General features: G+C 43.0%; 5 protein-coding genes and 1 pseudogene across 6 annotated transcripts in view; 2 read left to right on the top strand and 4 right to left on the bottom strand.

The window, feature by feature from the left end:
* The window catches only part of LOC310787750 (uncharacterized protein), a 6,340-nt gene extending 1,648 nt beyond the window's left edge, over positions 1-4,692 (top strand). The window contains exon 4 of the mRNA XM_083649237.1: positions 3,161-4,692. Coding sequence (XP_083505363.1) covers positions 3,161-4,111 — 951 coding nt within the window. The 3' untranslated portion in view covers positions 4,112-4,692. The remainder of the gene's footprint in view (positions 1-3,160) is intronic.
* A 2,923-nt stretch (positions 4,693-7,615) lies between these two features.
* Positions 7,616-25,090, bottom strand: LOC310788370 (uncharacterized protein; the record flags this gene model as incomplete). The annotated part of the gene is made up of 18 exons (XM_083649936.1): positions 7,616-7,803; positions 7,925-8,066; positions 8,890-9,074; positions 9,505-9,646; positions 9,925-10,104; positions 10,266-10,426; positions 10,514-10,663; positions 13,066-13,228; positions 13,477-13,685; positions 17,598-17,774; positions 17,909-18,050; positions 18,888-19,072; positions 19,244-19,385; positions 20,971-21,162; positions 21,306-21,466; positions 21,736-21,885; positions 24,533-24,695; positions 24,887-25,090. 18 exons carry the CDS (start codon positions 25,088-25,090, stop codon positions 7,616-7,618), a joined length of 3,036 nt encoding a protein of 1,011 aa, XP_083506062.1.
* A 4,725-nt stretch (positions 25,091-29,815) lies between these two features.
* On the bottom strand, positions 29,816-33,775 carry LOC310788369 (cytochrome P450 2K1-like; the record flags this gene model as incomplete). Its single annotated transcript, XM_083649935.1, has 9 exons — positions 29,816-30,003; positions 30,145-30,286; positions 30,533-30,717; positions 30,908-31,049; positions 31,892-32,083; positions 32,232-32,392; positions 32,644-32,793; positions 33,093-33,252; positions 33,566-33,775. The coding sequence occupies 9 exons, from the start codon at positions 33,773-33,775 to the stop codon at positions 29,816-29,818; spliced, it is 1,530 nt and encodes a 509-aa protein (XP_083506061.1).
* A 4,948-nt stretch (positions 33,776-38,723) lies between these two features.
* LOC310787757 (cytochrome P450 2K1-like) lies at positions 38,724-51,229 on the bottom strand (the record flags this gene model as incomplete). The annotated part of the gene is made up of 9 exons (XM_083649243.1): positions 38,724-38,911; positions 39,059-39,200; positions 39,339-39,523; positions 43,369-43,510; positions 43,631-43,810; positions 44,115-44,275; positions 44,375-44,524; positions 44,786-44,948; positions 51,020-51,229. The coding sequence occupies 9 exons, from the start codon at positions 51,227-51,229 to the stop codon at positions 38,724-38,726; spliced, it is 1,521 nt and encodes a 506-aa protein (XP_083505369.1).
* A 2,641-nt stretch (positions 51,230-53,870) lies between these two features.
* Positions 53,871-58,846, bottom strand: LOC310787756 (cytochrome P450 2K1-like; the record flags this gene model as incomplete). The annotated part of the gene is made up of 9 exons (XM_083649242.1): positions 53,871-54,058; positions 54,206-54,347; positions 54,491-54,675; positions 55,088-55,229; positions 55,351-55,530; positions 55,863-56,023; positions 56,123-56,272; positions 56,527-56,689; positions 58,637-58,846. The coding sequence occupies 9 exons, from the start codon at positions 58,844-58,846 to the stop codon at positions 53,871-53,873; spliced, it is 1,521 nt and encodes a 506-aa protein (XP_083505368.1).
* A 4,192-nt stretch (positions 58,847-63,038) lies between these two features.
* LOC310787755 (cytochrome P450 2K1-like) lies at positions 63,039-70,843 on the top strand (annotated as a pseudogene). Its single transcript has 9 exons — positions 63,039-63,240; positions 63,476-63,635; positions 68,457-68,606; positions 68,706-68,866; positions 69,187-69,366; positions 69,490-69,631; positions 70,039-70,223; positions 70,372-70,513; positions 70,656-70,843. The product of its transcript is annotated as a cytochrome P450 2K1-like (transcript).
* The last annotated feature ends 1,246 nt before the right edge of the window (positions 70,844-72,089 follow it).

Genomic DNA, 72,089 nt, shown 5'->3' with positions numbered 1-72,089 from the left:
AAATGCAATACAAATAAAAGATACAAAGTACTGGAAAGTGTCCGTGCAGGTACAGTACAATGCCAAAACCAGGACTCTGTCAGTCGCAGCAGCAATGAAAACAATATAACAAGACAGATAAAAAGTACTAGAAGTGCAAAGTAGAAAGTGACTCGCTAGCTCCTCCCCTGGCCGGAGTTCAGAATAGAAATGGCAGTGGGGATGAAGGAGTGCTGATATCTGTTGCTCTTAATACGGGGCAATCTGTACCTAGAGCCAGAAGGCAAAAGCTGAAACTCAAGGAATAGGGGATGTGAGCTGTCTGATACAACGGCTCTGGCTTTTCTGCCTACCTGTCTATTGAACAGCTCCGACAACAACATGCTCTGCTGGACACCTATGATCTTGGAAAGTGAGTTCCTGGCCTTGACGCTCAGTTGACCATACCAGCAAGTTAAAGAAAACATAACAACAGACTCAATCAAGGTTCAAGGTTCAAGGATATTTATTGTCATTCCAAAACATGAAACATGGGAGGGAACGAAATATGAACTCAAGGTCCTGGTGGATAGATCAACTAGATTAACTAGGATATCATAAATCATAAAATGTCATAAAAACAACTGAGTACTAAGAAAGGAGAACAATATAAAAACATAAATTAGAGACATCATAAAAACAACATAATACCTGGTGTAGGAGCAAGGAAAACAGTTTAAGGTGCATGTGTTCGCTCAACAAGGAGCCACTTAAAGTTCATTTTGTTTCGCTCACAGCTGGCGGCATTAAAGTGCGAGGAGTGTGGCAGCATTCATTTCAGGAGCAGCAGATTTTAAATATATACATATATAGATATAATACATACTATGTACTATATATAAAAAATAATATATACGGTATGTAAGATCTATAGAATAAGATCATGAGGGGTTTGTCAATCTGGAACTGTGCCAATTTTTGGAGGCAGAACAGACGTCGTTGACCCCTCTTAAGCTGTGTTCACACCGAGATATTTATTTTTCCCTCTGTCGCTCGATGGAATCGCTCTGTCGCTCTGTTTAAATCGCTCATCAACAGGCACAATAATTGACGGACATCTGGGGGCTATAACGTTACGCAATGTCATGATATTTGTCCACTACGAGCCACCGTAGTTGTTTAGAAGCTAAGCCTATCAGCGTGCTCCTAATGCGAGATCTATACCGGTAGTACAGACTTCACTTCATGTCAGCTGTCAGGCTGTCAATGAGCTGTCAATGCGGTTTGTTGCCACACAATAAACCAGCGGTTTGTCCAAGCCAGTGTGATCCTTGACTCACTCTCACACGGCAGCCAATCAGCGTTGAACAGCGAGCGACTGATGCCAGCGTAATTTCGCCCGAGTTGGGTTATTTCATCTCGGGCGACGAGCGAATTTTCTCCCTATCGCTCTGTCTCTGTCTCTGTCATGGTCTCTCTGTCTCCCGGGCGAATATACGCTCAGTCGCTCGTTTGCATTGACTTTGTATGTAAACTCGATGCCAGCGAAAAACTTTAATAGGTCGGTGTGAACGCAGCTTTACACAGCACTTCAGTGTTGGAATTAAAATTCAACTTGTTGTCGACTAATTAGTGACAAGCAATGATTACTTCGGGTAGACGTTACAGGGACAGCAGATGCGAAAATAACCGATACACGGTCTCCTTCCTCCCAACTTCTATTGCAAACAACCCTCTACCTCACAGTTGTAGGAGGTACATTGTGTAAGGAGGCACTGCTACTTCAATTCAATTCAACTTTTATTAAGACCCATTTCAGACCCATAGGTCCATATAGTAAAAAGACAGAATACAAAACAAGGACAAAGACAGCAGCTATACATACAAGAGCATGGCAGTTTGTGAGCCCACATCATTGAAACGACATACAGACATTTGTTCCAGTGTTTCCAAAAACAAGATGAGTTAGTCATCTTGTCACTTTGTGTAGTCACAGTTAAAAGCCATTATCATTTCTTTTCAGCTGTGTCTAGCACTGTTTGCCCAAGACAAATTTCCCCTCGGGGACAATGAAGTTGATCTTACCTTATCTTATTTTCCACGGTATTCAGAACATACTAGTCGTCATCATACGCTCTTTGCAAACAAAGCATTAAGATATAAGATAGCACTGTTGATCCCCTTGGGGAAATTCAGGTGCCACAGCAGCAATTGATGGACAAACTACCAAAAATGGATTTCAAGTTAGATTAGATTAGATTAGCCTTTATTGTCTCCCTTAGGAGAACTGTGTCTTGGGCATTCGAGACAACATAGAGTGCCATGTACAATCAAACTACAATTGACATTCAATACCGATATCCCTATACATCAAAAACATACACACCAAGAAGATGATCTAATATTGCACAATGCTCTGTACAAATGAAATGTTACGCCTCCCCCCAAGAAATAGGTTTGATGGTGAAATGAAAAGTTAAATATTGTACCGCTGCCCTAGGTAATAGAGAAATAAAAGAAATAGCTACTAACATAGAATAAAGGTGGTGAACATAATATTCAACTATAGAGACTGTACAAATAATGCTAATAAATGCAATTCAGATCTAAACATAATAAAAACTAGCAAAGCTACACAAATAAATGAAAGAATACTCTGTCATGTATTGACCAACAAACTGAAGTACTGCTTTATAGCGACCCAAGCACTAGGGTTATGTTCACACAATTGATTTCTCATAGGAAAAAAACTCTCCAGCTATAGTGTTAATAATCCAGAAACTAATTTATTTGAGACCCAGTTTTGATTCATAGTTTTATGTTAAAACAAACCTTTATTGACAGACACTTGGTCCATAGATGTCACATACAAAACTACAAAAAGCACGTAAGAGCACAATAAAAGAACAAAAAAAACATAAAAGAGAATCATACCAGAGTTTCCACATATGTGACTGGTATCTCACAGTGCTTAGCCCAGGATCAGCGAGCAACTTAATAATGACACTCTGAGACACGTTCAATCTACAGATGAACCTGTACCTCAGATTTCTCAGGAGCGCCTGGAAAGTGGCCACCCCCGCCTTACAGAACAGGTCACTAGCACTGCTCCACCTGGGCTTTTTCAGCAAGATGCGCATGCAGTATAAAGTTGCTAGTTATGCTTTTCCACCAATCTCTTCTTAATTCCTATGCTGTGCAGACAATTTTGGAGGGCCAGCCAGGAGGAGTTGGTGCCCCCAGACGTTTTCTCACTCAGAGACCAGGTCTGTCAATCCGCTCCCCTCATCCCCCTCCCCGGGTTGGCATTCATCTCCCTAACCGGCCGCCAGCACCTCCAACATCCTCCGCTCCCGGGGGTGCCGTCATCCGCCTCCAGAGCCCTGGGGTCCAGGGCTCTACTCGGAGAGAGGGGAACCCCAGCCCGCAGCAGGCGGTCCAGGACGCAGGAGGGAGAGGTGGGCTCCAGGATCAGATTCAGACCCTGGGCTCGGAGGTGCGCAGCCTGGGCCTGGCAGTGAAGATGATGGTGGAGCAGCAGTGCCGTCTGGGGAGAGAGCAGGCGCAGCAGACACACGTTCAGAGGCAGATCCTCAGTACTCTGCAGAGCCTGGCCTCCAGACCCAGCCCTTGTAGCGGTCTTCAACAGCAGCACAACAAGAACCCCTCTCCTTCGTCTTTGCCGACTGCCTCTGCATCTACCACCTTCAGCCAAGACGCCTTCAACTACAGTCAAGGCACGTACACCCAGTGCGGCCAAAGCCAGCCCAGCTACAACGCTATAGAGGGTCTGGAGCCCGTAGAGGCCTTCAAACTGCCAGGACTAAGCCCCACAGGCATGAATGGGTTCCCACCATGTAGCAACGCTGAGAGCCTCCCCCTTACTCACACTCCAGCTCAAACACAGCCTTATGCAGCAGCATACACGCACCAACACAGTCAAACACTCATGCCATCCTACACACAGTCCTATGTGCCGCCATACACCCAGTCACACTCTCAGCCGTTCAGAGGGTCAGAGAGTAAAGCTCCCGATTTCTCTAGCAGCTGTTCAGCAGGGACTCTCCAGGACTGCAGTGTCGCCACCCAGCCAGTGATGAACTCTTCTCCACAGGATCATCAGGTCAATATTGTCAAAGTAGAAGGACCTTAGGGTGCGTCAAAGTCCACACACACATGCCTTGGTGTGTCTAAGCCGTCTTGGGACCGAAAGTGCTTTGATGTGCTTTTGTTAATGACTCACATTGGTGTAGTTGTTGTTTCAGACATGCTTTCTTTTTACAATTAACATATACTGTGGCTTTTTCTTTTTAATTAATTTATTTACAAAATTAATGTTTTACTGAACACAAACAGCAATAGATTAAAATTCATAAAAAATGCTATAGGAAGTTCGGAACAATGTTTAATTGTGATGTATCCTGATCATAGTTAGTGATGCAAGTTTCCTCAAATAGAGAAAATGGTAAATGGATACTGTGTAGAACACACTCTTGTTTTGTATTTATTTTGTATCCCTTTACAACAGGCGTCACAACCTGCTAGCTTTCTTACCTCTATATCTAACTGAATCCACTTGAATAAACTAACATTTATTATCCAAAGCAATCTCCTACAGTATCTTTAATATGAAGATTCAATTTTGATAAGGATTTGAGTTTGACGAAGTTAGCTACACACACAGACAAAATGCTTTTTGTGTATGTGCAACAACATTATTGAGCAAAACTGTCAGTATTAGTGGTATAAAGTTGCCTACACCGCTATAAGCAGAATATCAATTTAGTGTAGATACTTGAGGGTGGATAATGGGGTGAAGGGTTGAGGCTCGGTTGAGGTAGAATTCCTCCTGTTGGCCCAGTTGGAGGAGCGGCAGGAGGGATCAGAGGAAGAGCAGAGCTTCATCCTGACACATCCTGTGACCTGTGAGAAGAAAGCAATAGCATGAGTCTGCTCAGTGTGGTAATATGCTGCTCACACAGAGTACGTGAGTACATGCACCTTGAAATGATTCATAAGCGACCTTTGACCCCCCCCCCCCTTTAAGAATTAAAATAGCATCATTGGAGCACTCATGGATCACGGAGGTGAGATGGAAATCCAAAAAGAGGCAACCCCATACGACTAAAAATACCCAGAGCAAAGGCTTGTAAGTTCCCTGATGGGTAACGACATGTCAATCCTTTGTATGCCTCTAAAGTCTTATCATAGGACCTCTATCTCCGAGCATCGGGTAGGCAGACTGATGTCCTGATGGCCATTTTTCCCTCCACGGTGAAATAATTCACTAACCTATATGAGCCAGTATTTTGTGAACGAGCTGATGACGGGATTATTGAGGAGGCTATCGGACAACCCAAAAGAAAATACCTCTTGTAGGATTATGGACCCTTCTCAAAAAATGTTTGAAGAGGAAAATAAACTCCCGGAGAGTTTTGATGAGTTTCAAAATAGCACAACAGTGCATTTATGTATAAATCATTTATTATACATTTCCTATATAAGCATCATAGAAATCGTTGTCTATTATACGTTCCCTATATAAGCATCATAGGCATAGAAATAATGTTCAATCCCCTATAGAGACATAAAGGGTTTTATCTCCTTTAGTAAAATAAAGTTATAAAATAAAGGTTTAATTCCCTATGGAGTAAATTAAGGTTTCATTCCATATGTTTAAAATAAAGGTTTTATTCCCTAAAGGTTTTATTCCCTGTGTTTCAAATAAAGATTTTATTCCCTGTGTTTCAAATAAAGTTTTTATTCCCTATGTTTCAAATAAAGGTGTTATTCCCTATGTTTCAAATAAAGGTTTTATTCCATGTTTAAAATAAAGGTTTTATTCCCAATGTTTAAAATAAAAGTTTAATTCCCAATGTTTAAAATAAAGGCTTTATCCCCTATGGAGTAAGTAAAGTGCATTCCCTACAACTCACTTCCTGCTGGAGGTGGGAGACGATCCCCTTTCAAGTCCGGCATTTTTTTTTTTTTTAGGGAGGCCGTGTTCATGTTTCACTGGGTCACGGTGACCTAACCTCTAACTGGATGCTGCACTGTCCATCTGATCTGCATGTGTTATCAGCACTGCTCATCTGTATGTGTTATCAGCACTGTCCCTCTGCATGTGTTATCAGCACTGTCCATCTGCAGATGAATCAGCTGTTGTGTGTACAGTATGTCTGCAGTCCACCACTAATTAGCCCAAAACGTCACACTCCTTCCCACACTATCCCATCTTTAAACAGTTTACATTGATCAATTATCACACCTTCACATTCACCTTGTGAATTTTATCTTGCTGAACACAAACATTGCTGTTTCATAAATTATTATTTCATGCATTTAACCAAAATTCCCATACAAAAATCCCAGCGACTTTTACACGTAAGAGTAAAGTGCTAACGTCAGGTCTTGACTCATTCCTGTATTCAAGGTCAAGGTCAAAGGTTATTTTATTTGTACCCGTAGGCAGGGCCGGTTCCAGAACAAGATGACTAGGGATGCATCCTAGATAGGAAGGGGTGCAGATGCCCGGCCAAAGGCCGGGCTGACTCGGGCGGCCGGCCTAATTTGACATGTTATTTTACTAAAAATAATGCATTTTACCATCATTTCAAGTAGAATGTTACCACCCAAGCAAGAATATTTCAAGTGTTTCAAGTGATTTACTGAAATATTTGGACCATATAATGATAATACAATTATCTCAACCTTAAAAGGTTACATGTAGGTGCCAAAAAGCCATAAATTCACATCAAAGAACAAAGAAAAACAACAATTATAATTCAGTTTAAACAGTAAGTGTGCAGCTGCCGCATTTATTATTATTATTATTATTATTTATTTATTTTTACCACTCTTTTCAACTGAGCATGCAGACAATTAAAATAAGGGTGCAATGCGTGCTTTTGCACCCCCGTAGAACCGGGCCTGTAGGTTTGGCTGTAGATAGTCACACATTTTAAAAAGCATAGACATTAGGCACACATAAAAGTGCAGAAAGTAAACGAGCGATTCAACAAAAATCGTGTTAGTTTTTGCATAATAAAATTGTTGCAAAAAGGTAAACTGTTCAGCAGGGTTGAGTATTACTGTAGTAGAATAAAGTAAGAGTTCTTGAGTCAGAGATTCGGATTATTTGAATATATTTAATATGATTTAAGGTCTCATGAGAGGAAGAGATGCAACTAATACAGGGATACATTTCTTCAAAGAGATGGTTACAGTGTTCTATAAGATACAATGACACACATGCACGGAGAGCTGACATAATAGATAAGCACAGTACACTACAGCAAATTGTGGTGCAGAGAGATTACATCACATGGGATGAAAACATCATCAGAGATAGTGTGGACGGAGAGAGTGGTATTGCTGATGAGGACAGGACATGATGATTAGGATTTCTCTGAGAAATGTGTGGAAAATACATATTGTATGTATTTAAATGAATAACTGAAAGCGTAGGGGGAAAATACTGAACTATAGCGTGTGAGTCTGATTGAGATGCCTAGTTGACTGTATTCTATTAGATCCTAATGGACGCATGTAATAGGAAAATCTTCTCTAACAATTACACTGCGCAAACTAGAACCAACTCTGTTAAGTTGCATGAAAAAGTTGCATGGCCAAAAGTTGCATTTTAAAGCCCTTCTCCTCATATGCGAGAGACAGCACACAGTTTATGGGCTGATGGGGGGAGTATGAAGCCAACAGCTGGTGTTAGATCCAGGTCATCTTCTGTAACTCCAGGTGGAGGAGTGAAACAAAAGCGCTGGAGGAGAGAGGTGAAGAAGAGGAAGAGCTCCATCCTGGCCAGACCCTCTCCAAGACAAGCCCTGCGACCTGTGAGAGAACAAGGTATAACTTCAGGTCATCTGCAAGTACGATATAGATATCGATGAGAAATGATACCTGAGCTATAGCTAACCTGCTAACCTGCTATAGCTAACCTGCTATATCTAACCTGCAGAAAAAGGCATGAAGGCGTCTCTCTTGACAAACTTCCCATCCTTGTCCAGGAAATGGGTGGGATTTAAGGTGTGTGGGCTCTCCCATTCAGTCTCATCATACAGGACAGATGTCAAGAGAGGATACACTGTGGTTCCCTGTAGACAATGAAGAATTTAACAAATATTAATAATAATAACAACAACAACTATAATAATAGTAATATAATAATAATAATAATAAACAGTCTTCTACTTGGTGGGCAGGCAGAAGTACTCTGCAATATCAGTTCAAATTATATTTGAATTTAATTCAATGTATTCTGCATAAATAATGCATTCTTGTTATAGAGAGCCAAAGTCACGTCCCTCCCGGGATGGCCCTATACGATCCAGCGTCTTAAAAAAATCGTCTGTGGTGGTGAACGGCGAGCGACAATACATTTTTCATCCCGTTTTAATTGCGCCATGAAGTACACATAGAGGTTTGTCACGGCCGTACACATGATATGATCTTTGTCCATTTAAAAGATAACTTTGCAAGTCAAGAAAGTCACAGTTTGTTGTAAAACTGTTGCACTAGAAGTTATAAATGAGAAAGACTACATACAACCAGTCGTGTAAGTGACATCATAACATTCTCTCCCGCCAGGCCAGGCCATGTTGGTGTTGGTGACGTACATTGTGCAAACGAGAGACGTAGTTGATTAAGCGGTTTCATACCAAACTAAACATTGCGTTTCAGTTTGACGACAAACTGTGACTTTCCTGACTTGCAAAGTTTTTTAAATTAACAAACATCACGTGTGTATTTCATGGCACAATTCAAATGGGATCAAAAAAGGGATTGTCTTTTGTCGTTCACCACCACTCATATTTGTTCAGACGCTGATTCGTATGCTGAAGCAAGAAGTGGGCATGACTTTGGCTCTCTGTGTAATTTTTTCTTGAACATGAAGATGGGTGTTTTATTCAGTCTGACCTTCTTAATGAAGTAACCCTGGAAGGTGACATCTTTGCTGGTTTGGTGAGGAAGGGACATGGGTACGATGTTGGCCAGTCTCTGAATCTCATGGATGACAGCATCAGTGTAGGGCAGGTTCTTCCTGTCCTCCACCCGGACCTGACGACTTCCTATCACCCTGCTCAGCTCCTCCAGGACCTGGTCTGGGAGATGAAAGGTGAGAAATTGACAAAGATGTGAAAACCTGAGGTAAAACAGGTATTGTGATTATCTTTGCCCCCTATTGACTAAATTGGTCCATGTGTTCAGATGGCATTTATTTAGTTGTTTCAAGTGATGTAGACTAAGTGTATATTTTTTTACCCAGTGTGATGGAGAAAATTTACATCACATTAGCCTTTATTTGGACAATCACTAGTTATTAATATATTCATATACATTTCCATTTTAGTTACATATAGTTATGACACAGACATATTTCATAGTTAGATGACCTGTGTACATACACATGGCGCATGTGATGTAAATTTTCTCCATCACAGTGTGTCTGTTCTGTCTCGAGGTAAAAGATACGTTGAGATGATGTGTTCATATACATAAGCTGTGTACTACTGTATGTCTGCAGCTGTTTACCCTGAATCTTTGGATACTTGGCCATAAGCAGAAGTCCCCATCTCAGTGTCGTTCCAGTTGTCTCAGTACCAGCAATGAACAGATTCATAGTTGTCACCAAAAGGTTTTCTTTGTGGTAGTGAGAGTTCATATTCCCAGATTCCTGCAGATAACAATGTATCAGTAGCTATTACATTTAAAATACAAGCCCAAACTAAGCGTAGCTGGTACCAAAATGATGAATGAATAGGAAGGCTAAGTTATCATGCATAATATCACTGTGCCCTGATTGATAGGCAATTAATGCTGCCTTATTCGATAAGCAAAACTACATTTATTTGACAAAATAATCACAATATTTACACACGGGCGAAAACATAACCTCCTACTCTGGTCTGGCGGAGGGAACAACATTGATTCTGATAGGTGATATGTTCATACCTCCAGACTCTGCTTGTGGACCAGAAAAGAGTCCACAAAGCCTCTGCACATCTGTGGATTAAGAGTCTCTTGTAAACCTCCAATCAACTCTGTCCTCTGGTTCCTGTTGGCAAACACAGTATGCTGGATTCGCTTCCTGTTATTAAACCAGTTGCCCAGCCATGGGAAAATGTTATACACCTGTTCACCAAGAAACAAATACAGTTTACATGGAAATGTGACCAGTGAGAAAATGAAACAATGAAGTTTGAAGTTTTCTGCTATATCATTTCTACTGTTTATGTCATAAATGTATAAATTGGATTGTTCAGTATAAGCTTCAGAAAAATATGAAGGGGTACCTGTATTGAGGGGGAGCCGAAAAGTTGAATGTACTCATTAGCTCGATCCACCATAGTTGTGAACTCTGGGTTATCATATTCAAATCTGCTGCCATAGACAATGGAGCAGATAATATTGGAGACTGCATAGGACACTGATTGGGTCGTATCAAAAGCTTTACCTGCAAAGGCAAGAAGATACGGGTTTTTTTTCTGTCTTTAAATGGATGACTGTGCAATTATAAATGTGGTTAAAATAAGAGGGTTACCTTTGTATTTCTCAAACACTTCAATGAGGTTGTGAGTTTCTTCAATGATTTTCTCCTCACTTGCCTTCTTGCCCATGCCAAAGTCTCTCAGGTTAGTCAAGGCAAACCGCCTCATCTCTTTCCACGAATCCCCATTGGCAAATAAAATGCCTAAATAAAAGCATTTCAACAAAATAGGTTTTTCAACTGAGAAACAAACTGTATGTAATAATAACATTTAGATTGAGAAAATCAACTGACAGAAAGTGAAAGGTGTCTTTTTCTTTCCTTACCATGTCTAAAAGCGAGAATAAGCCAGCACACTAAATGTCCTTTCACAGATGTCATCAGTCATCTGCGCTGTAGCAACAACGAAACATTTCAGCTAACACAGGGGTGTCCAAACTTTTTTGAATGGAGGCCAGATTAGATCATGTGAAAATGCCAGGGGGGGCAGGTGCTTCTCGCATCATATGGTTTATAAAAAAATTAAAAATAAAAAAATAAATCACATACTCTAAAGTATTTTGTTTACCATCTGAAAACATTAGTTCTCCATGTCCTATTCCTACTTGGGGCTTGTATGATAGTGTTGTCAGTAGCTGTGTTTCCATTACAGTTTTTCGCTAAATAATTGCGATATTTCTACAACTTCGACAATGTACAATTGCGACTTGTAGCCGTTTCCATTGAAGTTGAGTTTGGTCTGACGGCGCGCACACCTGAACGCAATTCCCGTTATACCAGCAGCTGCCACAGTGATTACGCACGGGGATCTGCTCCATATCCCATCCCCTGCATGCTCAAATCAACCCATGGTCAATGCAAATCACAACATGAATTTACAACGCATATAAACATCCTGATTATCAATTCAAAAGAAAAGGAGTGGCAACATTTGCTGGCTGCGGTGAATGCAGTGAGCGCGACAGGCAGAGGAAAAAAGGTAGCCTAATAGCCTACAACTGGTCCGATTTAGAGATGGAGGGGAAAAGGCTGATTTGGTGCAATAATCGGAATGTCGTGTATTATAATTATAACATTGCACCTGAAACATGTGTAATGTATTACTCAGTCTATTCACTTCAGTCAGCAGCACGTACCGCACCGGTGTGTGCTTTTCATCCCCTCATCTCGCCGCTGTGCTTAATGCGCGCACACAGGCAGCCTGTCACCGTCACACGTCTTTCTGGTAGGTAGCGTTGCTTCAAAGTTTTCCACTTGCTGCGGAGGTTTTGCCACGGCTTATAGAAACCCTTTCTCCCTTATTTTCCAAAGGAGAAGATGGGTCACATGACGTGCAAATGCGGAAGAAGTGTTTCCATTACACTTTTGCGATAAACTGCTATATCGACACGTCTGAAAAACCACCTCATGAGAGCGCAAAAACTTTTTGCGATATTTGGGAGGTTTTTCGAAATTTACGTGTTTCCATTACCCAATTTCTATTGCGATATTTAGATTTTGCGCATTTCTGAGGGTAATGGAAACACGACTATTGTTAGGTGAAGGGAAAAAAATGCTAATTGACTTGCTTGATACAATACTGTGTGGAGGGTCACATACAGTAGGCTATATTTTGAGAGGCAAGACGAGGGCAACTTAAAATCCGCGGGCCGCAATTGGCCCCAGGGCCGGACTTTGGACATGCCTGAGCTAACAGGCCTTCTTCAGCGTTGTGTGCTGTATCAGGCGGAAATCAACACTATATTCACCTTATGTAGCCACGCCCATTTGACCCGGTTCTGTGGCCGTCCTACGACTTCCGGCTAAAAAAATAATAATAAAATAAAATAAAAAATGGCTGCGCTGCTCCAATATCATCTAACTCTGAATTAACTAATAATTTAGCCAATTGTATGTAACATACCAAATAAAAGCAAACGGCAATGTCTAAGAATGCAACGCCATGTAACTGGCTCGTTAAGTCTCGCATTCCAGGGAATTACGTTAACGTCTGCTGGTCTTTATTAACATTAATGGCTCGCGCTGCCTCGGAGGAGAGAAAACCATCCGAAACTTTCTTTGTTGGAGTCCAGGTATGTTTTACAAGAAAGTGCTCGTCATTGTCGACGATAACGTTATCTGACCTGGCTAACAGTGGATACTCTGCTTGCTTGCTGTGTACCGAGCTCAAAGTAGTAGGCTACGTTCTTTGTTTTACACCCTGCGGTGTCCACTACAAAAACGACTCTCTTCTTCATGACGTTCTTTCATATTTGGCGCCGTGACCGCCGGAAGTGTTAGACGGACCCGGAAGAATTTGGCCCACTGTAAGGTCTGAACATAAGGTGAATACAACCATACCGGAAGTGCATTCAATTATTCAATAAAGCATTTGACAAAAACACCATATGAACTACCGATAGAAGAAAGGGTGTAGTACCGATAGAAGAAAGCATAGTATATATTCTTCTATCGCCCAGATAACTGATGAAACCTGACTGTGAACGGACATTTGTGTGCTGGCTTATTCTCGCTTTTTAGACTTTTTGTTGTTTTTTGGCCTTGCACCTGAGTTTTTAATCGATTCTTTGAGTGTGCTTGCTGGTGGTTGGACGATCTTTCCTTACCATGCCCTTTATCGAATTCATTATTTAATGGGAGTATCTCTCTGTCTCCAAACTCTTCAGCACGGTTGACCAGAGCCTCCTTGACCGTCTTGTATCCTGCCAGGACCACCACTTTCTTGGGTCCAAAATAGACTGTGAACACTGATCCATATTTCTTGGAAAGCTAAAAACCAGAGGCACATAGTGATAATATAATATAATATAATATAATATAATATAATATAATATAATATAATATAATAAAATATAACGTGTAATCAAACGAGTTGAGCCAATTATGGGACAGGGTTTCAGATTGATCATTTTTGCTGCCAAGAGAGTGTTGAGAACAACCACAACACCAAACAAACAAACAAGACTGTACAATGTAGCCATATTGTATTATGCAGCAAACAAATGGCACTGCCTTACCTCCCAGAGTGTGTGGTAGGGTCTCTTGAGATCCATCCGCAACAGGTTACCAAGCAGGGGAAGAGGTTTGGGTCCGGGAGGCTCCACGTACTTCTCCTCTTCCTGGGAGCTGAAGCTGTAGGAAAGGTGGTAGAGGGCCAGCAACACAGCAGCTCCCAAAAGGGAGACTGAACTGGAGGACTGGAGAAAAAGTTCCAACATGCCCATGACTTAAACAAACTCTCGCATTATGTTGCCAGTGAACTAATATAAGAAACCTAAAGACCACACCCAGCTAAAGTGATCTGGCACCTACCTGGGGTGTGACCTTTTGGCACACACTTTCTGTAGCTGCCAACAGAGATTAAAGGCTATATCCACACTGTTGTGGTTTAGTTTTAAGTGGGGGAAAAAGTTCGGTCAAGGCGAGGTCGCCATGACCGAAACGTCAATGCTCCTCAACAAATAAACTGGGCGGTGTGTGGACTGTACTTTTTTAACCATGCTATATCTGTTGTCCTGCACCTGCAACACTGAGTGGATGTGCGTGATCTACTTGCGCGGTTTAGTTTCAAACCACATCACTTTTGCTACACCTTGCGTCCACACTACCCCGGCATTTCAGACCCCCAAAATCGGACACGACTTGATACGCTGTTGACCCTGTATCAGTTTTACAATACACACAATCGGCAACCATTTACTGGAACCATTTACTGTTACCAGAAACTGAGTAGCCTACAATTACAAACACACATGATTAGTTAAATAATAAAATAGTCTACTATTAGCAGTCAACCTCAACACAACCTTATCAGTTAACTATAGTGTTTCTGTAGTGGTTATACATATTGGCAGTCTGATTTAAACTGAAGCTGCCTGCACTGTCTGCGCTAAACCTTCTTTAAGAAGTATGATGTATTAACAATGTGTAAAAGTAAAAACACATAACTCTAGAAACACAAGAAAAAAGTTAGCAAGATATTAGCCGTGTTCGGAATGGTTCACTCATTCACTAACTCACTATTCCTCATGTAGTGACTATCATATGAACTATATGGGGAACGAACAAACAAAAGTATTGGATACTACCTGGATCACTACACACTGTACAGTAGTATGGTATATGGGAGAAATTGTAGGGTAATCTCTGTTCACTAGAAATTGCTGTGCATTGTGGTATTTTATAGTGGACTATTTAGTGAATCAAATCATCCTTTGAGAATGCAGACACTAGTAAAAAAAAAAGTTGTACTCACTATATCAGGCTTTCCCAACCCTTGAAAGTTATGACCAGAAGCGGTGTATTGGGGTCCAATTGAACACCCCCCTCATGTGGTAAGTGGAATTATTCTGAAAGCTTCGAGTTCATGACCTGTGAGATGTCTTGTGATGTTGACGTTTTCAAAAAATCAAAATCACTTTTTTTTTTCAGAATCACTTTTATTGCCACAGCTATGCAAGTTACATACGAGGAATTTGTCTTAGTGTCTGTATGCAGCGTGCCATGGCGGCAGCCATGGACGTGGAAGTTAATTATTGTAATTTCAGCCGTATAAAGCTTTTTATAGTAATTTTATAATACAATGGACAATGAAAATAGCAGTTAATGCACAATTCCTACAGTTAGCCAAACTGTTGGGTGACGTATAACTTGGCGCCTGGAGCAGGGCTGACATTTCAGGAACTGATTTCATTTGATAGAAAGGTGCCATGAGCTCTTTGGTACAGCTAGAGCTACTGCCAATTAGTGCTCGACCGAAATGAGCTTTTCAATAGCTGATGCAGATATTTAGAGAGCAGGGCTAATGCCGATATCATGTTGTTGTTGTTACAAAATACAACAATTTTATAATATTAACAAATGAGACACAAAATTGGTGAACTTAAATGAAGATTTCTCATTGAGTGCCAAGGACGAGTATGTTCGTCAATTCAGATACTAACTTAGAGTGCCAAGGACGAGTATGTTCGTCAATTGCGTTTTTTGACGGTGGGACGTGGATCAAAGCCTCAGGCATCTCCTGTACAAATATTGTAGCTATTGAAGGTGTATAACCTATTTTACGGACTCATTAGGTGGCGACAGTGCTCTCCAGATTAGAGAAAGGTCCGGAAAACAGCAGGAAAAAGCCCCGTGATGAAAGAGAAACCGCTCATGCTGCAGCCAGAGCCATATAGATTGCTCTGTCTGCAGCTGACGTTGGCTGCGAACAGCAGTCAATCCGCGCCCACAACTGAGCCCCTCTGCCTCTGTCTGTCTGTCTGCATAGTTTCTCCACACGATTAGCCGCCAGAAAGGCAGCACCCGACGCCGAAGGGCCAAACCTTTCCCTGCAGTCCGGTTTGGCATTTCCGTGTCGCGCTGGGAGCCGGCGCACAAAAACGGAGCGCTCCGAAAATAGACTGGGTGCGTGTTAGGCTGTGTGTTAGTGTGGGGAGGAGTTTGCAGCTGAGGGGGGGAGAGGGGGGTGGGGCACGCAGGGCACCACACAACTACACCACGTCACTACATCAGAAAATATTAGCTTCAGACTCAGTGAATGTGCTTGAAATGCTTCATTTCACAAAAGGCGGAATAACTCAGCTTCTAATTTGAAACGTGTCTTTTTGCTCAAAACAACCTATCTTCTCCGGCTCATAACTAAAGAACGGAAAATGGTATCAATAAACTTTTTTTTGCAGATGATAGAAGAGAGTCTCATCGTTCTTTGTGCGTGTTCGGTGTTTACATAGTAATATCAAAAGCGTCTTGAGGAAGGGCCAGTGTGGCCCGAAACGTCACGCTGTGTGCATAATTATTAAATAAAGAAACCTAACGGGAGCTCCTTTGGTGTGCGGACCATTATTTTTTCACTACATAGTAATATCACACAATATTCTGTGGGCCTCGAGAAATCACTGAAAACGCTCCGAAACTCTGGCACTGGGAGCGTCCGTTCTCCAAAAGTGGCTGGCACTCAATGAGTTAACACTAACACATTATTGTCTACATTAGTCTCTGTTTGCTTAAGTAGATCTGATTCTGCACTCTGTCTGCAGTGCCCTTATTTTAAATTGGGAAAAGGTATCAACTAAATAAATGTCCACAGGGCTCGAAACTAACTTTTCACCACTTTCCCAAAACCTGCCCTGAAGCATATTGTTGTATGTTTGTTAAATGTCTGTTGACAGACTGGTTACTGAAGCCAAATAGCCAACCTAAGCTGTTGCAGAATGGAATTTAACAGTCTTGGTGAAGAATAGTGCCATCTTAAGAAAAAAAAACACTTGAGATCAAATAAATGTAGCCAGGAGTTGAAGGAAGTCGTCTTACATGAATGTATTTAGCCTACATATATCTCTGCAAAGAGATGCAAAGCGATTGCACCCCTGTCATGAAAGCATACAGGTTTACAATGATTTATGGAGAAACAGAATCCATTATTCTGGTACAATCTGTACCAGAATCTCTATGAAGACGTCAGTAATGAAATGGCTAAATATACTAATTAGAAGGGCTATCCACATGACTTTTGGCCATTGTAAGATGATATCGTTGTAAGGAATGTAACATTTTCAATTAGCTGTCACATATTATTGTCAGTCCCACACACTATCAAGAGCTCTAACAAACATAACAGCAACAAAAAGGTAGTGTTGGTATTTTATTTATCATGAACAAATCATGTAAGCTACATATAGCCTATAGTGCCCAAGTTCACAGTACAGTTTTCATATAGGTTAGAGAAAGAAAATACTCAAAAGTTTAGTTTAGTTGTTATTGCCAAAGTTACATGGATTCATGAATATGAAAAAACATTTGCTTGCTAAGTAGAATACAGATGTGGCCATGGAGACCAGCTAGTGTGTATATCAAGTTGTATCCTTTCAGTCTGTCGAGAACTAGTTACTATATTTTCACGTGTTACAGCTCAAGAAAATTCCAAAACAAGCAACTTATGAAGAAATTCAATTGCTGCTATATAAAGAATTTCAAAGCAGTGATTCAATAAAAAATGATCAGCAAACATTCAGCATGTGTTGCATCAAGCACGAGTATTACACTGTGCAAATTAGAACTGACTCAGTTCATTTGCATGAAGAAGTTGAATGAGTGACACAGGCCAAATTAACATTTTAAAGCCCTTCTCATATGCGACAGACAGCACACAGTTTATGGGCTGAAGGGCTCAGGGTGAAGCCAACAGCTGGTGTCAGATCCAGGTCATCCTCTGTAACTCCAGGTGGAGGAGTGAATCTAAAGCGCTGGAGGAGAGAGGTGAAGAAGAGGAAGAGCTCCATCCTGGCCAGACCCTCTCCAACACAAATCCTACGACCTGTTTGAGAACAACTTCACGTCATCTGCAAGTAAATTTATATTGACAAGAAAATGATACATGAGCTATAGCTAACCTGCTATAGCTAACCTGCTAACCTGCTATAGCTAACCTGCTAACCTGCTATAGCTAACCTGCAGAAAAAGGCATGAAGGCGTCTCTCTTGACAAACTTCCCATCCTTGTCCAGGAAATGGGCGGGATTTAAGGTGTGTGGGCTCTCCCATTCAGTCTCATCATACAGGACAGATGTCAAGAGAGGATACACTGTGGTCCCCTGTAGACAATGAAGAATTTAACAAATAATAATAATAATAATAATAATAACAACAACAACAACAACAACAACTATAATAATAGTAATATAATAATAATAATAAACAGTCTTCTACTTGGTGGGCAGGCAGAAGTACTCTGCAATATCAGTTCAAATTATATTTGAATTTAATTCAATGTATTCTGCATAATGCATTCTTGTTATAGAGAGCCAAAGTCACGTCCCTCCCGGGATGGCCCTATACGATCCAGCCTCTTAAAAAAATCGTCTGTGGTGGTGAACGGCGAGCGACAATACATTTTTCATCCCGTTTTAATTGCGCCATGAAGTACACATAGAGGTTTGTCACGGCCGTACACATGATATGATCTTTGTCCATTTAAAAGATAACTTTGCAAGTCAAGAAAGTCACAGTTTGTTGTAAAACTGTTGCACTAGAAGTTATAAATGAGAAAGACTACATACAACCAGTCGTGTAAGTGACATCATAACATTCTCTCCCGCCAGGCCAGGCCATGTTGGTGTTGGTGACGTACATTGTGCAAACGAGAGACGTAGTTGATTAAGCGGTTTCATACCAAACTAAACATTGCGTTTCAGTTTGACGACAAACTGTGACTTTCCTGACTTGCAAAGTTTTTTAAATTAACAAACATCACGTGTGTATTTCATGGCACAATTCAAATGGGATCAAAAAAGGGATTGTCTTTTGTCGTTCACCACCACTCATATTTGTTCAGACGCTGATTCGTATGCTGAAGCAAGAAGTGGGCATGACTTTGTCTCTCTATGTAATTTTTTCTTGAACATGAAGATTGGTGTTTTATTCAGTCTGACCTTCTTAATGAAGTAACCCTGGAAGGTGACATCTTGGCTGGTTTTGTGAGGAAGGGACATAGGGACAATGTTGGCCAGTCTCTGAATCTCATGGATGACAGCATCAGTGTAGGGCAGGTTCTTCCTGTCCTCCACCCGGACCTGACGACTTCCTACCACCCTGCTCAGCTCCTCCAGGACCTGGTCTGGGAGATGAAAGTTGGGAAAATTCACAAAGATGTGAAAAACATTTATTGTGATTATCTTTGCCCCTACCGACTAACTTGGTTCATGTTTAGTTCAGATGCTTCAGTTAAAATTAGCCTAGTGTAAGCTAAAACTGGTACACCTGTGTTTATGTACCTACACCTGCTTACCCTGTATGTTTGGATACTTGGCCATAAGCAGAAGTCCCCATCTCAGTGTAGTTCCGGTCGTATCAGTACCAGCATTGAACAGATTGGTAACTGTTATCAAAAGGTTTTCTTTGTGGTAGTGAGTGTTCATATTCCCAGATTCCTGTACATAACAATGTATAAGTTGTTAATTCAATTTAAAATCCGATGCCCTTCATTTATTAAATTCCTGGGAGATTTCAGGTGGGGAGACAAAGCCTGGCACCAAAACTATGAATGAATACGAAGGGTTCTCATATGCATAGTCGCTGATTGATAGGCAATTAATGCTGCCTTATTCTATAAGCAAAACTACATTTATTTGACAAAAGAAGCACAGTGTTTTTTTATTTTTGAGACACTACATTTGAAAAGTTAATTATGTGAGCCTTTAATTAAGAAGATGTTGTTGGATGCCTCATTCGAAGCATTGTAGGTGATTGTAGGCCTACCACCATGCCCTAAAGTGGGAGTCAAACCTCTAAGCCTGGGGAGAGTTACTGTCATGATCTGTCTACCCATTCAGCTACACGGGAAAACTAATGCTGAATGGAGGTTGTCCAGATTCAAAACCTTCTACCTGCTGGAGTTCAAGTTGCAGTTGTTAAAAAAGGGCGACAAATCTGGACAAAACCCAATTATGTGTTAACTGGAGGTAATCAAACTGCCACTTTCAGGTTTGTTTGTTTGTTTGTTTGTTGTTGTTGTTGTTGTTGTTGTTTTATTCAGTTACTTAATCCAATAACTAAAAATAGCAGACATCAGCTGATCCAGTTTAAAGTCACTCACCGTCTCCATTACTCCAAGCATAGGCTACATAAGATATATCCCTCTGTCTCACCGCTATGTGATAGGTGTCAGGGGTCGGAGGGCACATTGTCACATGCTTTTTGGTTCTGCGCTTCACTGTCCGGATTCTGGGCTAAGATATTTGACTGGTACTCGAAGGCTTATAAAATAACCCTTCAGCCCGAAGCAGAACTTGCCATCTTCGGCTGCTCGGAACTCTCTCTGGACTTCCCCACAACTGTGCAGCAATCTCTGACGCAAGGGACAATTGTTGCCAAAAAACTAATCTTGAAAGAATGGAAGTCTTCTACTTCGCCTTCTTTTCAACTGTGGCTGACGTAAATGACCTCTGTTATACGGATGGAGAGGATTAGGTTCCTGAGGACCGACTCACTAAAGAAATTCTTTGCCATTTGGGGCCCGTTTCTAGCCTACCTTGTTGAGGTTGCGGGAGACGGATGAGCACAATAATGTACCTCTTGTAAAAATATAAGCACCTTACATGACTGGTAGCACTGAATGTTGAAAATGTGTATTTATTTTTATTTTTGTGTTTGTTTGTTTTTGTTTTTTCCGTTCTGTGTCTGAGCCTGTTTGTCTTGTTCATATGTTGTTCTGAAAAACTGAAAAAAAAAAAAAAAAAAAAAAAAAAATCCAATAACTAAAAATATATTGTACTTTTATATATATCCTTTTTTTGAATTAAATTTGGCATCGAAACACATCACAGCTAGGTTGTTCTGGGTGTGTCATGAAATAGCTACAAACCCCTGCCTGCAAAAAATATTACCATCGCCTTAAATATTCTATTCATGATTTGATTTTTAATTATCTTTAAAAAAGCAATAAATCAATCAATCATCAATCAATCGATAAAAGAAACAAGTCAATTCTGTCAATTCTGGTAGATATGTTCATACCTCCAGACTCTGCTTGCGGACCAGAAAAGAGTCCACAAAGCCTCTGCACATCTGTGGATTAAGAGTGTCTTGTAAACCACTGATCAACTCTATCATCTGGTTTCTATTGGCAAGAGCAGAAGCCCGGAGTTGCTTCCTCTTACCAAATATGCTACCAAACAATTTGCCCAGCCATGGGTAAGTGTTATACACCTGTTAACCAAGAAACAAATAGTTTACATGAAAATTTGACCAGTTAGAAAATGAAATATTTTATGTTTTCTGTTATATCCTTTAGTGTTTATGTAGAGTACTATATGCCCCCCCCCCCCCTTAATAAAAATATTTCGGGGTACCTGTATTGAGGGGGAGCCCGCATCTCGAATGATCTCATTAGCTCGATCCACCATGGTTGTGAACGCTGGGTTATCATATTCAAATCTGCTGCCATAGACAAGGGAGCAGATAATATTGGAGACTGCATAGTTCACTGATTGGGTCGTTTCAAAAGCTTTACCTGCAATAAGAAAGACAACAAAACCCATTGAAAGAAGATAATGTTTTTCTCTTCAAATAGTTAATTGTGCAAATTATACATTCTGTTAATGTATACTCAGGCCGGATTTGACCACAAGCTTCAGAGAAGAGGTGAAAATAACAACACAGCTGGCCTGTGTGTGGCTACATTGTTTATACAATACGTCTCAAATCTCCATGGAGCCCACGTTTCAGGATTGGTTACAGGGTGTGAAATCACTTATTGCAGGTTTAAAATAAGAGGGTTACCTTTGTATTTCTCAAACACTTCAATGAGGTTGTGACTTTCTTCAATGATTTTCTCCTCAATTGCCTTCTTGCCCATGCCAAAGTCTCTCAGGTTAGTCAAGGCAAACCGCCTCATCTCTTTCCACGAATCCCCATTGGCAAATACAATGCCTAAATAAAAGCATTTCAACAAAATGTGTTTTCAACTGAGAAACAAACTATTGTCAAACTTCAAATAAAAGCCAAGTCCCAGTTAAATGCCAGACAGTCCCTTTTACTGGCTGGTGGCTGTCCTTGTAGCTGTAACCTGACGCTGCCAGATGGCAGATCTCTTTAGATCTCGCAAGGTTATCCATCTTGCAAGCAAGGTTACGCGAGCTGGGGCAGGCTGAAATGTCCCCTCTATCTTCGCCGGGCCCGGTTTGAGCTGGGCTCATGGTCACAGATAATACCTTAGATATATATACCGTATATATATCTAAGATATGTGGGAGAGGGCACTGCATTCTGGCCCGAGCCTGATGCGGGCCAAAGCCCAACCCCTTGGGCTTAGCCGATTCCATTCATAAGAGATATGTTATTTCATACCCAGCGAGCATTTTTAGGTTGAAAAGACGCTTAAAAAACGTTTAGGGTCAACGTTGAAAAAACTTGCAAGAAAGGTTCAAGAGTGAAAGTTTTTTCACCGACTATTTGCAGACGTTGATTAAACGTTCACATTTAGACCATATTTCACCAGGATCTTAAAGTCCCCTGAAACCAAAATCCACAAAAACGTTCTAACTATGTTATTTAGGGTCTTATGTTAGTAATTGTGTGTCTCCGAAATTATTATACATTACTTTCAACCCAAAGCCTTAAAATCTACACTTTTCTACAAGATTCTACAAGATACTTCCTCATTGAAGAGAGCAGTGCGCGAGGTGCTAAAATGCAGGAGCTTATGACGTCATAAGCTCTATATAACCTTTGTACACGCGCGCAACCCGCAGTCCCGCACATTCTGCCTCCATCTCTCTTCAGAGTTCTAGTGGTCCCACACCTTTTTGCAGCTAGCTAACTACGCATTGCGTCAACACAAAGGCTCTTTTAAGAACCAACATCTATCTATCTATCTATCTGTCTATCTGTCTATCTATCTGTCTATCTGTCTATCTATCTGTCTATCTGCGAGTTTATCGCTACTTCTATCTTCTTCTATCGTTACTCGTCGGCGGTGTGTAGGAACCTTGAGAGGGAAAGCTCTCTACTCTGCCTGCGAGGGCACAGCGCTGCTGTGTGCTGTGTGTGTGGTGTGTGTGTGTGCGCGCGTGCAGACAGATAAGATAGATAGACAGATGACCGTCAGTCAGTACGCTATGAGCGGGGCAACGCGCGAACACACACACACACACACACACACACACACACACACACACAAACCATCTCTCTCTCTCTTTCTCTCTCTCTCGGAGGAGAGGAGACGGGGAAATTTCCCTGCTGCAGACGGGATACGCTCACACAGTCCGCGGGAGAAAATACACTCTAAAAAATAATTGATTCTCATTACTTTTGCCATGGCTGTCAAACCTAAATTTATATACTTTGCGACGTTCATCATCGTTCAAATTTGGCTGGTGGCTTATTAACATAGGCGATGAAAAAGGAGAGCCGGCACTCACGGTAGGCTAATTGAAAAACAGCCTTTTATTGGGCAGTGAAAAAATTGGACGTTTCGGCTTCAAGCCTTTGTCAACAATGAGAATTAACATAGGCCCCTGTGATGTGATGAACTCAAAATGCTAAATAATAATAAAATATTTCTGGTTTCCAGGGACTTTAAATTAAAAATTCAGGGCCGCACATGGGATTCGAACCACGTTCTCCCACGTTCAAGCCAAGCGTTCGGACTGAGCTATACATTTACTTACAACATCTACGGAGCCGGGCACATATATACTCTATCTTGCACGCGTGTGTGTGGGCGTCTATAGGCTGTACGGCTTCAGAGGTTAACTACCAGCAACTCAGGGGGTACACAGAGCCTATACAGTCTGTTACAATAACATAACGAGCCCAGAGCACCTCGTTCCGCACTTGGTGCAGACCGGTGCATACTTGCTTTGGTCTAGTCAGTCACAGCTAGTAGCTAGCGACTAAGTACTTGCGCATGCGCATTGCTGTAGGAGCTCAATTCATTATTTTGCGCTAAACTATTAACCATAGCTGTGTCCTGGAAGCTTTTTGCTGGCACCACATAGCCTATATAGTCCCCTATTTATGATATTCCATGTGACATAAAATGCGTTGAAATGTAGTTTTCGTGTAGACCAGATTTCAACTCTCAGTTACACAATAAAATGGACAAATGCCAATTCACACACTATCAATATTGTCTCTATTCCAAGCTACAACAAATGTTTTAACAATATGATTAACCAAATTGTGTTTTTTTACACGTTGACGTTGTAACCGCATTTTAGCTGGTTGAAAAGAGGGTGAAATTAGGTCTTAGACGTTCAAACCCAATATCACCCAGATTTAAACTAAAAATCAACGTTGAAAAAACGTTTTGTGCTCGCTGGGTAGCCTCATTTTTATACAAGTAATATTCATACCGTTTTAAATAAACAACTTCCCATCTTTGCTGAGCAAGAGTTTTGTGTGAAAGGACTTAAAGGCCTGTCCCAAATAGGCCGGTTGAGTTCAGTGATTGAAGCAAATACAGGCCCGGGCTATTAATTGAGGTTTTAAGGTATATGTAATATGAACATTTACTGTAGACTGAGAAAACTTGCGACAGACACAGAAAGTAAAATCTGTTTTTGTCTTTCCTTACCATGCCCTTTATTCACTTCATTTATTATTGGGATTATCTCTCTGTCTCCAAACTCTTCAGCACGGTTGACCAGAGCCTCCTTGACTGTCTTGTATCCTGCCAGAACCACCACCTTCTTGGGTCCAAAATAGACTGTGAACACTGATCCATACTCCTTGGAAAGCTAAAACCAGAGGCACATTGTAATAATATTCAGCATAATTGAGGCAATTATAAGAGAGGGTTTCAGATTGATCATAATTTAGCTGACAAGAGAGTGTTGAGAACAACTACACAACACCAAACATAACAAAAACACATTGTACAATGTAGCCATATTGGATATGTAGCAAGCAAACATAGGCACTGCCTTACCTCCCACAGGGTGTGGTAGAGTCTCTTGAGATCCAGCTGCAACAGGTTACCAAGCAGGGGAAGAGGTTTGGGTCCTGGAGGTTCTTTCGCCTTTTCCTGGGAGCTGAAGCTGGAGGAGAAGAGGTAGAGGACCAGCAGGAACACAGCAGCCCCCAACAGGGAGACTGAACTGGAGGACTGGAGCAGAAGATCTGATATGCCCATGACTTAAACAAATCATATACTTATTTTACCAGTGAACTGAGGAAATAAGATACCTGCCTGTTCACATTAGCCGTGTCGCCTTGTGGTAAAGACACACACTTTTCATAGCCGCCAGCAGGGACCCTATAATCATTAACAGAGTTCAGGTGCACCGCATACAAGCTATACAAGGTCATTGACAGTTTTGGCTGTCCACATTTGCAAATCACTGCCTTCTTTGTGAACTCCTTATGTGGGCTACTCCCTTGTAGCTCCCAGCAGACAGCCCAGAGGAATGCACTATACCAGGGGTTCCCAAATCTTTTCATCTTGGGACCCAAAAGATACATTTTGTGTCTCCCTGGGACCCAAACTTTAAAAAAAAACATATGGTAATGAGTTGCCATGGGGACCAGTTGGCGACCCACCCCCCCCACGGGTCCGCCACGACCCAAATTGGGTTCCAACCCATAGTTTGGGAAACACCGCACTATACAGTATTAGTGCAAGTGTCATTGTCCTTCAATTTAATTGCTAAATTGCATGACACCAAGAACATAGCCAGAACGATCTTTGACCTGCATGCACTTTACAGGCAGTTCAAACCTGTTCCCTACACTTTGCCACAAGTTGGCTTTTTTCCATTGGTCATGAAGTGTCATGCTCTTATGATAGTGTCATAAATGTTTTCCCTGCCCTCAAGTAGTAGAATTTGGACAGTCAGCCTTATGATGCATTCCAGACAACTCCAACCTCAGGATTTTCTGACCTACTAGAAAAAGTACACTAGAACACCACTTAAAGTCGGAGTAACGACTTGTCTGACGTCACGCAACACATAACAATGTTCAGGGACGTGCAGAGAACATTAGAGGGGCAGGGGCTCAAATTCATAAAAGGGCAGAAATTTGAGGCAATTTGAAGGCCAATTTAGGGGTATAACTCATTTTAAATATTCAGATTTTAACCAGATTTAGAGGAATATCTCATTTTAGGATGAGACTTTGACAAACATACATACCTGATTCACGTTGACTGACTGATATATCTGTCAGACTCTGTGCGCCTGTGCTGCTGCTGTCCGTCTGCATGGTTGCTCTGGCTCAGTGGAGTGCGCACTGCTGGAGTGGGTGGGGACGGGCCACGTGCGTTTTTGGGTTGGTGCCTTCAGGGGCGGTTTAGAAAAACACTGCTCCATGCAGAGGCCTATTACAAATGGTGCATTCAAGGCCAAGAGAGCTCAGAAAAGGCATTTCTCTTTGAATGCTGCCTTCAGTGATGGCATGGAAAGGGCAATTTGGATACAAAACATCATTAGAAATGCATTCATGGTCAGGAAAGGGCACTTTTTATTTTATTTTTTCATGTGTCTGAGCTGTTTGTTTTGTTCATGTGTTGTTGGAATGAAAATGAAAAATGTATTATTAAAAAAAAAAAAAAAAAAAGGGCACTTTTTACAGACTGAAAAAAAGGCAGGGGCTCAAGCCCCCTTTCATGTCTATGTGTGCACGTGCCTGACAATGTTGTGCGGGAACGCTTTGCACGTCTGAGGTGGGACTTTTCAACTGGGAAATTCACACCTCCGAGTTGTCTGGAATACAGCATTATCCCGCCTGCCCCCCTCTTCAAAAAAGTGTTACCGGTAGTGGACTTCCAAGTTTCTGTTGTCTTTTTAACTAGGTCAAAGGTTTTGACAACATGCATAATTAGTAGAAATGGTTAGTTAAGATGCCAGAACCAGTTTGAAGTTAGCGAATACTAACTTTTCTGCTCCACTAACAGGCTAAGTTACGCACATTTAAGGGGCTACGTACATTAAGTTAACCGTATAGGCTACCTGTTTGGTGATGCTTACCAGCTAGCTAATTCATCTGTGGATTAAGACTTCAAAACCTCTGATCAACTCTGCTTACTGGCAATAGAATTCTGGATTCGTAATGCTTCCGTGCAATGCAATGAATTGAAGACACATGCATGGGTCTCTACAGGATCTGTGCTTGTGTGGGCTTATTTCTCTATGCTGTCATCAAATTCTTCAGCATGGTTGACCAGAGCAGGGGCGGTTTTAGACCCTTTTTGGGTGGGCTGAAGCCCACCCTGAGATAGTCTCAGCCCACCCTGGAAGATAGAGGGTAATTTTTTTTTTTTTTTTTTTTTTTTTTTTTACAAAAATAAGAATAACTGGCCCTCCTCTATTCATCTCTCATTCATGCTTTAAAGCCATACAAATAATAATAATAATGGTATTGGTGATTGGTGTATGCAACATACAACCTTTATTTTGAAAATATGGTTAGGTCTAGAGGAAGTTACTTATCTACACTCCTGGAAAATTTATCACCCAGGAAATAAGGAAGTGTTCTATTTCTCCTTGAGAGCCTCAGACTGACAACAGAGACCACCAGCAAGCCAATGTAGATTGGCCGTACAGCCCTCAAACTCGACCCTTAACTTAACACACTGAGAATCGGGACAGCACTAGCACTTCGCGGGAGTGCGCATTTTTGAGACTGAGGGTTAAGATTGAGGGTTAAGATAGGAATTGGGATTGGGCCTGTCTCTTTTCTATAGTGAGTAAGGTGTTAAACACCATGATCATTGAGTTGGTTGAAAAACGAAGTCTTTATTTTAAGTTATATTTTGTAAATGAACTTCATTAGTCAGCCAGAGTTTACTATGAAGTGAATGGGGGCAACATCATGCATCTAATGTATTGGGTACCTGTGATCATCATTGTGGGGCTACTGAGCTGAGGTGGAAACTAGGGGGCCCTTTACACGAGGACAGTTTCTGAAAGAAACGACACAATAGCGTTTCCTTCACACCTTTTCCTTCACACCTTCTCCCTGTTTACATGAGCGCTGTTGAATTTTTAAAACGCCGTAATGTACATGCCAGGTCGCTAGGTGGCAGTGTGATCACCTTATTCTTTGCCCATACAAGGACGCTTACTGCATGACGTAATTTCGCTTTAAACGCGGAAGTAGAGTACACTTTCCGCAGTCATTTAGAGTTGCCAAAAAGCTTTTTTCAAGCTAAAAAAAAAACCCCAAACTGTTAAAGTTTTAATATTTGTCGGGTGAGAATGTAACATATATGTGACCAGTTTATCAGAATAACGCCTATTGGAAATCTTTAACGAGCAGCGAGGACCGGGATCGCTGACTGTGATCTGTCACCCTACTGCTACTGGCAGTGAGAAAACACTGTCGACTGCTTTTGTAACTAACGTTAAATGCCGACCGGGTACAGCCATCGGCTCCTCGCAGCAGAAACGCTATGAACATGTAACTGAAGTTGGCCGCAGTGTAGCTTAATTCTGAGTGTTGCCAAACTTCATTCATACTGACGTTGTATTTGGTTGTCAACTCGCGCACGGCATCGCGTGTGTCGCCTGTGCAGGCACGTCAGAGTTTCTGAAATGTGCCGTTCCAAAGTGATTACATGGAGCGCCCAGTGGGGAGCGTCACCAAGAATTCCACTCTGGAGGGTGGTTTTAAAATGTGTCGTTTCCTAAGCGCAAATTCGCCGTCACCGTCTTAACGGGAGGCACTAACGATACAATAATTCCCCGTTTCCATAGGAAACCGTCCTCGTGTAAAGTGCCCCTAGGCTACTAGTGCTAAGCTGTTTGTTAATGAGTCTGTTGATATGCAAATGCACCCTAGCATAATGCTAAGTGGCCAGCCATTTTGGTAATGTGTTAAATCGTAGCCTATGTTTAGAATAGCCACTGATATGCCTGTTGCAGTGTTGCTTGCTATGTGTGAAGGTTAGCTTTATTCATGGTTGTCATACAGTTTATAAAGTTAATTCCTTTAACTTCTTTCGTACCTCATTAACCTCAAGTCACTCTTAGATTATTGTTTTATTGATTTTGTGTGGAGGTGGAGAACAGAGGAACTGTGAGAATAAGCTGTATCTGCTAAAAAGTACACACACACAGAAGAAGAAAAATAAGAAGACTGAATCTGATAAATTGATTAAGCTTTCTTCATAGATCTAGTCTCTTCATTTTGATCTCAAAGTGCACCAGATTGATCAATTTTTACTTTGAAATGTACAAAATCTTCTCCCGTGAATCACTGCATTGTGCAAAGATCGTCTATTGACGAGAGCAGTCACTACACCGCACTTGGTGCGCTACGCATAGCCCTGTAAAAGATGTGGGTTTTGATGGAATGGTTTTGATCAATCTTGGCTGGGCGGACCAGTGAGAAATGTGACCCACCCAGGCCCAGGCCCATTCATGGCTAAATAATTAATTGAACGATACAGGCATGACACCCCAGGTGAAGATGATACAACTGACATTTTCTCTTTCTCATACTCTGAGCCAGAAATCTCCACTTCAGTAGCACTTACATACTCCAAACATTCCCGTTTTATTGCTATCTATATTCTGAAGTTTTTTTTAATATAATGGGTTTGTTTATATATCATTCGTAGCCGGATTTATATAAAATTGTATTCCTAGAAACAAGGAGAACATTTACTTTCTATGACTGTTGAGATTCCCTCTGAAAAACCTTTGGCTGTAATATGTCAACAAAATGAAACAAGAATTTTGAACCTGGCTTTTTCCAATGTTCAGATTTCTGTCCTGGAAATCTATGCAAATTAGCACATATTTTAGTATACTGCTTCATTTGTGTTGCATCAAGCATGCAAATTAAGCAACTCAGTTAAGTTGGATGAAAAAGTTGAATAAGTGACACTGGCCAAAGTATTTTAAAGCCCTTCTCCTCATATGCGACAGACAGCACACAGTTTGTGGGCTGAAGGGTTGAGTGTGAGACCCACAGATGGTGTCAGATCCAGGTCATCCTCTGTAACTCCAGGTGGAGGAGTGAATCTAAAGTGCTGGAGGAGAGAGGTGAAGAAGAGGAAGAGCTCCATCCTGGCCAGACTCTCTCCAATACAAATCCTACGACCTGTTTGAGAACAACTTCACGTCATCTGCAAGTAAATGTATATGGACAAGAAATGATACCTGAGCTATAGCTAACCTGCTAACCTGCTATAGCTAACCTGCTAACCTGCTATAGCTAACCTGCTAACCTGCTATAGCTAACCTGCAGAAAAAGGCATGAAGGCGTCTCTCTTGACAAACTTCCCATCCTTGTCCAGGAAATGTGCAGGATTGAAGGTGTGTGGGCTCTCCCATTCAGTCTCATCATACAGGACAGATGTCAAGAGAGGATACACTGTGGTCCCCTGTAGACAATGGAGAATTAAAGTAAAAAAAAAAAAAAGTCTTGTGATATTGTATTGTTTGGACAAAAGCGTCTGCTAAATGACATAATGTAATGTCATGTAATGTCTTCTACTCTACTTGGTGGGCAGAAGTACTCTGCAATGTCACTTCAAAATATCTTTGAACTTTTAGGTAATTCAATGCATTCTGCATTCTTGTTGTAATTTCTTCTTGAACATGAAGATGGGTGTTTTATTCAGTCTGACCTTCTTAATGAAGTAACCCTGGAAGGTGACATCTTGGCTGGTTTGGTGAGGAAGGGACATGGGGGCAATGTTGGCCAGTCTCTGAATCTCATGGATGACAGCATCAGTGTAGGGCAGGTTCTTCCTGTCCTCCACCCGGACCTGACGACTTTCTATCACCCTGCTCAGCTCCTCCAGGACCTGATCTGGGAGATGAAAGATGAGGAAGAACAAACAAACATTTATTGTGATGATCTTTGCCCCTACTGACTAACTTGGTCCATGTTTAGTTCAGATGCTTCAGTTAAAATGTGAGACAGAGCCTAGTGTAAGCTAAAACTGGTTGGATACACCTGTGTTTATGTACATAAGCTGGGTATGCTTACACCTGCTTACCCTGTATGTTTGGATACTTGGCCATGAGCAGAAGTCCCCATCTCAGTGTAGTTCCGGTCGTATCAGTACCAGCATTGAACAGATTGCCAACTGTCACCAAAAGGTTTTCTTTGTGGTAGTGACTGTTCATATTCCCAGATTCCTGTACATAACAATGTATTAAAGTCATTAATGAAATTTAAAATCTGATGCAAGTCTTTCATTTATTAAATTGCTGAGCGATTTGAGGTCCCATGTAGCTCTGTACAGGGTTAGGCAGGGTTGGGCATTGTTACCATGCACCAAAGAGGGAGTCTCTGGCACTGTTCATATAGTAGTAGTAGTAGTAATTTATCTCGGTCCATTTGTCAGTTTCACATAGATGCACTGCAGTAATAATGTATGTTCATTCAAGAACACTCTCATCATAGATTTAACCATTTATTGCATAAATGGAAATACAGTTGTGTTTGGCGTTGAAGGCTCCGCTCTTTACAGAAGATGCTCCTCCCTGAACCGGCCCAGCAGCAAGCTACGCCGAGCAGGGAGGGCCGCAAAAATCCCCCATGGGGATACAAGATTCCAGATAAATTTAAAGCCATAGTGGGTTCAGAGAGGGAGCCTAAGCAAGACATGGAAAACATGTTCACTTTTTGAGCCATGCAGACTCTAGAGCTAGAATACATGATTAGCCTCTGAGCCAAGCAGACTGAGCTATAAAGGTGGAGGCTGGGGTGGTGGAGGCAAAGCATTGCCAGCAGCAGCAGCAGTGTGAGGCAACATACATACGTACATACATACATACATACACATACATACATACATACATACATACATACATACATACATACATATATATATATATGAATAACTAAATTAAATAATAACTAAATTAAATTAGGCATAGAAACACATCACAGCAATAAATAAATAAATAAATAAATAAATAAATAAATAAATAAATAAATAAATAAAAGAAACAAGAAATAATTGATATGTTCATACCTCCAGACTCTGCTTGCGGACCAGAAAAGAGTCCACAAAGCCTCTGCACATCTGTGGATTAAGAGTGTCTTGTAAACCACTGATCAACTCTGTCATCTGGTTCCTATTGGCAATAGCAGAAGCCCGGAGTTGCTTCCAGTTCCCAAATATGTTACCAAACAATTTGCCCAGCCATGGGTAAGTGTTATACACCTGTTAACCAAGAAACAAATAGTTTACATGAAAATTTGACCAGTTAGAATATGAAATCACCTTTGATGTTTTCTGTTATATCCTTTCTAGTATTTCTGTACTATATATTTATTTTTTCAGTTTTTTCAGTAAAAATGTTTAGTGGTACCCGTATTGAGGGGGAGCCCATAAGTCGAATGATCTCATTAGCTCGATCCACCATGGTTGTGAACTCTGGGTTATCATATTCAAATCTGCTGCCATAGACAAGGGAGCAGATAATATTGGAGACTGCATAGTTCACTGATTGGGTCGTATCAAAAGCTTTACCTGCAATAAGAAAGACAACAAAACCCATTGAAAGAAGAGAAGATGTTTTTCTCTTCAAATGGTTAATTGTGCAAATTATACATTCTGTTAATGTATACTCAGGCCGGATTTGACCACAAGCTTCAGAGGTGAAAATAACAACACAGCTGGCCTGTGTGTGGCTAATATTGTTTATATCATTATGTCTCACGTTTCAGGATTGGTTACAGGGTGTGAAATCACTTATTGCAGGTTTAAAATAAGAGGGTTACCTTTGTATTTCTCAAACACTTCAATGAGGTTGTGAGTTTCTTCAAAGATTTTCTCCTCACTTGCCTTCTTGCCCATGCCAAAGTCTCTCAGGTTAGTCAAGGCAAACCGCCTCATCTCTTTCCACGAATCCCCATTGGCAAATAAAATGCCTAAATAAAAGCATTTCAACAAAATGTGTTTTTCAACTGAGAAAAAAACTATTGTAAAACTTCAAATAAAAGCCGAGTCAGTTAAATGCCAGACAGCCCCTTTTATACTGACCGGTGTGGCTACAAGTTTTGTCAATTAGACGCCTATCCCAAATAGGCCCGTTCAGATCAGTGATTGAAGCAAATACAGGCCCAATCTATTAATTGAAGTTTTAAGGTATATGTAATATGAACATTTACTGTAGACTGAGAAAATGTGCAACACACACAGAAAGTGAAATCTCTTTGTCTTTCCTTACCATGCCCGTTATAAAATTCATTTCCTGTTGGGACTTTTCTGTTTCCAAACTCCTCAGCATGGTTGACCAGAGCCTCCTTGACTGCATGGTATCCTGCCAGAACCACCACTTTATTGGGTCCAAAATAGACTGTGAACACTGATCCATATTTCTTGGAAAGCTAAAACCAGGGCACATTGTAATGGTATTATCATTCATTCATTAATTCATTTATACATACATTCATTCATACATACATACATACATACATACATACATACATACATACATACAGTACAGTACAGTACAGTACAGTACAGTACATACATAGTTGAGGCAATTATAAGACAGGGTTTCATATTGATAATACTTTTTGCTGCCAACAGTGCTGAGAACAGCTACAGTACACAACACCAAACATAACAAGAAATGATTGTACAGTGTGTAGCCATATTGTATATACATTAGCAAGCAAACTGTAGGCAATGACTTACCTCCCAGAGTGTGTGGTGGGGTCTCTTGAGATCCAGCTGCAACAGGTTACCAAGCAGGGGAAGAGGTTTGGGTCCTGGAGGCTCCTTACTCTTTTCCTGGGAGCTGAAGCTGGAGGAGAAGAGGTAGAGGACCAGCAGGAACACAGCAGACATCAACAGGCTGGTGGGACTAGGGGAGGGGAAGAAAGCCAAATCATCCACCAGAGACATTGTTCTTGACATGCAGTATGTTACGTACACTACAGGCCTACTGCTCTGACTGAGCTTGATCCATCAAGGAACAACGTTTGTGCTTGCAGCAGCATCACCTACATTCCTGTTTGGGAGGGTTGGGCTTGGGACAAATGAAGTCTCAAAGGAGGGGCAAAGAAGAATGTTTGAGTACAAGGTCTTGTTTTAACCTTGCACCCAGATGAGCGGGTTTTCCGCCCAATAGACTACTTGCACAACTCCACTACTTCCTGAAATGAGTAGGGCATCTTGGTTTCCTGTCCTACACTATTGGATGAACTGATTAATCAGGTGTGCCTGATCACTGTTGTTGTGACTGCAGCAGTCAGGCATACCTGACATTAATCAGTTCATCCAATAGTGTAGGACAGGAAACCAAGATGCCCTACTCATTTCAGGAAGTAGTGGAGTTGTGCAAGTAGTCTATTGGGATGGTTTCGGGTGCATAGTGTGCAGTGGCGATTCTAGAGTCTGTAGGGGCAAAAGGCAAAAACTCCCCGGGGGCCCCTCCAACCTCATCACTATAATTGTATTAATAACCTGACACCAACAAAAAAGACATCAATATTATAAGTAGAAACAAGTCCCTATAGGACGTATTTTATTAGCCTATTCATAGCTTTCATACATGGTGCAAAGTTAACTTTTTCGTCCACCTGCCAAATGTCTAGTAAATGTTCAAATGTTACCAGCCACTCAATAGATTGCCATTGTTTGTTTGCTTTTGGCTGGTGGTGAGTGGAGCAAATCTGCCAGCCACTTGCAAATTTCTATTTTACCAGCATTTGGCGGCGACCAAAGGTCTGAATAGATCTGCAATGATTCAATCAATCTGCCCAGATAAAGTGTGCTGAATCCACTCATGATTGATTGATTTATCTATCAATTGGTCCATTTAGCTATTCCTAAAATGTTGGCGATTTGAAACCAGATTTAGAGGAATATCTCATTTTAAATTAACATCAGGATTAGACTGTTGTGATGTCGTTATTGTTTTAACCAACAATAATTTGTGGGGGGGGGTGGTCGGTGGCCTTGGGTGGGTTAACAGACCCACTCTTGTTCCTATAGTAGACCAGTGTATTTGTTTGGGTGGTTGTGTGCGTTTTGGTGGTTTTCGAACAGTCTTTGGGCTGGAAGCCATTCACTGTATCTGGCAACACTGTATTAACCCGGCATGCTGGACCATCATCATCAACTTTTTGGGTGGGCACATGGTCCATAAAACAAACACAATGCAACAATTAACAACACACAAAAACACAATGAAACTATAATATGCACTATACCAAAACGTTCCACATATGAGACTGGTATCTCACAGCACTAAAACCAGGATTAGTCAGCAGCATAATGGCATTCTGAGAAACATTCAGTCGATAAATAGATTTGTACATCAGATTAAGAGCCTTAACTCCTGCCTTACAAGGTCTCTAGCACTACTTCACCTGGGTTTTCCAGCAATATCTTCAAGATTCAAGATTCAAGATTCAAGATTTTTTATTGTCACTCCATGGTACAAGTATCACGTGTGAAATTCTTGTGCTGTGGACTCCGTTTACGACATAGTACAAATAGGCAACAAGCAATGAGCAAGGCAATAAGAAATAGGCATCAATAAGCAATACTAAGCAGCAATAGGCAATGAGGCAGAATAGCGATAAGACAAGACATCTGCGTGCAGTCATAAGCAACCTGAAGTTTGTGGACGCTCACTTTTTCTCACATGCGACGTGGGCTACACATCATTGTTTGTAGTGATAGGAATACTCCATCAGAGGGCAGAACCTTCCTACCCATGCTCCTACCCTACATAATGAAGAAGACCTACTCACACAGGTGTGCTAGATAATTAGGAGGCAGGCTGCATGTCTGTCTGTGTACCTGTGTGCTGTTATGAATAAATCCACAACTCTGAAGCCAGGTTTCTTTATTCTATATAAGAAACATTACATGGTACCAGGAGTGGGGTTACATTACAATTGTTTAGGGTCAGTCACCCAGTCAGTCATAATGTCACGGAAAGGACTGTGTTCATACAAGCCTCTCTCTCAATCACAATAATATACATGAAGAGCCTAAATGTGGTCTAAAATGAACATTTACTTGCAACATAGTATTACAAACTATTAAATTAATTTGAGCAAAAAGCCGTCTGTGTTTTGAATGTCTGGGGTCCCTAGAGTTTTATGATGTCAAAGTGGGGTCCGATGCCAAAAAACGTTGGGAAACCCTACATTATATTCTGACTTCCTGTATCGAGCAAGTATTGGCAAGTTAACATGAGCTACCTGCCTCTCCGGCCACAGGTCATTGACCCTCCTCTGCCCATCTTTTACTTTCTTCCATAGTCACCTATCATAGAAATGCTTGTGAAACTACTCTCTTGCACACCAAAAACCCTCCTCCACCTCGTTCTGGAATCTGATTGGGTGAAACCTGGTTTGGAATATGATAGGCCTATGTTGTGTTGATGAAATCCTTTCTCAAGTATTCAATTATTTCTGCTTCATTCAACACACTGGTTGATTAATTCGGTAACGCTTTAGAATACAGCCCGCAAATAAGCATGTAGTTATAGTATAACAACGGGGTTTAGGGCTGTAGTTATAGTCTAACTACGGGGTTTAAGGAGTGAATTATAAGATCTGTACTTATAGTCTAACTATGGGGTTTAAGGAGTGTAGTTATAGTATAACAACAGGGTTTAGGGCTGTAGTTATAGTCTAACTACGGGGTTTAAGGAGTGAATTATAAGATCTGTACTTATAGTCTAACTACGGGGTTTAAGGAGTGTAGTTATAGTATAACAACGGGGTTTAAGGAGTGTAGTTAGAGTATAACAACGGGGTTTAAGGAGTGTAGTTAGAGTATAACAATGGGGTTTAAGGAGTGTAGTTAGAGTATAACAACGGGGTTTAAGGAGTGTAGTTAGAGTATAACAACGGGGTTTAATGAGTCTAGTTAGAGTATAACAACGGGGTTTAAGGAGTGTAGTTATAGTCTAACAACGGGGTTTAAGGAGTGTTGTTATACTCTAACTAGACTCCTTAAACCCTGTTGTTATACTCTAACTACACTCCTTAAACCCCGTTGTTATACTCTAACTAGACTCCTTAAACCCCGTTGTTATACTCTAACTACACTCCTTAAACCCCGTTGTTATACTCTAACTACACTCCTTAAACCCCGTTGTTATACTCGAACTACACTCCTTAAACCCTGTTGTTATAACTACACTCCTTAAACCCCGTTGTTATACTCTAACTAGACTCCTTAAACCCCGTTGTTATACTCTAACTACACTCCTTAAACCCCATTGTTATACTCTAACTACACTCCTTAAACCCCGTTGTTATGCTCTAACTACACTCCTTAAACCCCGTAGTTAGACTATAACTACACTCCTTAAACCCCGTTGTTATACTCTAACTACACTCCTTAAACCCTGTTGTTATACCATAACTACACTCCTTAAACCCCGTTGTTATACTCTAACTACACTCCTTAAACCCTGTTGTTATACCATAACTACACTCCTTAAACCCCGTAGTTATACTATAACTACACTCCTTAAACCCCGTTGTTATAGTCTAACTAGACTCCTTAAACCCCGTTGTTATACTCTAACTACACTCCTTAAACCCCGTTGTTATACTCTAACTACACTCCTTAAACCCCGTTGTTATACTCTAACTAGACTCCTTAAACCCCGTTGTTATACTCTAACTACACTCCTTAAACCCCGTTGTTATACTCTAACTACACTCCTTAAACCCCGTAGTTACCCTGTAAGTACAGTGTGGTACCCCGTAATTAGCCTATAAGTACAAACATTTGTCCCCTGCTTCATAATACAGCCCGCGACCCCGTAGGTAGACTATAAGTACAGATCTTGTTACCCTCTAGTTAAAGTATTTTTTCACTCCTTAAACCCCGTAGTTAGACTATAACTACACTCCTTAAACCCCGTAGTTATACTCTAACTACTCTCCTTAAACCCCGTTGTTATACTATAACTACACTCCTTAAACCCTGTTGTTATACTCTAACTACACTCCTTAAACCCTGTTGTTATACTCTAACTACACTCCTTAAACCCCGTTGTTATACCATAACTACACTCCTTAAACCCCATTGTTATACCATAACTACACTCCTTAAACCCCGTTGTTATACCATAACTACACTCCTTAAACCCCGTTGTTATACTATAACTACACTCCTTAAACCCCGTAGTTAGACTATAAGTACAGATCTTATAATTCACTCCTTAAACCCCGTAGTTAGACTATAACTACAGCCCTAAACCCCGTTGTTATACTATAACTACATGCTTATTTGCGGGCTGTATTCTAAAGCGTTACCATTAATTCCAATAGATTTCACCACACAATCTGGAAAGCATTTCAAGCTTTTTATTCTAAATGGTGAAAATACATAAAGACCCATAATGTGGTCATTAGAACAGTCCAGAGTACAACTCTAAATATATAATTACGGGCTAACGGAGTAGGAACATGTCAAGCAGGTTCCTGATAATCCCTTAACCATCAGTGTGATGAGGATCGTTTTACTGGCCCGTCAGAAGCCCAACAGAAAAAGCATAACATTTTGAATCATTGTATGACTTCACAAAGTAGTCTCACCAATACAAAGATGCTCTTAAAGCTCAGAGAATTCAACATTCACAAATAATTTGGGCCATGGCTATAGAATATGTATTTCAGACTCATTGCAAAGGTAAATGATTTAGGTTCAAGTCGTTCTCCTCAGAGACATCTGACACCACACAATGGATGTGTTGCAGGGTTTAAGATATGAAGCACAGAATCGGTGTCAGGTCAAGTTGATCCTATGACACCAGGAAGGTGAAGACGACGTTGAGCTTCATCCTGGCTAGACCCTCCTCCGGACGTGCTTTTCCTCACTGGCGACTGACAGCACATAGCTGATGAGGTGAAGGGCTCAGGGTGGAGCCAACAGCTGGTGTTAGATCCAGCTCATCCTCTGTAACTCCAGGTGGAGGAGAGAAACGAAAGCGCTGGAGGAGAGAGGTGAAGAAGAGGAAGAGCTCCATCTTGGCCAGACTCTCTCCGGGACAAGCCCTGCGACCTGTGAATTCAGGAGGTGTCATAACAAGGTGCCATAACAATGAGAAATATGGATTTAGAAAAAAAGAATAAAAAAAAATGAATTGGACAAATTTTCATGTCAAATGCAACGGAAGATTTCAATGTTTACAGAAATGATATATCGTACCTGCAGAGAACGGCATGAATGCATCTTTTGTCACAAATTTCCCATCCTCATTTAAGAAATGTCCTGGGTTGAACGTGTGTGGGCTCTCCCATTCACCCTCATCATGAAGGACAGACATCAGCAAAGGATACACAGTTGTCCCCTGTCATGACAAAATATGAGAGGCTGACTAAGTATATTTATTATTATCAAAAAGGAAATGCAGTCACCTTTTCAAGGGATGTTCATTTTAACATGATCAGTTTTGCTGAATACATTATTATTATGTATTTCATCTGACCTTCCTGATGAAGTAGCCCTGGAAGGTGACGTCTCGGCTGGTGACGTGAGGAATAGAAATGGGGGCGATGTTGGCCAGTCTCTGAGTCTCATGGATGACAGCATCAGTGTAGGGCAGGTTCTTCCTGTCCTCCACCCGGACCTGGCGACTTCCTACCGCCCTGCTCACCTCCTCCAGCACCTGGTCTGAACCATGGACATATTATAAGATGGACTGGGCATTGGTCCCGTTCAGTGAAGCCGCTGCATGTTAGATCGCCGCTCTGGCGGTTGAATCCAGTATTAGGTCACAAGGCCCGCCTCCCCATGTTAGTGGATGGGAAAATCACAACCGAAATAATCACAGTATACGTCAGATAATTTTTTTCCAAAGGTGGTTTGTATCATTTTAGATAGTCATTATCATGCTAATGCCTGTGCAAGTGGTCATTTTTCTGATCAGTTTGTTTTTAAGTAGTTATTTGACATATAAAAAGGGATAAAAATGGATGATTGACAGCTGTGGCAGCCAGTCTCAAGCCGTCATTGGCTGGACACGCTCTTCACATTATAGATCTATCGTCATAGACAAGACACACGGCTTCATCGTTATGTAACGCTGCCTGGAGGTCGGGGTGGGTCTGCTGGGTGTGTGGGGCCGGGAGATGGGCTCTTAGCCTGGGTAGTGCAGGCCTGGAGGTTGGGGTGGCTCATGGGTTGGCTGTGCTGGCTACCAGACATGTCAATGGACCGCAATAAAAAGAACAATGTTTTGACAAAGGTGCGCAAGGAATTAACGTTGGTTTGGGACTGAAGTAAGTTCAGAAAATATGTGTTTTATGAGTTAAAGCCCCATTCAGTAAGTTTTCCAAGTTTTGCTATTGGAGAAACTGCGCCCTCTGGGTGCAATAGTATCGATAACGATATCGCCGTTCAAAGTCAACAAAACACAGCGCCAGAAAGCTCTATGTACATGTTGTGACATCGGGTACTCACCACGTGATGAAATAATAATCCATAGTTCCGTGAAACATCATTTTCGTAGCAAATCCGAATTGAGTTTGTTGAAGACAGCGCTTCCGCTGTACAGCGCATGCGCGCATCCTTTTCTTTTTTCTTTTTTCTTGCCACGGGACGTGGCAGACAACTTGCTTAGTCCCAGGGCTGGCCAATGGAGGGCGGTGTGGGATAAATAAAGTCGAGAGTCTCCCTATTACAAGTCAATCTACCATGTCCTAAGACTAAAAAGCTCTTATATTACAGTAAAAAATGTCAAAAATCTTACTGATTGGGGCTTTAATCCAGGTACGTTATAGGTACACCATGGTTTTAACATGCAGGCTAGCAATGGCGTTAGCCGCTTTCGCTAGTCAGCTGTTTTTCATTATTTATCGGCTTAATATTACCAGACAATTGGACTCGAGTCATAGGGACTCGGACTCGAGTCGACTCGAGTCGCAAATTTGACGACTTCCGACTCGACTCGGACTTGGAAGGTAAATACTTGAAACTCGACTTGGACTTGGAAGAAAATGACTCGAAACTCGACTCGGACTTGTGACAAGATCAGCCGAGTGCACCAGCTGGGCATACGCCTAGGTTTACACGCTACGTCTGATGTAGAACTCAAAGTTACGACTAACTTAATTTTATGACTAGTGCACCCTGTATGCGCTGCGTCTGTGTATGGAGCAGGCGTAAAAGTTACACCCAAATGCGTAGCTACTCACTGACAGCTGTCTCATCTTGATCTGCGCGTGATGCGGCCGGAATCTTCTCCAAAAATATCGATCGATATGTGCTGTAAATAGACGAAAGCTGATGCGTCGGAAGATCTTTCAATTTCTTCCTGACTTCGTCAACTGCCCGCAGTGCGCAGTCTGCCATCGCATTCAGTACTGATTGCACTTGTGATCAAACTGCTTGTGTTGGCGCTGTTAAATTTAGCTGTGAGAACGTTTCTATGCTTTGAATACAACTCTATAAGTTTGAGCTGAGTTGGAGCTGTCTGTCACCTGTCTCGAGCTCGTCTGAGAGAAGTGTGTTGCTTGGCAACAAGCACGTATTAACGTGAACGCGCACGTCTGCAGCCTAAATAATCTCTGCCTTGTTATTTTTCTAACCTGTGACTCGACTCGAGACTTGACTTGAAATAACATTGTGACTTGACTTGACTTGACTTGCCGACAAAAGGAAAGACTTGGGACTTGCTTGAGACTCGGGACCAATTGACTTGAGACTCGCTTGGGACTCGGATCAGAGGGACTTGGACAATTGTCTGAATATTACTATAACTTAACAACCGATAACGATAGCTGGAATAACACAATAATAGACACATATTTTCAGAACTGACCAGGTTGTCCAACTGTCAGGAAATGTGTTTTATAACATTAACTCCCGTCCCGGGTATAAGATGAGGCCTACCATTACAACCACCGTTAGCTCATCGCTAACGGGTTAGCTCATCGCTAACGGGTTAGCATCACATACAAACAGACGTTTTATTTTTTGTAGGCTATTAAAGCAACAAACGTTTTTATATGCATATCTCGGGGAAATGCTTTGACTGTGGGGATGTTCGTTCTTCACAAGCTCCTCTCTTAGTAACGATATACCAGATAATAGACCAGGCAGCCTGGCTCACGCACTGGGCTAACGTTAGGTTGGGCTGCCCTACACACACTGTACCGGGGGGGGTACAACAACGTAGCCTCACGGTTAGATTTGTTAAACCAACATTTGCGCCAAAAGAAATGTAATCATAAAGTTAATCAAAATGTCACGGAAACATTAGGCTAATCAACACAGAGCTGTTCATCCGAGAAATTCCCCCAGTGAGAGGCTGAGAGCCAAGCAGCCCTGGCTCCTCTTCCGGGCTGAGAGGCTCCTCTTGCGGACTGCTCTCAGAGCACGGGCTGAGAGCAGCCCGGAGGTCTGACTTGTCTGGCTGATACAACTCAATCTCCGACAACGGAGAACGTTACAGGCTGCAGTACCCACAACACTATACCAGCAAACAACGTTGCGTAAAGCGTCAAGGTTAGATTTGTAAAACCAACATTTGCTCCAAAAGGAATTAAATCATGAAGTTAATCAAAATGCCACGAAAACATTAGGCTAGCTTATATCAACACAGCAATCCCCCCAGTGAGGCTGAAGTTGAGTGAGGCCTGCCTCCACTTCCGGCCCGCGCTGAGAGCACTCAGCAGCAGCCCGGAGGTCTGAAATCTCCGACAACCAAAATCAGATTTTCGTACAGGCGTCATTTTGATAAACTAATCTCATATTGGGAATCTTCCTGGTTACTTTTGGCGAGACAAAAAATATTACAACTTAAAGTGTCATATTTACAGAGCTAGACTGTATATAAATACACAACGCACTGTGCGCATTCTAGAAACAGCAGCTCTACATAAGAAAGTTCAGAGGGGCGGGGAGCTCTCAGAGGTTCTAAATCAAGGGAGCTACTGCGCAGACTCTGGTTCACTGATCTGGCCGGATTTTGGCTTCAATAAAACATACAGGCAGGAGATAGGGACACTCTCTCCATTCATATATCTCAGTGGTCTGAACACACAAAGTAGGAAATACAATTACATTTGCCTGCGTCTGCTACGCACGGCACGCGCGCGCGCACACACACACACACACACACACACACACACACACACACACACACACACACACACACACACACACACGTTGAAAATGTTTTTCCCCTCACCCAAATTTAGCCACCTTCCTGACATAGCATGTACCAATCCATACCTTAGGTCAGGGTTCCCCAAATAGCAGCCCTCGTGTGGCCCGTGCTGGAATTGATTTTTTTTTTACCACAGTTTGGGAACAAATGTTCTAGAACAAATCTGATTATCAACCAATTCTCTGTTTTCATTATTATTCTTAGAGCTTCTACAATAGAAAGCATCAATACTCTTTTCGTTATCTAGTCTCTAGTAGTACTGCTGTAATGTTGGGCTATCCTATCTGTAACACTATTTTTAACCAGTGCAGTGCCCGTTCGCCCCGCTGCTGCACACTGTTCTTACCCTGTACCCGTGGATATTTGGCCATGAGCAGCAAACCCCATCTCAATGTAGTGCCTGTGGTCTCTGTACCAGCTGCAAACAGGTTGGACACTGTGAATATGAGGTTCTTCTCATGGTAGTGAGAGTCCATGATGCAGGAGTCCTGAGAGGAAAGCACACCCACATATAAACTAGACATGTATGCAGCATTGCTGTACAGTATATGAGCATGTCTGTACATACATATTTCCTGTATGAAAGATATCAAAGGTGTTTGTCATACCTCGTCTTTCTGCTTACGGATCAGAAAAGAGTCTATAAATCCCCTGCACATCTGAGGGTTCAGAGTCTCTTTCAGATGCTTGACTAAGTCTCTGATATCCAAATTATGATTTTCAACATTTTTTAATATCAGCTTCCGGCTCTTTATCCAATGGCCCAGCCAAGGAAAGTTGTTGTACAACTGCCACACAAGAATACAGATTACAGAGATTAGAATTATGAGTGAGAATGTAAACCTAACACCAACCCATCTTTATAATTTAGTTCCATTGAAAGATTAAAAAAATTCCATGCCGTGAATTCACGATTGTTGACAAAATCTTTATCGTGCTCAATCCTAAACCCAACTCTGCTCCTCATTCATAGCAGTTTTTCATGGTCTAAAATCCACCCAATAATGAAATGCCTGTGTAGGAATTAAGTTGATTTCTAGTTAATTAACTTTTAAAAACAACATCAAGTCAATAAGCAAAGATTATGCTTACCTTTATTGGAGCAGAACCTAAAATACGTATCGTCTCATTGACCCTATTCACCATGCATTTGAATCGGGGGTCAGCATATTCAAATCTGCTACCATACACAATGGATGAGATGATATTGGATGTAGCATAATTCACTGCACATGTTGTGTCAAATGCATTCCCTGTGAAAACAGCAGTGGGAAACAATGAAAGTGTAAAGACTGGAATACAAGACAAACAATACCAAAGAGCATCTTACATTGAGATATGTCACTCCATACCTTCATGCTCTGCAAACACTTGGATCAGATGGTGGCATTCCTCTATGATTTTCTCCTCAGCTGCTCTCTTGCCCATCCCAAAGTCTCTCAGGTTAGTCAGGGCAAATCGTCTCATCTCTTTCCAGGAATCTCCATTGGCAAAGAGAATTCCTGCAGAAATCAGAGATGATCACAGATAAAACAAGCTATACATTAACCTTTAATGTTTAAAAGATAGAACACTGCAACAAATGATAAAAAAACAAACGATTTGAAAACAGGTGAAACAAACCAAACAGAACTTGTTGATGATGATGATGATGATGATGATGATGTTGGTATAGATGTTCATTGCTATTATTTATGTCTTTATTATACCTCTTTATAGACAGTGCTAATGCTAAAGGTTTTGTCATGGAAGTCCATCCATACCATGTCCTTGACTGATGTCATGACAAAGAGGGGTGCTGCATCTGTCCCCAAACTCCTCAGCATGGTTGACCAGAGCCTGCTTCACTGCCTTGTATCCTGCCAGGACCACGACTTTATTGGGTCCAAAGTACACCGTGAATACACATCCATATTTCTTTGAAAGCTGGAAAAATCAATCATGCAGTCAGATACTGTACTCACTTTTTTCATAAAGTTAGTATCCTCGTCTTCATTCCCATATCCTCCTCATCGTTCATTTCTACCGTCCCATGTTGGTTTCCCCTCGACATACGCAGGTCATAATCTAAACCTTTACATACTGCTGTGTGCTTATTGTAAGAATAATATGCAGTCTTTCATAAACTACAGACTGTCACATCCTTTGACTTTCTAATCATTTGCAACATGGTGACAGGCCCGGTTCCAGAACAAAATTAATTAGGGTGCATCTGAAATGAGTGGAGGTGGGCTAGTGCGGGCCGGTAACAGCAATGATATTGTAGGTGTTACGGGTCCTGAGCGTGGTGCCTGATGAACAGTTTATGCTGAAACATCGCTGGAAAAAGATGTAAACGTAGCCTACATTGGGTCACTCCTTTTCAGTTCATTTCCAGATATGGATAACATATCGTCACCTTGCCTTCTCTGAGACTACGACCGACCGTTTAAGATATGGAGTTAGCTTGATAACTGAGGTTCAGGAACACAAGATCACACCAGGTCCGCATCATATCTCACCGCCACCTACTCTAATCCATCACCCATTCACCTGCGCTCCTCCAATCCAATCACCGAGCCACACCGGCTTTCTATCAGCTCAATCACCTGTAGCCTTTATATACTCACTGGCATACCACTTCTCTCCCGTTTGTCATGTCTTCACGACTGCTTGTTCAAGACGCACTCGTTCGTTCCGACCCATTTCAACTCAAGCGAACAGTTCATTAAAATAGTTAAAAAAGAAAAGTCAGCTGGCACGCGCCGTTGTATGTCCCTCGCCCGGGCGTCAAATCTTCGCCATCCAGTTCCAGCCAGACACCGCCCTCTACACCGCTGCGTCATCGGAGATCCTCAGGCGACACGACAGCCGTGTCCTCCACGCGCGCCCCGCGCCGACACGTTTCCAGCCCAGCTCGAGCCACAGCAATGCCGAGGCCACGGCCAACCACCATCTCCGACTGGACCGTCGCTCACCTCCAGGCTACAGCCGAGCCGACCCTCTTTGGCGCACACCCATCGCCTTCACGGCCAGGTGTTACCTCTTCTGTTTTTCATTCAAGTTTAGCTTCCTGAAACTCTTCCTATACTATCTGACGTGACTTACAGTATATTGACATCGCATCTCACGCGATTACCATTGACTTCAGCAACTCCAAACCATGCATTTACTGAATCAACACTACTACCTGTATGAGGGGTGAACAGTGCCAATGTTTACCTCACTAAGCAACAGCCTCTCATCCCACTTGCTGCTGCTGCCACTACTACGAAGCGACGTCATGTCACTACCGATTACAGCTACTACGACTGCTACCACTAGCCGCTCCGACTACTACCACTATTACCACGGCTACTAATAGACGTGGCTACTTACTAGGCTACTACTGCTAGATGCCGTTGCTGCTGTAGTGCCGACAACAGTCTGGTGCCGCGCACCACAACAACAGTCCGGTGCCATGCATCACAACAGTCACTACTGCCGCTACTACTAATACAGTACTGCTACAGTACTGCTACTACTGCTACTAAGTACTCCCTAAGAAAACAAGACCGTTAAAGGGACAGTTCATCCCAAAACAACATTAGCTCTCAGTGCACACGCTTTCCCCCCCTCCCCTCCCATCCTCCGCCTTCAGCCTTGGCACCGGGGCCCCGCCAGCACACGGACCCGGGTCTGCCCAGCTCGCTTCGGATCACGCCGCTGCTGCCCCCGTCGGGCCCAGGCATCGTTCCCGCCTCCCCTCCCATCCCAGCAGGCTCACGCCACCACGGCCACAGCCTCCCCTTCCCCCCCTTCCCTCCCATCAAGCTCATGGCACTGTGGCCACAGCCAGCAGGCTCACGCCACCACGGCCACAGCCTCCCCTTCCCTCCCCCCTCCCTTCCCTTCAGGCTCAGGGCACCGTGGCCACAGCCACCAGACTCACGCCACCACGGCCACAGCCTCCCCTTCCCTCCCCCCTCCCTTCCCTTCCCTTCAGGCTCACGCCACTGTGGCCACAGCCAGCAGGCTAATGTCACCTCGGTCGCAGCCTCCCCTTCCCTCCCCCCTCCCTTCCCTTCAGGCTCAGGGCACCGTGGCCACAGCCACCAGACTCATGCCACCACGGCCACAGCCTCCCCTTCCCTCCCCCCTCCCTTCCCTTCAGGCTCAGGGCACCGTGGCCACAGCCACCAGACTCACGCCACCACGGCCACAGCCTCCCCTTCCCTCCCCCCTCCTCTCTCTTTAGGCTCACGCCACTGTGCACACAGCCAGCAGGCTAAACGTCACCTCGGTCGCAGCCTCCCCTTCCCTTCCCTCCCCCCTCCCTTCCCTACAGGCTCACGCCACTGTGGCCACAGCCAGCAGGCTAATGTCACCTCGGTCGCAGCCTCCTCCTTTCCGCCCTCCAGGCCGCAGCGCGGCGGGGGCGCACCCATAGACTCCTGCGCACACGCATCCTCTTCTCCCCTCCCCTCGCAGTCTCTTCCTTCAGCGCCAGCGGCCTGTTTGTCCCCCCCTCAGTTGCCAGCGAAGCCGCCCACCTCAGCAAGGGCGGCCTACCGCAACATTCCTACTTTTCTACCCCCCCTCGATGCCCTCCCACCCCCTCCCCCAACCTCCCCCTTCCCTCCCCCTCCCCTTCCCCACCAAAAATGGTAGTTTACAATGCATTGTCTACCTTTCTTGCCTCTCTCTGTCCACCACCCGCTCTCCCGGGTCCCCACGCACACGCATCCCACCCCTCCCTCCCCGCTCAGCCTCTTCCTTCTGCCTCCGCGGCTTGCCCCTTCCCTCCGTGGCCTCCGCGGCCCCTCTTTCCGCCACGGCCTCCGCGGCCACTGGCGTCATCCCCTTTCCTCCTGTTCTTCCCCTACCGGATACCCCCCCCCCCCTCCTACCCCTTCCCCAGCACCCCAATGTTGGTTTTACTTGTCTGCCCCCCCCCCCCCCCCCCCCCTTCTCAGTTCCATCCCGGGTTGCAGAGCCACGGGAGCTCCGTCCAGAGGCGCAGTTCCATCCTGGGTTGCAGAGCCACGGGAGCTCCGCCCAGAGCCGCAGTCTTCATCCCGGGTTGCAGAGCTACGGGAGCTCCGCCCAAAGACACAGTCCTCATCCTGGGGTGCAGAGCCACGGGAGCTCCGCCCAGAGACACAGTCTTCATCCTGGGTTGCAGAGCCACGGGAGCTCCGCCCAGAGACACAGTCCTCATCCTGGGTCGCAGAGCTACGGGAGCTCCGCCCAGAGACACAGTCCTCATCCTGGGTTGCAGAGCTACGGGAGCTCCGCCCAGAGACACAGTCCTCATCCTGGGTTGCAGAGCTACGGGAGCTCCGCCCAGAGACACAGTCCTCATCCTGGGTTGCAGAGCTACGGGAGCTCCGCCCAGAGACACAGTCCTCATCCTGGGTCGCAGAGCTACGGGAGCTCCGCCCAGAGACGCAGTCCTCATCCTGGGTTGCAGAGCCACGGGAGCTCCGCCCAGAGACGCAGTCTTCATCCTGGGTTGCAGAGCTACGGGAGCTCCGCCCAGAGACACAGTCCTCATCCTGGGTTGCAGAGCTACGGGAGCTCCGCCCAGAGACACAGTCCTCATCCTGGGTTGCAGAACTACGGGAGCTCCGCCCAGAGACGCAGTCCTCATCCTGGGTCGCAGAGCCACGGGAGCTCCGCCCAGAGAGACGCAGTCTTCATCCTGGGTTGCAGAGCTACGGGAGCTCCGCCCAGAGACACAGTCCTCATCCTGGGTTGCAGAGCCACGGGAGCTCCGCCCAGAGACGCAGTCTTCATCCTGGGTTGCAGAGCCACGGGAGCTCCGCCCAGAGACGCTAGGGCCTCTCAGAACACTCGGTCCAAACCTTGGGCCGCTGGAGAAAAGAAAAGCAAAAGGAGAGAAGAAGAGAAGAAAAGATAGGAAAGAGAGAGAGAAGAAGAAAAGGAAAAAGAGAGAATAGGGGCTGCAGCGCGTCCGGCTGCCGGTTCCTCCACACATGCTCTTTCTGCGGCGGCGCCCACTCCAGGGTCGCTTGCCCCCATGGCCCCACCACCCACGCCAAATGACTCCGTCACCTTTCAGGCTTCCCTCCCGGCTGAGAAGTTCAACCGCACTTCGCTTTACATCACAAACCACCCCCTCACCATGCTCCCGAAAGGACTCCGTAAAAACGAAGGTCCTCCCAAGCATACCACAGCTACATCTGCGATGACCCCGACGACATCCGACGAGCCCATCTCCTGCTGTGTCGAAGCTCGCTGGAGGTGGATGGAGATCGTTCGTTATCTCGGGACACCGAGCCCAGCGGGCTCCCTCCCAGGATGCGATCTTCATCCACGACGACCTCGATGACATCTGACGAGCCAGCTCCCGCCGTGTTGAGACTCTTTTGGGGGTAGGTGGAGATCGTAAGTTATCCTGGGACACCGAGCCCAGCGGGCTCCCACCCAGGATGCGGTCTTCATCCCGGGCGCAGGACCTAGCAGGCTACGCCCAGAGACGTAACCCCCACTCAGAGTCTCAACCCCTGGGTTCCTGGTTCCTGACAAGAGAGAGAAAGAAGAAGAAGACCTCAACGACATCTGATGAGCCATCTCCTGCTGCGTTGAAGCTCGCTGAGGGTGGACCGAGATCGTCCGTTATCTTGGGACACCGAGCCCAGCGGGCTCCCTCCCGGGATGCGATCTTCATCCACGACGACCTCGACGACATCTGACGAGCCAGCTCCCGCTGTGTTGATGCTCTTTTGGGGGTAGGTGGAGATCGTACGTTATCCTGGGACACCGAGCCCAGCGGGCTCCCACCCAGGATGCGGTCTCCATCCCGGGCGCAGGACCTAGCAGGCTACGCCCGGGCGCAGGACCTAGCAGGCTACGCCCAGAGACGTACCCCCACTCAGAGTCTCAACCCCCGGGTTCCTGGTTCCTGACACGGCCGTGCCGCGTACTAGATGAGTCTCCAAGCAATCCTGGTTCCGGACACGGCCGTGCCGTGTACTAGAAGGGTCTCCAAGCAATCGCACCACACTCACTTATCAATAAACATATATTCATTCTAACCATGGTGTGATATGTGTTAGTGAAATGGAGTTAGCTTGATAACTGAGGTTCAGGAACACAAGATCACACCAGGTCCGCATCATATCTCACCGCCACCTACTCTAATCCATCACCCATTCACCTGCGCTCCTCCAATCCAATCACCGAGCCACACCGGCTTTCTATCAGCTCAATCACCTGTAGCCTTTATATACTCACTGGCATACCACTTCTCTCCCGTTTGTCATGTCTTCACGACCCCCCCCTCCACACCCCTTAGTTCACATCTCGCTACGGGCAGCACGAGCGGAGTCGCAGGTTTCTCCCCGTGCTGCGCGGGTTTTCCCCGGGCACTCCGGTTTCCTCCCGCAGACTGTTAAAGATATGTTTTGCACATGCCTAATCTGCTTCTCTGTCCTCTGAACACAGGAACCAGGGGGGGTAGGTGGAGATCGTACGTTATCCTGGGACACCGAGCCCAGCGGGCTCCCACCCAGGATGCGGTCTCCATCCCGGGCGCAGGACCTAGCAGGCTACGCCCGGGCGCAGGACCTAGCAGGCTACGCCCAGAGACGTACCCCCACTCAGAGTCTCAACCCCCGGGTTCCTGGTTCCTGACACGGCCGTGCCGCGTACTAGATGAGTCTCCAAGCAATCCTGGTTCCGGACACGGCCGTGCCGTGTACTAGAAGGGTCTCCAAGCAATCGCACCACACTCACTTATCAATAAACATATATTCATTCTAACCATGGTGTGATATGTGTTAGTGAACATCGATTAAAATCATCCAGAACGTAGCCTAGTTCGACTCAAAGTACAAGATGACAGACAGATTGGCAAAGCCCACTACCAAACAGACACAACAAGCAAGCAAAAAAGTCACTTATGACTACACAGAAAATATAAGGAAATACTAATAAAGAAAATACTATTCAAAAAACATTGAATCAAATTATTCAACTGAACACAAACTGAAAACAGATGGTCACAAACTCACCTCACACAGGGTGTGGTGGGGTCTCTTGAGATCCAGCTGCAACAGGTTACCAAGCAGGGGAAGAGGTTTGGGTCCTGGAGGCTCCTTCCTCTTTTCCTGGGAGCTGAATCTGGAGGAGAAGAGGTAGAGGACCAGCAGGAACACAGCAGACATCAACAGGCTGGTGGGACTAGGGGAGGGGAAGAAAGCCAAATCTTCAACCACAGACATTGTTCTTGACATGCAGTATGTTATGTACACTACAGGCCTACTGCTCTGACTGAGCTTGATCCATCAAGGAACAATGTTTGTGCTCACAGCAGCATCACCTACATTCTTGTTTGGGGGGAGAGGGGGGGGGGGGGGGCTTGGGACAAAGGAAGTATCAAAGGAGGGGCAAAGAATGTGTTTTCAGCCCAATTGGGCTGGTTTCGAGTGCATAGTGTGTGTGTGTGTGTGTGTGGGGTGGGGGAGGGGTGATGCGCTTCGGTGGGTTTACGGACCCACTCTTGTTCCCATAGTCCTGTATTTGTTTGGGCGGTTTTGTGTGCGTTTTTGAACAGTCTTTGGGCTGGAAACCATTAGCTGTATCTGGCAACACTACGTATCTTTAACCCGGCATGCTTGGCCAGCAGACATATCATCTGTCAGGTTTTGTGCTAACAAGGCAGAATAACGAGGGAACATGGGCAGGGGCGTCATGCAAGCCAAAATTCTGAGGGGGCGACATTCGGCGGCGACCAAAGGTCTGAATAGATCTGCAATGATTCAATCAATCTGCCCAGATAAAGTGTGCTGAATCCACTCATGATTGATTTATCTATCAATTGGTCCATTTAGTCATTTCTAAAATGTTGGCCATTTGAAGCCAGATTTAGAGAAATATCTCATTTTAAATTAATATTAGGATTAGACTGTTGTGATGTTATTGTTTTAACCATCAATCATTTGTGTGTGTATGTGTGTGTGTGTGTGTGTGTGTGTGTGGGGGGGGGGGGGGGGGGGGGGGGGTGGTCGATGGCTTTGGGTGGGTTAACAGACCCACTCTTGTTCCCATAGTAGATCAGTGTATTTGTTTGGGTGGTTTTGTGTGCGTTTTGGTGGTTTTCGAACAGTATTTTGGCTGGAAGCCATTCACTGTATCTGGCAACACTGTATTACCCCGGCATGCTGGACCATCATCATCAACGTTTTGGGCGGGCACATGGTCCATAAAACAAACACTATGCAACAATTAACACAAAAACACAATAAAACTATAATGCACTATACCAAAAAGTTCCACGTGAGTGCTGTGAGACTGGTATCTCACAGCACTAAAACCAGGATTAGTCAGCAGCATAATGGCATTCTGAGAAACATTCAGTCGATAAATAGATTTGTACATCAGATTAAGAGCCTTAACTCCTGCCTTACAAGGTCTCTAGCACTACTTCACCTGGGTTTTCCAGCAATATCTGCGTGCAGTCATAAGCAACCTGAAGTTTGTGGAAGCTCACTTTTTCCTCACATGCGACGTGGGCTACACATCATTGTTTGTAGTGATAGGAATACTCCATCAGAGGGCAGAACCTTCCTACCCATGCTCCTACCCTACATAATGAAGAAGACCTACTCACACAGGTGTGCTAGATAATTAGGAGGCAGGCTGCATGTCTGTCTGTGTACCTGTGTGCTGTTATGAATAAATCCACAACTCTGAAGCCAGGTTTCTTTATTCTATATAAGAAACATTACATGGTACCAGGAGTGGGGTTACATTACAATTGTTTAGGGTCAGTCACCCAGTCAGTCATAATGTCACGGAAAGGACTGTGTTCATACAAGCCTCTCTCTCAATCACAATAATATACATGAAGAGCCTAAATGTGGTCTAAAATGAACATTTACTTGCAACATAGTATTACAAACTATTAAATTAATTTGAGCAAAAAGCCGTCTGTGTTTTGAATGTCTGGGGTCCCTAGAGTTTTATGATGTCAAAGTGGGGTCCGATGCCAAAAAACGTTGGGAAACCCTACATTATATTCTGACTTCCTGTATCGAGCAAGTATTGGCAAGTTAACATGAGCTACCTGCCTCTCCGGCCACAGGTCATTGACCCTCCTCTGCCCATCTTTTACTTTCTTCCATAGTCACCTATCATAGAAATGCTTGTGAAACTACTCTCTTGCACACCAAAAACCCTCCTCCACCTCGTTCTGGAATCTGATTGGGTGAAACCTGGTTTGGAATATGATAGGCCTATGTTGTGTTTATGAAATCCTTTCTCAAGTATTCAATTATTTCTGCTTCATTCAACACACCGGTTGATTAATTCCAATAGATTTCACCACACAATCTGGAAAGCATTTCAAGCTTTTTATTCTAAATGGTGAAAATACATAAAGACCCATAATGTGGTCATTAGAACAGTCCAGAGTACAACTCTAAATATATAATTACGGGCTAACGGAGTGGGAACATGTCAAGCAGGTTCCTGATAATCCCTTAAGCATCAGTGTGATGAGGATCGTTTTACTGGCCCGTCAGAAGCCCAACAGAAAAAGCATAAAATTTAGAATCATTGTATGACTTCACAAAGTAGTCTCACCAATACAAAGATGCTCTTAAAGCTCAGAGAATTCAACATTCACAAATAATTTGGGCCATGGCTATAGAATATGTATTGCAGACTCATTGCAAAGGTAAATGATTATAGGTTCAAGTCGTTCTCCTCAGAGACATCTGACACCACACAATGGATGTGTTGCAGGGGTTAAGATATGAAGCACAGATCCGGTGTCAGGTCAAGTTGATCCTATGACACCAGGAAGGTGAAGACGACGTTGAGCTTCATCCTGGCTAGACTCTCCTCTGGACGTGCTTTTCATCACTGGCGACTGACAGCACACAGCTGATGAGGTGAAGGGCTCAGGGTGAAGCCAACAGCTGGTGTCAGATCCAGCTCATCCTCTGTAACTCCAGGTGGAGGAGAGAAACGAAAGCGCTGGAGGAGAGAGGTGAAGAAGAGGAAGAGCTCCATCTTGGTCAGACTCTCTCCGGGACAAGCCCTGCGACCTGTGAATTCAAGCGGTGTCATAACAAGGTGCCATAACAATGAGAAATATGGATTTAGAAAATAAAAAAATAAAAAAATGAATTGGACAAATTTTCATGTCAAATGCAAAGGAAGATTTCAATGTTTACAGAAATGATATATCGTACCTGCAGAGAACGGCATGAATGCATCTTTTGTCACAAATTTCCCATGCTCATTTAAGAAATGTCCCGGGTTGAACGCGTGTGGGCTCTCCCATTCACCCTCATCATGAAGGACAGACATCAGCAAAGGAAACACAGTTGTCCCCTGTCATGACAAAATATGAGAGGCTGACTAAGAATATTTATTATTATCAAAAAGGAAATGCAGTCACCTTTTCAAGGGATGTTCATTTTAACATGATCAGTTTTGCTGAATACAATACATTATTATTATGTATTTCATCTGACCTTCCTGATGAAGTAGCCCTGGAAGGTGACGTCTCGGCTGGTGATGTGAGGAAGAGCAATGGGGGCGATGTTGGCCAGTCTCTGAGTCTCATGGATGACAGCATCAGTGTAGGGCAGGTTCTTCCTGTCCTCCACCCGGACATGGCGACTTCCTACCACCCTGATCAGCTCCTCCAGGACCTGGTCTGGACACACAAAGTAGGAAATACAATTACATTTGCCTGCGTCTGCTACACGCGACACACGCACACACACGTTGAAAAAAGAAATCCCTCAAAATTTAGCCACCTTCCTGACATAGCATGTACCAATGTATACCTTAGGTCAGGGTTCCCCAAATAGCAGCCCTTGTGTGGCCCGCGCTGGAATTGCATTTTTTTTAACCACAGTTTGGGAACCAGTTCTAGAACAAATCTGATTATCAACCAATTCTCTGTTTTCATTATAATTCTGAGAGCTTCTACAATAGAAAGCAGCGATACTCTTTTCGTTATGTAGTCTCTAGAAGTACTGCTGTAATGTTGGCCTATCCTATCTGTAACACTATTTTTAACTGGTGCAGTGCCCGTTCGCCCCGCTGCTGCAAACTGTTCTTACCCTGTACTCGTGGATATTTGGCCATGAGCAGCAAACCCCATCTCAATGTAGTGCCTGTGGTATCTGTACCAGCTGCAAACAGGTTGACCACTGTGAATATGAGGTTCTTCTCATGGTAGTGAGAGTCCATGATGCAGGAGTCCTGAGAGGAAAGCACACCCACATATCATAAACTAGACATGTATGCAGCATTGCTGTACAGTCTATGAGCATTTCTGTACATACATATTTCGTGTATGAAAGATATCAAAGGTTTGTCATACCTCGTCTTTCTGCTTACGGATCAGAAAAGAGTCTACAAATCCCCTGCACATCTGAGGGTTCAGAGTCTCTTTCAGATGCTTGACTAAGTCTCTGATATCCAAAATATTATTTTCAACATTTTTTAATATCAGCTTCCGGCTCTTTATCCAATTGCCCAGCCAAGGAAAGGTGTTGTACAACTGCCACACAAGAATACAGATTACAGAGATTAGAATTATGAGTGAGAATGTAAACCTAACACCAACCCATTTTTATAATTTAGTTCCATTGAAAGACTTAAAAAATTCCATGCCGTAAATTCATGATTGTTGACAAAATCTTTATCGTGCTCAATCCTAACCCTAACTATGACGATGTCAGTACAGTACAAAGTCTCTGCTCCTCATTCATAGCAGTTTTTCATGGTCTAAAATCCACCCAATAATGAAAGGCCTGTGTAGGAATTAAGTTGATTTCTAGTTAATTAACTTTTAAAAACAACATCAAGTCAATAAGCAAAGATTATGCTTACCTTTATTGGAGCAGAACCTAAAATATGTATGGTCTCATTGTCCCTATTCACCATGCATTTGAATCGGGGGTCAGCATATTCAAATCTGCTACCATACACAATGGATGAGATGATATTGGATGTAGCATAATTCACTGCACATGTTGTGTCAAATGCATTCCCTGTGAAAACAGCAGTGGGAAACAATGAAAGTGTAAAGACTGGAATACAAGACAAACAATACCAAAGAGCATCTTACATTGAGATATGTCACTCCATACCTTCATGCTCTGCAAACACTTGGATCAGATGGTGGCATTCCTCTATGATTTTCTCCTCAGCTGCTCTCTTGCCCATCCCAAAGTCTTTCAGGTTAGTCAGGGCAAATCGTCTCATCTCTTTCCAGGAATCTCCATTGGCAAAGAGAATTCCTGCAGAAATCAGAGATGATCACAGATAAAACAAGCTATACATTAAATTTTAATGTTTAAAAGATAGAACGCTGCAACAAATGATAAAAAACAAACGATTTGAAAACAGGTGAAACAAACCAAACAGAACTTGTTGATGATGATGATGATGATGATGTTGGTATAGATGTTCATTGCTATTATTTATGTCTTTATTATATCTCTTTATAGACAGTGCTAATGCTAAAGATTTTGTCATGGAAGTCCATCCATACCATGTCCTTGACTGATGTCATGAAAAATAGGGGTGCTGCATCTGTCCCCAAACTCCTCAGCATGGTTGACCAGAGCCTGCTTGACTGCCTTGTATCCTGCCAGGACCACCACTTTATTGGGTCCAAAGTACACCGTGAATACACATCCATATTTCTTTGAAAGCTGGAAAAATCAATCATGCAGTCAGATACTGTACTCACTTTTTTCATAAAGTTAGTATCCTCGTCTTCATTCCCATATCCTCCTCATCGCTCATTTCTACCATCCCACGTTGGTTTCCCCTCGACATATGCAGCTCATAATCTAAACCTTTACATACTGCTGTGCAGGGGCGGTTCTAGACCCTTTTTGGGTGGGCTCAAGCCCACCCTGAGATAGTCTCAGCCCACCCTGGAAGATAGAGGGTAATTTTTTTTTTTTTTTTTTTTTTTTTTTTTTTTTACAAAAATAATAATAGCTGGCCCTCCTCTATTCATCTCTCATTCATGCTTTAAAGCCATACAAATAATAATAATAATGGTATTGGTGATTGGTGTATGCAACATACAACCTTTATTTTGAAAATATCGTTAGGTCTAGAGGAAGTTACTTATCTACACTCCTGCAAAATTGATCACCCAGGAAATAAGGAAGTGTTCTATTTCTCCTTGAGAGCCTCAGACTGACAACAGAGACCACCAGCAAGCCAATGTAGATTAAGTCTCTTTTCTATAGTGAGTAAGGTGTTAAACACCATGATCATTGAGTTGGTTGAAAAACGAAGTCTTTATTTTAAGTTATATTTTGTAAATGAACTTCTTCATTAGTCAACCAGAGTTTACTATGAAGTGAATGGGGGCAACATCATGCATCTAATGTATTGGGTACCTGTGATCATCATTGTGGGGCTACTGAGTTGTGGTGTAAGCTAGGCTACTAGTGCTAAGCTTTTTGTTAATGAGTCTCTTGATATGCAAATGCACACTAGCATAATGCTAAGTGGCCAGCCATTTTGGTAATGTGTTAAATCGTAGCCTATGTTTAGAATAGCCACTGATATGCCTGTTGCAGTGTTGCTTGCTATGTGTGAAGGTTAGCTTTATTCATGATTGCCATACAGTTTATAAAGTTAATTACTTATTTGGTACCTCATTAACCTCAAGTCACTCTTAGATTATTGTTTTATTGATTTTGTGTGGAGGTGGAGAACAGAGGAACTGTGAGAAGAAGCTGTATCTGCTAAAAAGTACACACGCACAGAAGAAGAAGAAGAAGAAGAAGAGTGAATCTGATAAATTGATTAAGCTTTCTTCATAGATCTAGTCTCTTCATTTTGATCTCAAAGTGCACCAGATTGATACATTTTTACTTTGAAATGTACAAAATCTTCTCCTGGGGGGGCATGCCCCCGGACCACCCTAGGGGGTCTGCAGTCCACCATATACATTCTTTGGGGGCTGAGCCCACCCAAAGGTGTCATCCTAAAACCGCCCCTGCTGCTGTGTGCTTATTGTAAGAATTCTATGCAGTCTTTCATAAACCACGGTCTGTCACATCCTTTGACTTTCTAATCAACATGGTGACAGGGCCGGTTCCAGAACAAAATTAATTAGGGTGCATCTGAAATGAATGGAGGTGGGCTAGTGCAGGCCGGTAACAGCAATGATATTGTAGGTGTTACGGGTCCCGAGTGTGGTGCCTGATGAACAGTTTATGCTGAAACATCGCTGGAAAAAGATGTAAACGTAGCCTACATTGGGTCACTCCTTTTCAGTTCCTTTCCAGATATGGATAACATATCGTCACCTTGCCTTCTCTGAGACTACGACCGACCGTTTAAGATCATTGATAAAAATCATCCAGAACGTAGCCTAGTTCGACTCAACGTACAAGATGACAGACAGATTGGCAAAGCCCACTACCAAACAGACACAACAAGCAAGCAAAAAAGTCACTTAGGACTACACAGAAAATATAAGGAAATACTAATAAAGAAAATACAATAAAAAAAACATGCAGGGCTGTAGCGTCGGACGCCTAGGCCTAACACGCTGATTATTATTCAAATTTCAAACTGGGTGCAAATTATTCAACTGAACACAAACTGAAAACAGATGGTCACAAACTCACCTCACACAAGGTGTGGTAGGGTCTCTTGAGATCCAGCTGCAACAGGTTACCAAGCAGGGGAAGAGGTTTGGGTCCTGGAGGCTCCTTCCTCTTTTCCTGGGAGCTGAAGCTGGAGGAGAAGAGGTAGAGGACCAGCAGGAACACAGCAGACATCAACAGGCTGGTGGGACTAGGGGAGGGGAAGAAAGCCAAATCTTCAACCACAGACATTGTTCTTGACATACAGTACGTTATGTACACTACAGGCCTACTGCTCTGACTGAGCTTGATCCATCAAGGAAGAATGTTTGTGCTCACAGCAGCATCCCCCACATTCCTGTTGGGGGGGGGGGGGGGGGGGGGGGGCTTGGGACCAAGGAAGTATGTGTTTTCCGCCCAATTGGGCTGGTTTCGGGTGCATATTGTGGGGGGGGGGGGGGTTTACGGACCCACTCTTGTTCCCATAGTCCTGTATTTGTTTGGGCGGTTTTGTGTGCGTTTTGGTGGTTTTTGAACAGTCTTTGGGCTGGAAACCATTAGCTGTATCTGGCAACACTACGTATCTTTAACCCGGCATGCTTGGCCAGCAGACATATCATCTGTCAGGTTTTGTGCTAACAAGGCAGAATAACGAGGGAACATGGGCAGGGGCGTCATGCAAGCCAAAATTCTGAGGGGGCGACATTCGGCGGCGACCAAAGGTCTGAATAGATCTGCAATGATTCAATCAATCTGCCCAGATAAAGTGTGCTGAATCCACTCATGATTGATTTATCTATCAATTGGTCCATTTAGTCATTTCTAAAATGTTGGCCATTTGAAGCCAGATTTAGAGAAATATCTCATTTTAAATTAATATTAGGATTAGACTGTTGTGATGTTATTGTTTTAACCATCAATCATTTGTGTGTATGTGTGTGTGTGTGTGTGTGGGGGGGGGGGGGGTGGTCGATGGCCTTGGGTGTGTTAACAGACCCACTCTTGTTCCCATAGTAGATCAGTGTATGTGTTTGGGTGGTTTTGTGTGCGTTTTGGTGGTTTTCGAACAGTATTTTGGCTGGAAGCCATTCACTGTATCTGGCAACACTGTATTACCCCGGCATGCTGGACCATCATCATCAACGTTTTGGGCGGGCACATGGTCCATAAAACAAACACTATGCAACAATTAACACAAAAACACAATAAAACTATAATGCACTATACCAAAAAGTTCCACGTGAGTGTTGTGAGACTGGTATCTCACAGCACTAAAACCAGGATTAGTCAGCAGCATAATGGCATTCTGAGAAACATTCAGTCGATAAATAGATTTGTACATCAGATTAAGAGCCTTAACTCCTGCCTTACAAGGTCTCTAGCACTACTTCACCTGGGTTTTCCTATCTGCGTGCAGTCATAAGCAACCTGAAGTTTGTGGAAGCTCACTTTTTCCTCACATGCGACGTGGGCTACACATCATTGTTTGTAGTGATAGGAATACTCCATCAGAGGGCAGAACCTTCCTACCCATGCTCCTACCCTACATAATGAAGAAGACCTACTCACACAGGTGTGCTAGATAATTAGGAGGCAGGCTGCATGTCTGTCTGTGTACCTGTGTGCTGTTATGAATAAATCCACAACTCTGAACCCAGGTTTCTTTATTCTATATAAGAAACATTACATGGTACCAGGAGTGGGGTTACATTACAATTGTTTAGGGTCAGTCACCCAGTCAGTCATGTCACAGAAAGGACTGTGTTCATACAAGTGTGGTAACCTCACAGTAAGTGAGCCACTGGTGCTTAACCTTGACTACGCCACCTTCAGTTTCACTGAGCAGAAGGCGCTCAACACCAAGAATGTATTCAAAAACACCATTAACTGACTGGTTCGTAAAAGTCACCCAGAATGAGGCATGAATCAAGTTTAGCCAAAGACATACAGTTTTTAATACAATAAATGTTCAGGGTGTACAAGATATATTATGTTAAAATGTTCAATTGCGCCGACAGGTATGCTATCTTCCTCTGGCCAACCGTTAGCACAGCGTCCGCCCGGGTGCTCGAAGTGCCTGAGTGCACGCCCGCACTCCGCTACAGCAGCGGGGTGCCTGTAAGAATAGAGAGCGAGAAGAAAAACCACAGCACCGCATGCAAGAACAAATCACACTTTAAAACTGAATGGGGAACATGCAGTCCCCGGACCACTATAAACCATGTGCACACTTATTCCTTATCACTACACCACCGGAATACAAGAAGATTGGCCTCCTGCACCAGCACCACACCAGAAGCTGCAACGGGGTCGGAACAGCACTCTGCAAGCTACCAAGGACCAGGACGCGCCCTGCCACAGCGAGACGGTGGCCAACTAGAGGAGTACTATGAGAACAGAGCATTTAGCACATAACCACACCACGCACAGTGGTATTAAATGGCGGTTTCACAATACCAGATGGATAGCAATGAAAATCAAAACCTTAAGGAAACAGTGGCTGATCCGGCATATTAGTAGTCTGCCCGCCTGGACTGAAACAGAACAGCCACATTATAAGCAACATCTTTAACAAAGTACAGAATATGGGTTGATCAAAGGCAGGAGATGCATACTTTCTGAGTTGTTGTATTTGGCACTGCCAACATATCCAGGTTGTCTCCTGCATGCACAAGACGCCTGAAACCAGCAACATTACAGTTAATACAGGCTTTACATTGAGTATGCAAAAGAACAGACATTAAGAGCTACATACTTGATGATTTAACAATTGGTCAGGCCTCCCGACTCACTGGCTTGAGTCTGTGGGCGTAGAGGGAGAATTTAGGACACAATCACCACCACACATGAAGAGTCAGGTCATAAAACTAAACATTGGTGCTTACCAGAGATGGGCAGTATTTTAAATACATGTATTTAAAATACGTATTTGAAATACATTTGTGTATTTTGTAATATGTATTTGGCTGGACAGAGAAAAAATAAGATGTAATTTGTATCAAAATACTTTCAGACCTTGTATTTTGCGTATTTTAAATAAATTTTATTCTCCAGCCTGGTCTACCACTGTCACAGATGATCTCTGACTGGAGGAAATAATTGTTGACCGCTTCCAAGAGCCTGGTAGGACTGGAGAGATAGCTAACTAACATTAAGATGTAGGCTACATAAAGAATTAAAATATTACGATTTCTATTAAAATAGCTCATTTAGCTGGCTTGACTATTTGAAATTATGCTATCATTGAAAACTCAACTGCATATAATTTTGTTTTTAAGATTTCACTGATCATCACACACAGTATGTGCAAATCATACACTGTAGAGTTCACTTCGGCTGAAAGTCGCTGTGGTTTTGCCATCAAGGCTCACACGTGTGTCATCTTTTAAATCTTACAGAGTTGGTTTTATGTAGCCTTTCTTTTCCATTATTTTAATCTGTGCCATTTCTGTTTTGTTACATCTCATTCTATTTCAGTATCATTTTCATTTTAACCTACTTTCTCTTGGTCCTGTTTCCTAGCTCCCCATAATGATTTTTTTTGTCTTATTGTAAAGCACTTTGTGCTGTTAGGCTACATGCTATACAAAATGCTGGTAGCCTAGGCCTATACTACACATTAAAGGGATAGTTCAGATTTTTTGATGTGGGGTTGTATGAGCTTGCCAACAGTCAATGTAGCCTACTACATGCAGTAGAATGCAGCCGGCGCGGTATCAGTTTGGAGAAATGGAGACTGGTGTTGTGCCAAAAAGTGATTCACTGCCATTTGAACGGGTAGAAATAGGCCAAAAATTAAGCACCGAGGTCCCCGTGGTCATCCGACCAGTACGCCCAGCAGCCTAAACACTCAACCAGGTTAAAGACCACCTTGTTCAGCCCAGGAGAGGTGGTGATCAACACCGGGACAGTCCTCACCGGGTCAGGTACTCTGTGAGCCTAACCTCGCATCACCAGGCTCTTCCAGAATAGAGAAGAGCCTGGTGGTACGTATTACTCATATAGACTGTATATAATACTGCAGGCAGGATGTCCTGTGTTCTGGTCCGCAGTGCTTTCGTTCCGCCATAGAAATGCAGCAGTATGCAGCCTAACCTTGCCAGTCACTACGAGTAAGAGACAAAATAAGAAGCATGGGCATACCAAACGAAATATTCAAAGAAGTACTTGAAGAAACTTGCTGGATCCATAACATTATAGTACAGCATTTTGGTTCCTACGTTCCGACCATAGCCGGGAGTCACGGAGCAAGGTTTTACCAGAAAGGTAAAGAGCTGAAAACGTTAATAGTGTACACTTAAACTGATTTGTTTAGATGGGCCTTCTTACTCTCATATGCCGTCGATAATACCTCATACAACCCGGTGTCAAATAATCCAAACTATCTGTTTAATCACAGGGCTCGCACTTGTGGAGTAGTTCAGTCCCTGGTGCGTCTGGGACCATGTCTCTACTGGAAGGTCTTCTCCAGTCCTCCAGTTCAGTCTCCCTGTTGGGGGCTGCTGTTCCTGCTGGTCCTCTACCTCTTCTCCTCCAGCTTCAGCTCCCAGGAAAAGACGAAGGAGCCTCCAGGACCCAAACCTCTTCCCCTGCTTGGTAACATGTTGCAGCTGGATCTCAAGAGACCCTACAATACTCTATGTGATGTGAGAAATGTCTTATCTCTCTGAAATACTGTAATTCTACCCATTGCTTTGCTAGGAGACTGTAAATGTTTCTTTATGTAAGTAACCATATTTACTTGCATCAACAAACAGTATGTTCAGTATGTTTGATACTAGAAATTATGATTAATATATATTTTTTTAATTGTGCCAGATTCCTTATCTAATCCTTATCGTCCTCTATGTCTCTATGTTTCCCTTGTCTTCATCTCTTTAGCTGTCCAAGAATATGGGTCAGTGTTCACAGTCTACTTGGGACACAAGAAGGTGGTGGTCCTGGCAGGATACAGGACGGTCAAGCAGGCTCTGGTCAACCATGCTGATGAGTTTGGAGATCCTTAGCAAAAATAAGTATACTTCAAGTTTTATTTTATTAAGTAAACTTAAGTAAAGACCAAGTGTATTTCCAAGTGTACTTTATATGCAAGTATACTTATATACTCAAGTATACTTTATGCACCAAGTATACTTATATCAATATACTAGTAGTATAATCCAAGTGTACTTGCCCAATACTTCTTGACACTAAATTGGCCCAATTCAGTATACTAGTAATATACTAAGTAAGTATACTAGTAGTATGCTTTAAGTGTAAGGAAAAGTATGACCATGGAAGTTTCAAACCAAGGGCCCCTTCCTTTTCAGTCTTCTGTGTTATCCACTCAGCTATCTGTTCAGCTGAGTAAAGTAGAGCATGTTGACCATACCACTATGTGTATATGTCTGTCTTCTAACACCACAGGTCGGATTAGGCTGAAAGTTTGCATGGAGATGGGTTATGATCTGGGGAAGGTCATGAAAGTCCTGGAATCACCTGGAAAGTCCTGGAAAATCCTGGAAACGACCTGGAAAACACCTCAGCCCAATCCGCCCTGGTGTGTGGGCATGATGTGGTTTCCAGGAGTTTCCAGGTGGTTTCCAGGACTTTCCAGGATTTTCCAGGTGGTTCAAGTACTGTGCAACCTGCCCATGACCTTGCCCAGATAATAACCCACAGTCATTCAAATTTTCAGCCCATTCCAAGCTGGGGTGTGGGCGTGAGGGGTTTTCCAAGACTTTCCAGGCGCGAATTACATTTGACGTGAGCCGTGAGGCCCACTTTTTCAGGACTTTGGCCATATAATGAGTGATTAATCCTAATTTCACTTTAAAATTGGATTTAAAACAAAAACATTCACAATTTAGGGCAGGAAACTTTTGATTTGTTGTTTATTTAAGATAGATGCATCATAGGCTGTTAAAATGTTTTTCAGAAAAACACACAAACAGGTTTGTCCTCCCTACGCATTGCCTGAAGTGCGCACTGAGACTTTGCTCATTAAAGGAGCATTCCGTACTTTTATCAAAAGTTACTGTGATGGATGCATATGGGTTTAGTTGGGATGACAGGATTGCTGTACTTTTTGTATTATTTTTCTAAAGTGTGAATGTTATTTAATATTGAATGTATATTGAATCTAATTGAAGAGTTTACTTCTAAGCACTTTATTATTTTGATATTTTGTTTTAAAGGGACATTTCAAAATTAAAATAGAAACTATTACAGACATTACAGATTATAGATATTCATTTTTGATACAATGTTTATATTAATACAGAATGTATTTTCAGTATAAGACCGAATGGTTTATTGAATGGAAAAGTGACAAGTATTCACATTGTGTGTTTTTGGACTGTTATAGAGCATTTACGGTTATATCTTTGAAGTCAAAGTCTAAAGTCTGAAGTCAAGTCAAAGTCATTTGTCAATGTCATTAGTTTAAAGTCATTATCAAGAGTTTAATATGTGATAAAAAACATATTGTGTACCTTGGTAGAATAAATCCTGCGGCCAAGCTGAAAGCAAGCCATTAACGTGTCTCTGGTTTTATAACTACAGGACAGGATTGATCCTCACCACACCCTCCTGGCCACCACTAGGCCACGGGGGCAATACGAGTGCAAACAACATCGTTCCTTGATGGATCAAGCTCAGTCAGAGCAGTAGGCCTGTAGTGTACGTAACGTACTGTATGTCAAGAACAATGTCTCTTGTAGAAGATTTGGCTTTCTTCCCCTCCCCTAGTCCCACCAGCTTGTTGATGTCTGCTGTGTTCCTGCTGGTCCTCTACCTCTTCTCCTCCAGCTTCAGCTCCCAGGAAAAGTGGAAGGAGCCTCCAGGACCCAAACCTCTTCCCCTGCTTGGCAACCTGTTGCAGCTGGATCTCAAGAGACCCTACAACACCCTGTGTGAGGTGAGTTTGTGACCATCTGTTTTCAGTTTGTGTTCAGTTTAATAATTTGCACCCAGTTTGAAATATGAATAATAATCGGCGTGTTAGGCCTAGGCGTCCGACGCTAAAGCCCCGGATGTTTTTTTGAATAGTATTTTCTTTATTAGTATTTCCTTATATTTTCTGTGTAGTCCTAAGTGAAATGTTTTGCTTGCTTGTTGTGTCTGTTTGGTAGTGGGCTTTGACAATCTGTCTGTCATCTTGTACTTTGAGTCGAACTAGGCTACGTTCTGGATGATTTTAATCAGTGATCTTAAACGGTCGGTCCTAGTCTCAGAGAAGGCAAGGTGACGATATGTTATCCATATCTGGAAATTAACTGAAAAGGAGTGACCCACTATAGGCTACGTTTACAACTTTTTCCAGTGGTGTTTCAGCATAACCTGTTCATCAGGCACTACGCTCGGGACCCGTAACACCTACAATATCATTGCTGTTACCGGCCCGCACTAGCCCACCTCCACTCATTTCAGATGCACCCTAATTAATTTTGTTCTGGAACCGGGTCTGTCACCATGTTGCAAATGATTAGAAAGTCAAAGGATGTGACTTGGTTTATGAAAGACTGCATAGAATTCTTACAATAAGTAGAAATGAGCTATGAGCAGATCACCATCGTGAAGTCTGCAGACGACACAGCAGTTGTGGGGCTGACCTCGAATGGCGATGAGACGGCCTACAGGAAGGAGGTAGATGCCCTGGAACAGTGGTGCCAGGTCAACCACCTCTCCCTGAACGTCTCCAAGGAGGTCATTGTGCATTACAGGAAGGGGAGGGAGACTCACCCCCCAGTCACCATCAATGGCACAGTGGTGGAAAGGGTGGAAAGCTTCAAGTACCTCGGAGTCAACATCCACCAGGACCTGACGTGGGCCAGCCACACCGCCACCATCGTCAAAAAGGCCCAACAGCGACTACACGGACTCCGACGCCTAAAGAAATTAGGCCTGAGGCCCAAAATCCTCAGGGACTTCTACAGAGGCACCATTGAAAGCCTGCTGACTGGCTGTTTCACCACCTGGTACGGGAACTGTACCACCATGGACCACAAGGCGCTGAGAAGGGTTGAGGCGCGCGGCCCAGCATGTGACAGGATGTGAGCTGCCAAAACATCAGGAACTGTACAATCAGCTGTGCCTCAGGAGGTCCTGGAAGATCATCAAGGACACGAACCACCCGCATAACAGCATCTTCTCCCTGAGGGCAACAGGGAGAAGATACAGGCTCTTCCAGTTTCTTCCCACAGGCCATGACCTCAATAAATAAACTTTCTATAAACCCGGATTATTGACATTTGCACACCTCCCTGCACACCTGGACACTTTTTTAATATACATTCCATCTCAGTCTATTTAATATTTAATACCCTTACTACCTATTTATTACCCTTCGTATTTTAGTGTTGCCACAAATGCCTTACTAGTTAACTATATTGTCCTATTGCTGCTGTGATTTTGCACGTATTTAAAACTGCACCTTGTCTAGTAATGTATAAAGCAGACATGAGCATTTTGCGGCCCGAGGGCCAGAACCGGCCCTCATGATGGTTCTGCTTGACGCCATTGCTAGCTGAAGTTATTCAAGTATCTCCCCATTAGTATACGTACCGGTATACTAAAATAACAGCATTCAGTTGCTTAATCAGTATCTGCTCCACTGTCTTGCTTTTTCCCCACAGCCTCTTTTTTCTCTTTAGTTTTGACTTCCAGGTGCAGTAATTTCTTCATTTGCTTCATCCAGAATACATGAATCATGCAAGTTTGACGGGAATGGTTCTCGTACATTCTCTTGAATGATTCACTTTCAATTCAAGACATACAGTATGTGTATCATGTAAGTTTGATGGGAATGACATGGGGCCCCTTTAGGGAGGTTTTCTACGTAGGTCATTCCAAATTGGCCCTCGGGGTCCCCTAACGCAGAGGTTCTCAAATGTTTTTCAGCCAAGGACCCCTTACAAGATAGAAAATATACCGGGGACCCCTTCATTCTGATTTGTGATTTTGGGCTAACGTGCTTGACTTGTAAATTGATAGGTTTGTTACATTAGAATGTAATCCATGAACCATTTTAGATTTAAAGCATATATTTTTTTTCATATTTTTTTTTCATTGAACTATGAAGTTTTTGCAACAACAACAAAATGCTTTTATTTCCCTGAAAACTTTTCGCGGACCCCCTTGCAAAGTGCCACGGACCCCTGGGGGTCCCCCGACCCCCATTTGAGAACCAATGCCCTGGGGCTGCAAGCAGTTGCCTGCCTTGCCTGTTCATAAGCTGTGCCTCTGATTTGTTCTCATGTATGAGAAGACCCAAGTATTGTAATAATATATACATTTGTGTGTGTGTGTGTGTGTGTGTGTGTGTGTGTGTGTGTGTGTGTGTGTGTGTGTGTGTGTGTGTGTGTGTGTGTGTGTGTGTGTGTGTACACACACACCCACACACACACACAATATATATAGGTTATACATATACAGGTTTATATTATGAAAAAAGTTAGTACAGTATCTGACTGCATGATTTATTTTTTCAGCTTTCAAAGAAATATGGATGTATATTCACGGTGTACTTTGGACCCAATAAAGTGGTGGTCCTGGCAGGATACAAGACAGTGAAGCAGGCTCTGGTCAACCATGCTGAGGCGTTTGGGGACAGATGCACCACCCCTCTTTCTCATGACATCAGTCAAGGACATGGTATGGATGGACTTCCATGACAAAACCTTTAGCATTAGCACTGTCTCTAAAGAGGTATAATAAAGACATAAATAATAGCAATGAACTACCAACATCATCATCATCAACAAGTTCTTTTTGGTTTGTTTCAACTGTTTTCAAATAATTTTTCAAGTAATTTCATTTGTTGCAGCATTCTATCTTTTAATGTATAGCTTGTTTTATCTGTGATCATCTCTGATTTCTGCAGGAATTCTCTTTGTCAATGGAGATTCCTGGAAAGAGATGAGACGATTTGCCCTGACTAACCTGAAAGACTTTGGGATGGGCAAGAGAGCAGCTGAGGAGAAAATCATAGAGGAATGCCACCATCTGATCCAAGTGTTTGCAGAGCATGAAGGTATGGAGTGACATATCTCAATGTAAGATGCTCTTTGGTATTGTTTGTCTTGTATTCCAGTCTTTACACTTTCATTGTTTCCCACTGCTGTTTTCACAGGGAATGCATTTGACACAACATGTGCATTGAATTACGCTACATCCAATATCATCTCATCCATTGTGTATGGTAGCAGATTTGAATACGCTGACCCCCGATTCAAATGCATGGTGAATAGGGCCAATGAGAACATACGTATTTCAGGTTCTGCTCCAATACAGGTAAGCATAATCTTTGCTTATTGACTTGATGTTGTTTTTAAAAGTTAATTTACTAGAAATCAACTTAATTCCTACACAGGCATTTCATTATTGGGTAGATTTTAGACCATGAAAAACTGCTATGAATGAGGAGCAGAGACTTTGTACTGTACTGACACCGTCATAGTTAGGGTTAGGATTGAGCACGATAAAGATTTTGTCAACAATCATGAATTTACAGCATGGAATTTTTTTAATCTTTCAATGGAACTAAATTATAAAGATGGTTTACATTCTCGCTAATAATTCTAATCTCTGTAATCTGTACTCTTGTGTGGCAGTTGTACAACAACTTTCCTTGGCTGGGCAATTGGATAAAGAGCCGGAAGCTGATATTAAAAAATGTTGAAAATAATATTTTGGATATCAGAGACTTAGTCAAGCATCTGAAAGAGACTCTGAACCCTCAGATGTGCAGGGGATTTATAGACTCTTTTCTGATCCGTAAGCAGAAAGATGAGGTATGACAAACACCTTTGATATCTTTCATACAGGAAATATGTATGTACAGACATGCTCATATACTGTACAGCAATGCTGCATACATGTCTAGTTTATGATATGTGGGTGTGCTTTCCTCTCAGGACTCCTGCATCATGGACTCTCACTACCATGAGAAGAACCTCATATTCACAGTGTCCAACCTGTTTGCAGCTGGTGCAGATACCACAGGCACTACATTGAGATGGGGTTTGCTGCTCATGGCCAAATATCCACGAGTACAGGGTAAGAACAATGTGCAGCAGCGGGGCAAACGGGCACTGCACTGGTTAAAAATAGAGTTACAGATAGGATAGCCCAACAAAAACAGCAGTACTACTAGAGACTACATAACGAAAAGAGTATCGGTGCTTTCTATTGTAGAAGCTCTAAGAATAATAATAAAAACAGAGAATTGGTTGATAATCAGATTTGTTCTAGAACATTGGTTCCCAAACGGTGGTTAAAAAGAAAATGCAATTCCAGCGCGGGCCACACGAGGGCTGCTATTTGGGGAACCCTGACCTAAGGTATGGATTGGTACATGCTATGTCAGGAAGGTGGCAAAATGTTGAAGGATTTTTTTTTTCAACGTGTGTCGCGTGTAGCAGACGCAGGCAAATGTAATTGTATTTCCTACTTTGTGTGTTCAGACCAGGTCATGGAGGAGCTGATCAGGGTGGTAGGAAGTCGCCACGTCCGGGTGGAGGACAGGAAGAACCTGCCCTACACTGATGCTGTCATCCATGAGACTCAGAGACTGGCCAACATCCTCCCCATTTCTATTCCTCACGTCACCAGCCGAGACGTCACCTTCCAGGGCTACTTCATCAGGAAGGTCAGATGAAATACATAATAATAATGTATTCAGCAAAACTGATCATGTTAAAATTAAAGTTAAAAAACATCCCGTGAAAAGGTGACTGCATTTCCTTTTTGATAATAATAAATATTCTTAGTCAGCCTCTCATATTTTGTCATGACAGGGGACAACTGTGTATCCTTTGCTGATGTCTGTCCTTCATGATGAGGGTGAATGGGAGAGCCCACACACGTTCAACCCAGGACATTTCTTAAATGAGCATGGGAAATTTGTGACAAAAGATGCATTCATGCCATTCTCTGCAGGTACGATATATCATTTCTGTAAACATTGAAATCTTCCTTTGCATTTGACATGAAAATTTGTCCAATTCATGTATTTTTTTTACATTTCTAAATCCAGATTTGTCATTATGGCACCTTGTTATGACACCTCCTGAATTCACAGGTCGCAGGGCTTGTCCCGGAGAGAGTCTGGCCAAGATGGAGCTCTTCCTCTTCTTCACCTCTCTCCTCCAGCGCTTTCGTTTCTCTCCTCCACCTGGAGTTACAGAGGATGACCTGGATCTGACACCAGCTGTTGGCTTCACCCTGAGCCCTTCACCTCATCAGCTGTGTGCCGTCAGTCGCCAGTGAGGAAAAGCACGTCCGGAGGAGAGTCTAGCCAGGATGAAGCTCAACGTCGTCTTCACCTTCCTGGTGTCCTTCCTGACACCGGATCTGTGCTTCATATCTTAACCCCTGCAACACATCCATTGTGTGGTGTCAGATGTCTCTGAGGAGAATGACTTGAACCTATAATCATTTAGCTTTGCAATGAATCTCCAATACATATTCTATAGCAATGGCCCAAATTATTTGTGAATGTTGAATTCTCTGAGCTTTAAGAGCATCTTTGTGTGAAACCTGGGTAGGCTAAGGATTTCATCAACACAACATAGGCCTATCATATTCCAAACCAGGTTTCACCCAATCAGATTCCAGAACGAGGTGGAGGAGGGTTTTTGGTGTGCAAGAGAGTAGTTTCACAAGCATTTCTATGATAGGTGACTATGGAAGAAAGTAAAAGATGGGCAGAGGAGGGTCAATGACCTGTGGCCGGAGAGACAGGTAGCTCATGTTAACTTGCCAATACTTGCTCGATACAGGAAGTCAGAATATAATGTAGGGTTTCCCAATGTTTTTTGGCTTGGGACCCCACTTTGACATCATAAAACTCTAGGGACCCCAGACATTCAAAACACAAGACGGCTTTTTGCTCAAATTAATTTAATAGTTTGTAATACTATGTTGCAAGTAAATGTTCATTTTAGACCACATTTAGGCTCTTCATGTATATTATTGTGATTGAGCGAGAGGCTTGTATGAACACAGTCCTTTCCGTGACATTATGACTGACTGGGTGACTGACCCTAAACAATTGTAATCTAACCCCACTCCTGGTACCATGTAATGTTTCTTATATAGAATAAAGAAACCTGGCTTCAGAGTTGTGGATTTATTCATAACAGCACAAAGGTACACAGACAGACATGCAGCCTGCATCCTAATTATCTAGCACACCTGTGTGAGTAGGTCTTCTTCATTATGTAGGGTAGGAGCATGGGTAGGAAGGTTCTGCCCTCTGATGGAGTATTCCTATCACTACAAACAATGATGTGTAGCCCACGTCGCATGTGAGAAAAAGTGAGCTTCCACAAACTTCAGGTTGCTTATGACTGCACGCAGATATTGCTGGAAAACCCAGGTGAAGTAGTGCTAACCTTGTAAGGCAGGAGTTAAGGCTCTTAATCTGATGTACAAATCTATTTATCGACAATGTTTCTCAGAATGCCATTATGCTGCTGACTAATCCTGGTTTTAGTGCTGTGAGATACCAGTC

Source organism: Poromitra crassiceps (genome assembly GCF_964638095.1).
Source record: "Poromitra crassiceps genome assembly, chromosome: 13".
NCBI lineage: Eukaryota > Metazoa > Chordata > Actinopteri > Beryciformes > Melamphaidae > Poromitra > Poromitra crassiceps.
Note: the sequence above shows the minus strand (reverse complement) of the source record. Positions and strands in the feature narration are given on the sequence as shown.